Below are 62,369 nucleotides of genomic sequence, written 5' to 3' on the forward strand. Positions count from 1 at the left end.
GGTGGAGTAAATGTAGCTTTAAATGAATCAAAGCAGATGTTATATTCGCAATTTCTAACAATTTATTAAAATTCTATCTGATCTATTCAAGAAGTAACAGCTATTATTATGTTAAAGACACACGATCATATTAAATATGGAGTAAGTTACAGCCTCGGCCTGCAGCATTAAGATGAAGCAAATATTTTAAAGCATTTGTAAAACAATCTTCTACTCTTACTATAAAACACCAAATCTCTACATGTTTGCCCACCAACTCCTTCCTATACGATCTCGAGTTCAGTGACCAAACTTGGCACACAGGTACAATCTTAGGTCCTTGAAGGTTCTTATCTATCGCATATATTATGACATCACCACATTGCATAGCAACAACATACCAATAGGCTAAAATGACCCTTTTATTTTTACTATGCAAGTGCCTCTAACACCTTAAAAAGCATTGTATTATATTAATTTGATGATAAAATCTAACTTATATCTACAAAACTTTAATATTATGATATATGTGCAATCATGTTGCCAGGCAACCACTTAAAAGTGGACAAAAATCACTGACTGAACAATACTGTAGCATGTACTTGTACTTTGACTTGAGCAGCCATTTTTCTTTTGCACTTTATTTTTACCCATGTTTGGTGTCAGATACAAGGCTTGTTTTCACACAGCTGCATTCCTGCATCTATTGGGATTGACTTTTGACATATTGGGAAATGTTTATTCACTTTCTTGCTGATAGTGAGATCAAAAAGACAACACGCTCGTGTCTGTACATGCTGTAAAGAGAAGCTTCAGGCAGATTTATCCCAAATTAAAACGTCTGGCTTGCTTGTAAAATAATTAATCATATTTCAATTTTATTTGTTTAATAGGATAAAAAACACCTATATGTGGCTTTTGCTTTGAATGTGAAGATATCCCTTTATAAACAACCTAAAAAAAATATTGTCCATAATGTACGACATAAGATTTTAAAGGAGTGCTTGTTTCAAAACTGACTTTGGAAGGGGAAGACAATCAAACTTATTTTTAAGGCTTCAAAACACAAAGTGAACAATGGGCAGCTGAGGAAAAGGGAAGAGGATGACAAGTGTTTGTGTGTCTGTCCGTGTGTGCACGTGGGTGTGGTATTTCCATTTAGACCAACAGATGCCAGCTGCTCTTTCTGAAGACAGAGCCTAGCTCTGTTTCCCCGTCTTACACAGTTGCTGGTGTCAGCAATGACCCACTGGTTGAACAAATCATCTTCTTGTAGTTCTAATGAATCGACAATATATGACCTATCCATGTCTGTTATAGTATTCCTGATTACTAACTCCTTTGCCATGTGTTTTTCTGTAGTATTCAGTTTTAGCTGCATCTCCTTAATCCTCAGCTCTTCTGTTTGTAATTTGTTTATCCTTACAGGCGCCAGATTTGATCTGACCGATATGTGTTATACAGAACACAGCTGTGTGTTTGCACCCTCTGCGTTGTTGTAATTCATTTTGGCCCGATGCCTTGTAACCTTTCATTTATTTCACTTCCTGTTGTAGTGCTCTGTTGTAGAGCTAAACTGTCTGTTTTGTCACGCTAAACTTTGAGAAGTAGTGTTTTATGCCAAGTCAAATTAAGCCAAAAGGTGAAGTGCCAAAAATTCCAGTTTCTCAAAATTCTGCCAGGCTCCAAGAGCGAGTCAGTCCCCACAGACCCCCATATTTCCTGAGATTCTGGGAACTGTACAAGGGATTGAAGCTTTTTAAGTCACTGAATCTGGAACTGGTGCTGTTGATCGAAGGGTCTGTCCTGTCCAAAAAGACTGCTCATTGTCTGGGCACTAATAGCTAGGTACATCTATAGATGTACCTAGCTAATGCTAGCTAGCATTAGCTGCTAAATTAACATCCAGACTCTCATTCATGTATGGTTTATAAAAAGAAAAACAAAGAAAAGAAAAAAAGAATGATGCATTAGCCCCTATGCTAAGGCCACTGCTTCAAGAGTAGTCAAAAAAGAATAATGACATCACTTTGGTTACAACCCTCTTTTATATACAGTCCATAGTTTATATATGGCAATGGAAAATGTGATATAATAGTGTAAAGTTTCCTTGCTTAGAGGGCCTGAATGTAACAAATAAAGACATCAAATGCGAGACTTGACACATTATGTCTCTCTGGCATTTCCTGATGAGGGGAAACAATGACTACAAAACTAAGCCTCCGCACGTCAACCTAGACAGGATACACATACTCTGCTTGGGAGGTGAGACAAAGGCAGCCTGTAATGTGATGCTGCTTTTCTTTTTTCTTCTAGCTACCTGGACAAGCCATCTGGAACACGCACAGAGATACACACCTACGCACAGGTGTGCGTGTTTGAATCCCAGCTGGGGCTGTTTACTTTTACCAGCCCACAGTTGGTGACGGCAGGTGTTTGCTGATGTAAATGAGCAGACTTCATATCCAGCTCAGCCTGTATGAATCAGCAAGATCCGTTATAAATAAAAGAGTAGCTATACAGTTGTTTCCGTAACACCTTAGTTCTCATTCATCGCTGCCCCAGCGACAGCACCTCTTGAATTACTGAGTCTCTTCCTCATTGTACAAGCGGACATGAAGGTCGTCAAACCATTAAATAAAACAATAAGCCAGAAAGTTAAGCTATGAAATCCAGACAAGGCATGACTACATTCTGCTACATGAAGAGAACATCAAAACACCCAATCAGATGTTGTTTTTCAGGTGGAGACTGATCACATCGAGTACTAGATTTGAAAAATCTGTGTAGGAAACATTGACTACTGCCCTGGAGGTTTGTGGCAGCCCAACATGTAATTTATCAATCATACATTTTACTAACCACATGACATCACAGACAATTATCATTCTGGCCTTATATTTCCACTGTTGCATGGCTCCATAGTGTTTTTTTGCCTAACAAGAGAGAGGTTACTTTTGGGATTGCCTCAGGAAGGGCATCCGGCATATATAAAAAAAGAAAAATCTGCCAAGTCAAACATGTATGGTTGCTCCCATGTGAATAAGAAAGCAGTTAAAAGTAGTTTCTGTATACTTTGTTACAGTTAAATTATGTCTTCAGACACTTCCGAATTATCCTGGTTTTAAACTAAAAACCAAAAGCTTTAAAGTGCAGCAACACAGGCCAAGTATAGAATAACTCTACACCCAGCTCTATATTTTAAGTGTCAGGGATTTTCTGTTTTGAATCACAGAAAACTGACTATCCCATATAGATTATTTGTTTTAAGACATCCTTACAGCTGTTATTTTCATAATAGAACAATCTGTGTAATATAACATGATTTTTTTCTGTTTAAGCTGATGGAAACTAGTGAACAGGATTTACCACAGCCCAAAAGTGTGTCACCAACCACACTGACCAGGGGAATGGGATATATGAACTACGAGCTAATTTAATACTTCTGCATTTGAGTCTGTTCACTGCTTATAAAACTAGCACTTCGTAGGGGAAGACTTTTCGTAAAGCTACAGTGCTAAGGAAGAACTGTGGATTAGGTGTGAAATCTTGGCCAGCGGAACAAAACCAAGGTGAAACTTGTTATCTGCTGATTAGGAAAAAGCATAACCAAAGGCCAAGGGCGGAGTTAGGCCAGAGGGAACAATAAGAAATGTGGACTGCCTGCAAGCGCAGTACACCGGGCCACTGCTGAGTTCAAGTTAACGCAGTTAACACTCCTTCCACAGCTGAAGTTCAAAAAAGAAAATGAGGAAAAAATAGCATTATCAACGTGACCTTTGCCCTCTTTCACACACACTTCTTTTAATGGTCTGTAAGGACGGCATTACAGCTGCACACACTCCCACCTGTGTACGGTGTGCTCGGCGTCCGGTACTGGCGGACAGCTGGACTCACACGGTCCAGTTTGCGGCAACAGTTCCGCGTTGCTGTGGTAACCCGTTAAAACCACTCCCTGTGACTCCATCTGCTGCCGGCTCATGTTTCTCCCGCTTTTCGTCTTTCTTCTATTTTACACACGGCTATGACATCCGATCGCTAATCGATAGATAATCACTTTATCCGTGTATTCCTTCCATCTGTGTGCGGATTTGCTGCCGACTCATTCTCACATTTTACTCTCCTCCTCCTGGTTCTCCTCCTCCTCGTCCTCTCGGCTCCGTGTTATCGTCTTTCTCTACAACTTGTCGGTGTGTTTTCTGAGAGGCAGCGCAGGACAGGGGCTGGATTACACTCACAGACCAGCTCCGGGATTGGTCCAAACCCCGCAGGGCAAAGTTTCCGATGTGACAGCGCACCCAGCTGCTCTAACAGGGTACTGAAAGCTTCCTGTACAAATAAGCTCAAGGGGGTTTTCGAGACTCCTCCATATATCTTCCCAGTAAACACACTTTTCTCCTTAGATTTGAATTATCATTTATATATAGACACACACGTATGTGTATTAACAGCTTGTGGCACCATTTTTAAAAAGTTGTAAAGCAGGACAATTAAAACCATGTTTCCTACATTTTATAAAGATGGTAACTTTACATGCATTTCATGTAATGTCAACATGGCTCAGTCTAATCTGGCTCCACATTGTGTCTTTTGTCCCGACTTCCTTTCCTCACCCTCAACCCCTGGCGCCAGATAGCTGACCCTATCTGAGCATGGTTCTGCTGAAGGTTTCTTCCTGTTAAAAGGGAGTTTTTCCTTCCCACTGTTTCCAAGCACTTACACATAGGGGGTCATCTGATTGCTGGTGTTTTTTTGTTTAGATTATTGTAGCTGTATTACTTCACTTTACAATATAAAGCCCCTTGAGGCGACTGCTGTTGTGGTTTGGCTGTATATGAATAAAACTGAATTGAACTGAATGATCTGCAACCCGTACAGCTAGTGGGACTTAAATGTATGTTATTTGCTCTACTATTTACAACTTACGGTAGATTAGGTGGAAGTCAATGCTCAGTGTTTTTCCACTCTGGATTGATAATGAGCAAAATAAAACTTCCTGCTAGTTTCAGCCATACAGCTTAAGGGTTCTTTATTGTCATCTTACAGTTTTGCAGCTGTTGTTTTAAAATACAGCCTAGGGTTCATGTTCGTGGGCAGCTGCTTTGGCTTTGAAATGAAGTAGTGTTTCTAATATGCAGCTTTGCAAATACTTGAGGGTGTTCACACACTGACCTGAGCCTGCATTATATTAATATCCTGCAAGTTTATACTGGCACCCCCAGGAAAACTGCTTGGATCATTTTTGGATAACATAACATTTCTAGTAACCACAAATTCTAAACGATAGCTTTTAATATGTGAATAACTAAAAAAGCTACTTGTCACATTACTGTTCAATATGCACAACTACAATATAAAAGGTAAACTGACTACTTTTTTTCTGTGTATGCTGTTATATATGCAGTGTATACTACATGCTTATAACTGTATCATATTTCAAAGGCCCAGAGTCAGTCAGAGCTGATCACAGCACATGCACAGCAGGTAAACTACACATTTGATCCTAAATTTTGAGCACTTACAGGTAACACACATCACATAGCATGTGACCTATGTTTAAAAATAAAAAGGGTTACATACCCATATGCACACACCGGTGTACAAACACAAAAACCTTACTAATTCCTTACCTGAGCTGGAGGTAGTATGTGAATCTGGAGGCCATTGTTTTGTTGCCTGATTGAATTCAGTAAAGCTTTGTTTCACAAAGCACAACCTACTGTACTCACCATGTGGTGGGAGTTGATAGTAAAACTGACCCACCCACACAGTGAAAATTGGATTAGCCAGAGAAGTAAATTAGATTTTCGTGCACCTCCCCACCTCTGAGGTCATGCCACCACTCAACTCAGTCTCTCCATGACTTCAGTTTTATTCATCATTCACTTACTTCCTGCTTTGTTTCTTCCCAGTATCCCTCACGCTACCTCCACTTTGAGATCACTTTCATTTGGGCCTAGAGTACTGGCGGCCAAAGGGCATCTATAACAGTAAATCTTTCAAATAAGTTTTGAAAAATGAGCTAAAATTGGTAATTTTGTAATTTTTTACACTCCTAATAGCTCAAATAGTCCAATATCATCACATCTTAAGTTTGCACAAGTTTGGCTGCTTGTGGCAGTTTGGTTTGTTACAAACATTGCTCAGTTATGACCCTGGTACCTGCTACACTCCAGCAGTAGTATCAGAAAGGGCACCCCCTGCTGTCAATGGAGATCCTTTCTCAGGTAATTAGGTCAAGTGAAGCTCACAATTAAGCGCAAACTCTTAATGTAGCTCATCTCCCCACTCCTGTAAGCCCCCTACCCCATCTGCTTCAGTAAGAGGAAATGAATCCTGTCTGGACTGCCAGGATGGAAAAAAAACCAAACAAGCCAAACAGCCGTTTTAATATTAGAATTACATCCATAATATCTGCCTACAACAGATTAGGTTGTGAGCTAATAAACTGAAGATGAAATTCAAGATGAGAAAACCTTAGTTTCCAGTTAGTCAACAAAGACAAACTCTTCTAGAAGTGAACATTGTATTTTTTATTATCATCATCATCTCAAGATCCCAAGCAAATGCTTAATACTCCAGCAAACATGCAAGGAATATGTACAGCAGGAGTCCAAAGGAGAGAAAGGGTACTAATGAGAAACATTATTTAACAAAATATCAAAACAACACTTAATTTGAGATAATTTTGAAAGAATTGAAACAATGATTACAACCCAACTCCCTTCATAAGTAGAAAACAAATTATAAAAGGAAAACATGGTGAATCTTGAAACCTGCAACAACAAACCAATACCTGAGTCAAAGACGAAGTCAAAGACGATTTGTCCGTGCAAATGGCAAAAACTCATGAGAGCTGTAGTTTGTATCAGATCATACAGTTAATGTTTGGTTAAATGATGAGATCCAGATCAGTAGAAGGAAACTAACCAACAAGATTTTACTTTGAAACACAGTCTAGTATTTTTTTTTTTCATGGCTTCATTAAAAGTTATTATACAGAGTGTATTTATTATAATTTATTTGTGACGACGGGTGTAGCAGGTTTAAGGGAAAAGGACAGTTACTGGCACATCACACGGAAGTCATTTTAAAATGTTAACCCTCCCATGGAGATGAGATTAAAATATATGAAAACCAGACAGAATGAATGAACAGGATTTCTCACCTCCTCCTCCTGCTGGTCCTCACATTTTCACTGAGCCCTTCAGCTCTCTAAACATCTTTGAGTACAAGTCTTTCTCTTTGTCCAGGCTGTCTTTATAGCACCTGGGACAAGAAAATGACACGTGAATATCTTCCGAGTGGTTTCACAAATGTTACAAAAGACAGTTATGATCCACTATGAGGAACACCTTGCTTGTACTGGGCTGTACCTCTTTTTGCCTTGTGTGTGCTTTGTGACATGGTATGATATCCTGCGGGAAGTTGTGGATTCAGATATGCTCTTCTGCACACATTGGCTGAGTAACAACTGGTTATTCGAGTTACTGTCGTCTTTTTAGCAGCTTGTAGCAGTCTGGCCAATGAGGCAGAAAACCACTGCTTACTGTTCATTTTCCCTTTTTTGGATCATTTCCTTTTAAACCCCAGAGATGGCCGTGTGGGAAAATTCCAGTAACTCAGCAGTTCCCAAAATACTCAGATCAGCCTGTCTGGCACCAACAATCATGGCACGTTCACAGTCACCTAAATCACCTTTCTTCCCCATTCTGATGCACAGTTTAAAGTTTAGCAGGTAGTCTTGACTATGTATAATCCAGTTTCTGCCATGTGATTGACTGATTAGACGTTTGATAGACCTTAACGAGCTGTTGAAGCAGTTACACAGTGCACCTAAAAAGTGGTGGGTGAGTGGAGGCATTAATATAAAATTAATGTAATAGTCACGGTTGTGTGGACAGACAGAGGGCTCTAGGTCAGGTAGCTGTTACAGTTTCAGCGAACTGCTGTGCATACTGCTGCACACAGGCCAGGAGAAACAGCTGAAGCAGCATTTATTCTAAAGTCATTAAAATCATCTTACATTGTCACTTTCCTCAGAAGGTTGTTGATGTCACTGTCAAAGGGCTTCTGTGCTTGAGCAGATGTGAGGCAACACTGAGCACTCGCATACTCATGCAGCTCCAGGTAAGCCTAAAAGAAATGCGATTAGTGTATCAAACTGCATCTTTAACTAAGTTAATATGTTTTGGGAGACTTGAAACACGAAAGCGTGAATAAAAATGATTTTGTTTCCTGTTTTTCCTGTGTCATCAACCCCCTTTTTTGTTTGTTTTTTTAAACCCCCCAGAGATAGTGAGGATTATTTATCTGACAGTCTGGAAGACAAACAAAAGCCCCGTCCTACCTGTCCGCAGCGGAAGAGAGCCTTTGTGTTGGCAGAGTCTATCTCCAAGGCTTTGTTTCCATATTTCAGGGCTTTGTGCGGTCTTTCCAGGCGGAGCTCAGCGAGAGAAATATTCAGGTAGAGAGGAAGCAGAGCCGTCTTGATCCTCTCCTTCTCTAAATCACTCTGTGTTTCCCTGTTTCCCAGCAGCGTCATAGCCTGCAGGCAAAGCAGAGAAATATAATAAAAAAACACTTTCACCAAGAACAACTTGGCATGATATTAGCCATCGCAGTAAAACGTAATTAAAAATAAAAACAATTAACATACTTCAAAATGTACCTGTTTATAGCGATCTTTGGCATTGTAATATCGGTTCTGGTTGAAGAAACGGTTGCCAAAGCTCCGCAGTGTGTTGACAACTTCAAGAAGTGTGGACATAGGAACGGTGTTCTGCTGCTCCTGAGGAGGAGAACAGAAATCAAAGACCGTTTCTGATCTGTGCTATAAAAGCAAAAAAGTAGAGGCTTTTAAGTATGTGTGGTAAAGATGCAGATCTGTCTGAGGTTGGTAGTACTAAACAGAGCACCTGCAGCCTCCCTACCAGACTCATTGTAATAAAGTCATCCACTTGTCCTGAGTCAAGGTAGTCGAGGATCTGAACCTCATACAGAACCACAGCTGCTGCGGGGATAAATGGAGGGCATCCCATTTCCCCGTAAGCATACTGAGGCTGGAGGAGGAACCGAGAGAACTCTCCTTTCTTCATGGTCAACAGACCCAGCTCCAGCCCGGCCAGTGTCACATCTGTTTGAAGAATGACTTTTAAAACTGGTATATTTCAGGCAGGAAAACAAAAAACTCACGGTTCAGCCATTGTAGAGCATTTCTCACCTCTCCCCAACTTCATCATCTGAGGGTATTTGAGGTGAGTGGTGGTTTCAAAAGGCTGATCAGAATATTCCAGGAATCCTGAGTAATGGACTGTGTGGAAGTAAAACCAGACCATCAGTGATGTAGCAGCTCAACCAGCTCACACAATTCACAGGTTATTGCCCATAAAATGGCAAACGTGACCTTCAGGAGACAACTGGGTGCAGGGTTCATAACAATCTGAACAACACTCTACAAGAAGTAGAGATTTTTGTGAATTGTGGCTAGACAAACTAAAAATCCTGACCTCACGTATATGATAACTTACAACTGTAAGAGGCTTTAACAAGAAATGTGTACTCATACATACTGAGTACTGAAGCGTTTTCGGGGACAGGCGGGCCCTCTCCTGGCTGGACCACCTCCTTCAGGATTCCTCCATCTCCTATGATATCGTTCATCCGCGGACGTAGCTGCTCAAAAGGACTCTACGATGGAAAGAAGATTAAATGACACTTGGCAAACACACATTTTATACTCAAACACCAACCGCTGCATTCTTATGTGTGACACAAAGTTGGTATAGATTTGCTACTGAAATTTATGTGTACTTCAAGGACCAAAAATGTTCATACTGTGAGTGTACCCTTCATTTCGTTATATTTTGTTTACAAGGAGCAAGAATTTCTCATCATTTTTTAAGTGGTTCCCCAGACTTTATGGAGGTCTTCAAAGGTTTTCTTTGCTGCTCTGCTATTTTACACATTTTAGTCCAGTCCTTGTACCTAACTATTTTCAAAGTTATTATTTGTTTGTTTGTTTAGCCACTTAAAACTGACCAATTAATCATTCAAGCATAAAAAAAGCCCCTAACTCAAGGCATGAAAGTGTTGGGTATACACATAACAAACAACTTAACAAAGAACTGATTTTAAAATTGTATCTTTATCTTTGTTACGAGCAGCTAATCACAAGAACACGGCACGGCATAGTTGTTTTCTTTAGTTGAAAAAAATAAAATAAAAAAATAATACAACAAAAATATCCCTGTGTCCTCAAAAAAAGAAAAGTGAACAAATAGAGGAAAATAGTGGTAGACCAGGTAAGGGTCACAAAGGGCTGTGTACACACACACACACACACACACACACACACACACACACACACAGTAAAATAAATACCAATATTAAATGGCATAATAGGCAGCAAATAATGACACAATAAAATAGGCTGGTAGTTAAAAAATAATAATAAATAAAATTCTTACAAAAAAAATAAATCTTACTGCTTTTTAGCACACAGCGACAGCGAAAAAACAAAGCGTAGCTGTAGTAGGAGACAAGGCTCCGTCCCATCTAGCTTTTTCTAGCACAATATTGTGCCTGTAAACGAAGACAGTGAGGAGCAGTGTATTTTAAGCCGTTACACACCTGAAATGAAAATCAGTGACATGGTCTTATGGTCTTAGAGATTAATCCCAGTCTGACATTGTCGGTTCAAATTGGTAGGTATGTACAAAGAAATGTCAGGAAGGAAGGAGGTAGAACAGTGAGGCTCTGGGATGTTTTATAGATGACGATCTGATTGTGATACCTCATACAATAGTAGTTAGAAAAACCTTCATTTTTCAGCATGGCAATGATCCCAAACACCCCAAAACACCCACAGCCATGGACTGGCCTCCCCAGAGCTCACAGCTCAACTTTACTGAAACAGTGTGTATCTTGATAGAGAATAGAACAAACAGCAGCCAACATCCAAAGAAGAGCTTTGACCATCCTCCAAGAAGCCTGGAGAACAATTTCTGAAGACTACTTAAAGAAATGAATAGAAAGCTTGGTTGTGTTGTTGAAAAAACGTGGTCTTACCAAATACTCACTCGTTACAATCGTGCAAACTGTTTTTGCACGTTTCAATAAATTGCTGAAACTTTTACTAGCAAAATATGAAGAAAATTTAATAAAAACCTTTGCACAGCTATGTATGTGAGGTATTTAGAGTAAATACTGTTGACACTAATCAGAATTCTCTTGCATGTAAAATCATTGTGTTGAACTGGCAGTGAAGTACATAACCAGCTGACACTTGAGGCTAACGGTGAACTGTACCTAATTTTACCAAGCTAGTTGTGTCATTTCAAACCTGGGCACTATTTAAAAATAATAGCCTACATAAAGAATATATGTTTTTTCTAGACTAGCTGTAATATTACATTATAGTGGTTATATTTTTTAGCAAAAATTCAAACTTTGCTAGCATTTGGTCAGTTAGCTGAGCTAGCAACTTTCAGGCTTGCTGACACGTTTACTTACCGGAGACCTCGTTTCGAGCGGCTCCTCGTCGTTTATTAGCCTCCGCAAACTCGATATTAACCCGTTCCTTGACATTTACTCGGTAGTATGAGTTAAAACTGTTGTAAACAGCGCTGTTACACAGATAACTCTGTAAAGCCAGTTCCCTAGTTTGTTCTGGCGCTCAGGCTTGGGTTAATTACACCACGTGACCTTGACGAGCGTCCCAAACTGTGCGCAGAAGATGGGTCCAGGAAACGCGTCTGTGCAATTTGTCTGCACATTTAGGTGAGCCAATGCCAACTATACACGGGGCTGGTATTACCAATCTCAATACTGAAACTTTTAGCCTATAAATTCAGTTTATTTGGGAAGAGCACTGTATCATCATCAGTCGGCAAATTCCGCCCTTAACGAGCCTTTTGAACTATTGACTATTTTGAAACTGGGGTCTGTGTTGTTTTAACAGACAGAAATCGTTATCCTACTTTAACTGCCCGTTGATATAAAAAAAAAAAAGACAGACTGGAAAATAGAGACACACAGATAAAAAAAAAAAAAAGAAACAATAAAAATGTCCTTGTTCATAAAACTTTTAATTCAAATTCCAAACAGATTTTAAATATTGTAAATATAACAAACATTAAAGTTATTTTTGTGTAGATGTGCACTGAGTTTATTTAGACAAAACTGTGTGGCCACCGTTGAGCAACAAATTATATGTGAATATATGTAACAAATTCTGAAGCTTACACTAACATAAGAAATAATGATAATTTTAAAAAAAAGACAAAAACTATCTATGCACACATATCAGTCAATAGATTACAGGTAGTATATAATTCACAGTTTTTCCAACTTTAACATCTGTTGCTTTAAGCTTATGTTTAAAGTTTTAAGTGTGTAAACAAATAATACAAAACTGAAATATAATAAACTGTACAGAAAAGGTAAAAAAAAAAAGATGTTAAATTGACAAAAGTAGGCCATTTGTACAAAGTGGGATCAGACTATTACTTGAACTGAACTAAGCTGGTAAGGAAACAAAGTCAGTCTTGTGGTTCTCTTTAGAATATGTACAGTATAAATAACTTTATTGACATACTTTAGTTGCTAATACCAGTAATAACACTGTCTGCAGTGAAATGCTTCATTTTCATCAAAAATTCTGCAGTTCAGCCGGATAGACAAAGTTGCTTCTGAAAAATTTGTAGGCCATTAGCTGTCCTCCAAATATCATCATCACCAGGCCTGTACCTGTGGAGAGAAGAGTTAAAGGACTGCAAGAGCAGCTGAATCTGCAGGCATGATGTAAGTGAGCTATAGTATGTCTAGATAGAAGAAATGTAATATCTTGAAATAGATTGGAAGCTTGAAAAACAAAGTGGATATTTTTTTGTCTTCTGCAAATGAGATTGGAGTCAGACAGAGGCACGGACAGAACAATGAAGGAGTACAAATCTTACCCAGAGCCATCCACCAGTGCTCAGCTGAAGGGAAGTCTGACATGACTGCAAAACACACCAGAATACAATTTAAATTTTGTGACAACAATTACTATCAAACTAATGAATACTGACTGTGACCTCGGGGAAAAAGATAAATATGCAAGCTTTATGCTTGGATAAACTGATTCCAGTTTAGCGGTGAACATTCAAATGAAATAGTGTCCGTGGGTTTATACGCTGAGCTGCAGCCTCTATATCCAGTTACATAACCAGGCCTCCAATCCTATCAGCTGTTCCGCTCAATTGATCCACTTTGTGTTTCTGCGTGCGTGTGTGTGTGTGTATATACCTGCTACAGTCATTGCAATGTGGAGAAGTGTGACAGTTATGGCATAGTCCCAAACCCACTCCTCCACAATCCAGGCAAACACCAGTCCTCCCAAAATATAGGTCACTTCTGTGGAAATTACTCCGACTGCAGGAAGAAAGCAAAAAAGTGGCACATCACCTTACAGAGCTGCTTTTGCTTTAACAATAAACTGCTATGTCCAGTCACATGCGACTGTGATAATGCTGAGCCACTATAAAATGACATTTTCAGACAGCACTCCTGATACTGAGTAGGAGCCCTTCAATCTTTTGTTCAGGTCAGGAGATTCCAGAAACAACAACCAATGAAAATCAGAGGCCTGACAGGATGAAGCTGGAGCCAGGGCTGCAGCGCAGTGACACCAGGGATGTCCGGAGAGGCATGAGGATGATCGCTGGCTGCAGGCCCAGCAGTCAAATGCTAGATGGGGACATCAAGAGGGCCAACAGGCTTAAATGTTTATTTGGAAGATTTGGCACATCGCCTTGCATTAACTAGCAATGCTGCCACCACCTCCGGAGACATGTCTGGAGAAGGTCCCTGTTCCGATACCACGAGGGCCCATCCCAATGCCAGCAACTCAGCGATTGCAGTCTGGTAGCCTCTTAGTTCACACATCATGAAGGCTAACTGCTTGCAAAACACACACACACATACATACCAGGGTACACTATCAGATTCATATTCTCTGATTTCTCCAACACCTTTAAAAAAGATGACTCCTATGTAGGTTACTGCAGTGGTGTCCTGGATCATAGATTACTTTACCAGATTTTATGAGTAATTCCCATTTTTGAGCAGGACTGGAACAACACAGTACACCGCGACCTGTTTACTTTCCTCTTTGAGCTGCAAGCTTGAGACTTAAAGTTCACAGCAGTCTTTTCTTGGATTAATGAGAAATAAATCATCTTATTTGAAGCTGACCTTTCTCTCCTAAGTAAGCCCATTTAGGAAAAATAACCTTGATTATTTGGAGAATAATAAGAGAAACACGAGGAGTTCTTTCACTGTGTTCATGGGTCAAGTTTCATCCTTAACAACCTAAATATGCAAAAAGGACATGAGAGAAAAAAGGGTTGCATTATTCTGATTTCAGAATTTTCCTGCTTTACTATCTTGAGCTTCAATCCACCATCTGCCCGGAGTCTTTCTGTGTGGAGTTTGCATGTTCACCCAGTGTCTGCGTGGGTTCTCTCTGGGTACTCTCACTTTGTCCAACAGTCCAAAGTTTGTTGACAACATGACAGAGTCTATAGAACAATGTAGGTGAGAACTGTGGACTAGAAAGTCCAAATTCAATACTTCTGAAAGTTGCAGAGATTATACAAGAAAGAGAGATTATAGAAATGTAAAAAAATAATTTTCAACAGATAGTGATGACATTGATATGACTATACTGAAGAAAGTAATTCATGAAATTATGTGTCCAATTACATATATATGTGATTTATCACTCAGAACAACTAGATCAACATCTATGGTAATGATGGAGTTAGTGTAAAATATTACCGAACATATACATAATAAAAAAATATGCAGTGGGGATATTTATTGACCTGTAAGAGGCTTTTGATACAATTGACAATAAAATATTGTTACAAAAAATGGAAAGATATGATGTGAGAGGGGCCAAAAACAGCTGGTTAAAAAGTTATCTTGATGACAGACAGCAATTTGTACAAATTGGTCAGTCAAGTCTGTGTGCTTGAATATTTTACCTGTGGTGTCCCACAAGGTTCAGTATTGGGTCCCAAACTATTTAATATGGCATCTGTAGAGTGACAGACTTGTGTGCATCTATGCATGTGCATATGGATATGTATAGGTGTGTAAGTATGTATTTATGTATGTGTTTATGTATGTATGCATTTGTATGTAGATATGTATATTGTTACCATTTTGATTAAGAGATTATATGCAAACTTAGGGGCAGGACTGGATGATCCACTGCTTCTTTCTGCTCACCTTTTTGTTCGGGTTTATAGATCATTATGTTGGGAATTTTTTATTTCAGTTTCCTGTGTTTGTTTGTTTTTGTTTGTTTTTTTTTTAATTTTAATAATTCTAAAAGAAAGAAAGAACGAAAGAAAGAGCCCGTAGGCCTGAATGTGAGTGAGAATAGTTATCTGTCTCTCTGTGTTAGCTGTGTGATAGACTTGCAGTCTATCCAGGGTGCGCTCGCCCTATGACAGCTGTGATAGGCTCAAGCCCTTTATATATATATTTAAACACAAGAATCCACGTATCCCTCAAATTTAACAGTTTCCTTGTCCCAAGTTCTCAGTTATGTGCGCATTATATGCAGTAATTAAATCAGAGGTGCCCGCTTCTTCACAAGCGGTTGCCACAGTGGGTCTTTGAAGTCAGACAATTGTGAGAACAGATGGAACACACAACTTTTTCTTCTAGATCATATAATCAAAATATGGTCAATGTGTTTTATTTTGAATTAAAACATATTTATTTATTTCATTTTTAGCTTCTGAAAAACTGGAAAGGAGCTAAATTATACTGTATACAGCACAAGTCATTTTAAATAGTGTGTAATTCCAAGATAATTCTGTGTAAAAACGAATGACTGTAGCTTCTGTCTTTCGATGAATGCTGCAATGTCTCAGAGGAGAATTATATACTAAACATGACTCACTGCAGCACTGAACGTCACAGGACGTCCTTGCTTCCTTCTTGTGGCTGTCAAGTTACACAGTTCCTCCTCTTTCTGATGAAGTAGTATAATTTTACAATTTCTACAGTCTTGAGCAACTGTTATGAAGCAGTTCCCCCGCAGGGGTTATTAAAGTTTTTCTGATTTCCATTCAGGCTTTAATGCACTAAAAACACTTAAAGGCTACCTATCATAGTCATTTACATCTCTTTCTGTAAAAAAACAAAACAAAGAAAACCCTATATTTTAGCTTTATAGTTAAATGGAAATAGAAGTAATCTATTACCACGAAATGTGTAACTATTGGACTAAAGGTACTCACTGTGGAGGAGGACAGCATATGTCTCATATGTTTTGGATTTAACCTTAAAAGTAACTGATAACCTCAGAGCTGAATAAATTCAGCATTTTGTAAAATACTGGCCTCTGAAATACAGCAGAATGTAAGTAACAGAGGTCATGAAAATGATGTGCTCCTCTAGTTTTACTTCACAACTGTAACTCACCCAGGTATTTGGGGTTCTGCCATGACGGTTGCGCGGTGTAGTCGAATGGAGCCAACAAGCTGTTGATTTCATGAACCCTGAAGACATGAAGCAAGAAAAGATAATGACGTGAGCACGAACAATAACAAGTCTATTGCAACCTGCTTATCTGTCTCTCTTATCCCACTGGGTCTCATTATCGTGTGAGTCTGAGTTTACCTGAGCAGTCCAATGCAGAGACTGACCGCGATGTAGTAGAGAGAGTAGAAGCACACCATGCACATCAACAGATTCTGCAGAACAACCTGAAGAGAGGAGAAGGAAGACTAAACCATTAAAGCTAATGAAGAAGCTATAAAACCTGCTGTAGTCCAAGTTTCCTGTCCTGAAAAAAATCTCTTTCTGAAGGAGCATAAAGAACAAACAGTAACTAAGATTCTGTGATGAAATACTACTTATTTATAATGCTGCACCTTACTGGCAGCATTTTTGCCTCATTTCTAACTGTTTATGACAGAGAGGGCAGGACAGAAATATCAAGCGTTATGGCTTTATTTTCACATTTTTCTGAGAAAACTCATCTGGAGATGTTTACCGGAAAAGACACGGGTTATCTGATATATTGCTTGGCTCCTGAAGCTGACAGAAAATCACTGCTCCTCTCCTCCATCTTCTTCTTACGTGACCCAGAAAACTCCTGACAGCAGACAGTCAATGAGTGCTCCCTAAGGCATCCTTTTATAGATGACTGACTGCAACCTTTTCAGAAAATCAGTTATATAACACCCTAGGAGGGCTGATAACACCCCTCAGGGCTGACAGTTTGGCTTGTCAGACACAGGTAAAACTAATTACATTAAAAGCTGGTTCCATTCCAGTCAGGTGTGCAGGTGCCAGCACAACGGCTCACTGGCTTGCTGGCATACTTTAATGGAATGGGGTCATCGTTAATCTTATTAGTTATTGTTGTGACAAGTCAGACGTCTGCAAATAAGATGAATAACAACTTTCACTGCACTTTCGGGTAAAATAAACAGGCACTTCTGGTTTCGAAGGTAACAGGATACATGATGACGAGTCAAGCTGCTCATGTGTTTTTTTTGACTCATTTCTTCATCACCAATGATAAATGTTAGATATCCAGTATTTCCGACAGAGAAAAGTGCAGCTTTTTGCAGTTTATGCCCCCAAACTCTGGAACATCCTACCTAAGAATGTTAGAAACTCAAACTCTAGCGATAATGCCAAGAATCTGGGATTTGAGTAGGGTTTTTCATTCACTAGTAATAAATCAATCAAAATCGAGTGAGCAGTGGTGCATTTCATAATACCAGCATACAGCTGTACCTACTGCTGAGTTCATCCACATTTAGTAATCTGGCAGATACAAAGAAAATTCCTATTTTCTTCATCAATGTCATACTGCTCTTACTTTCAGTTTGATCTTTCTCTATATTTCATTCTGCCCCTGATTGTAAATATGCACTCTCTTTCTATATCCAGAATGAAACTCTTATGTTGTTCATTACCTCAGATCTCTTTTCTCATTTAAATCTAGTAATTACACCACACAGTTTAATAAGCCTCATATATTCTCCATGTGTACACTAATGTTAGAAGAACTGCTTTCAGGTACTGCGCACCGCTCAAATAGAATGAGCTGCAAACAAGCTCCGACAGCTTCAGTATCTGATGATTTTTTATAACTCTTCCAACATTTTCTCAATTCAGTTATTATTTCTTTGTTTATTGTTGTACGACTGTTTCTCTGTTCTGATCGTGTTCTTGTGTGATGTGTTTTCATTTTCTCAGGTCTCCCTTGGACAAGACATTGGAAACATTTTGTTTCTGTGACTGGCAGACTGATGTTTTAATATATAAAATGTAAGACATTTGCTGTAATTTCTCTTACGATTACTAAACTAACTCTCTAAAAAACATGTAAATAGGCACCTCAGGCATATACTGTTCTGTACAAAAGTCTCGTGCCACCCCTCATTTACTTATATTTTGCCAAGAAATTGGGATATTGGTTCAGCAATTTATTGAAAAGTGCAAAAAGAAATTGAAATATAGTATATAAGGCAAAAATAGCAATTGTACAATTCTAATGAACCTGTAAGTCAATATGACTGTTACAGTGATGCCACAATGCTTCAATAAAGTTGAGGTCTGGGCTCTAGGGAGGGCAATCCATGACTGATAGTGTGTGTTTTTCCATTCATATGCTTTAACAGCACTGGCAGTGTGTGAGAGATTATTATGCCCCCACTTCCACTGAGATCATCTCTGATGAGGCTTTAGTAAACAGATGGATCAACTGAAGGGCCAGATGCATCTCTCAAGTCCTGTTTTTTTTTTTTTGCTTGAATGATTCATAGCTCATAAGGTCTTAACTGGCTCAACAAAAACAAACAAACAAAAAGAAAAATATCCAGCTGACAGGTGCAAGGACTTGACTGAAAATGAAAGGCAGCCAATGTCCAAAGACAGACTTTGAAAGACCTGGAGAACTATTGCTCAACAACACTTTAAAAACAAAAATTAAAAGTAACTAACTTCTTGGAAGCAGACTATAAAGAAAAGAGGTGTGGCTCAAGACTTTTGCACAGGACTGTAAGATAGTGTTAGCAGTTTTTACATCAGCACAAAAATGGAAAAATGCTTAACAGTTTAATATATGAATACTTTACAGACTCTGCACCTGATATGTGGCGTTAAGGTACATTAATGTACAATGTTTTCTCATCTTCCAGTATTTCTCGATTGCATTTCACAATATATTCTGAGCTCACTGGGATGTTTAGACCTTAGATACCGTCTATGATTACTTCTCACTGTATATTTCAACAGTTTGGATCACAGTGTGAGTCTGTCCAAAACCATTAAAGTAGCTGAGCTCATGCTAATACCATCAGACACAACTAAACACTTTGGCTAGCTGTCTGTTTGCCATCTTATTGCCATCTCCTGATTACAGATTATGTTTTAAAAGCATGACCTGGAAATTAGCTTTGATTTCTAGGAATGCAAGCCTACAACCAGATGTGCAGTGCCACATACACTTATGGATTAGAAAATATGACATTATACAAAACCACTGCTAGCTAAATGTTAATTATGTGTGTAATGAGGTGCTATAATTCAAATGATTGTCAGTAATTGTAATTTTCAGTAAGAAAATTATTACCAAGTTGGCTAAACATTTTGACCCTCCACATACAGTAGTCTAACTGTATTCTAACCATTTTCTACATACAGTACCAGAGTGTGTCCTTACCCAGGTATCACTGGGTGTAGTTTTGAGGGAGATGGGTCCATGGCGTTTTATGAGCGTGACTCCACAGCAGCGACAGCAGTAGTCCAACAACATGAATGGTTGCTGGTCTACATGAGAGAGGCAGCATGTGTATATCCGAGTGTGTGTGAGAGCATGTTGAGGGAAGAAAGGAAGGAGGGCTGGATTAGAAGAAATGAGATTACTACTAAGAAGACTGAATCAATCCCAAAGCGGATGAAGACAAACATATACATGTAGTCAGTATAGCTTTGAACACTTACGCGTAAGTTAGATGAAGGATGTTGATTTTCAGACTTCAGGAAGTGCTACGGACAAAAATTTATGTGACAGTGTAGTAAACTTAATTTAGTTTATCACTCACAGGCTTTCGTTATTTTTTTATGTCTGTTAAAATTATAATGCCCTTACATTATAAAGGCAAAACGGTTCACTGAATAATAAAATCACTGATGAAAATGACTGGTTGCCTCTCCCTGAGACTGGTCTGGTCAGAGGTTTCTTCCTGTTAAAAGGGAGTTTTTCTTTCCCACGGTCGCCGAGTGCTTGCTCATAGAGGGTCGTGTGATTTTTTTCTTTCTAATATTGTTGGGTCTTTATAATATAATATAAATATAACCGTTAAACAACACCTGTTTTGAATGAGTTACTCTTGCTCAGTCTAAATGTGTAAATCATCCTTGAATTCATTTTTCGGGGGTGGAGGTTGGGGAGAATATTAAAACTTTTATTCTGCAGTTTGTAATGTGAACACTGGGTGGCAGCATAGCCTCAAATGAACTTAACCAACACACACGCACACACACGCACACACTGGAAGAGATGATAAGAGGCGCATGCAAGGGTCTGGCAGCAACAGATAAGATGCTGACCATTCATATGTATATATTTGTGCTGTGTGTGTCACAAATTGTTTTTCTACGTGTCTATTTTTGGCGTAGAGAAGAAAAAGAAAAAAAGAACAGATTGGGAAAATCTGGAGGGGGGACTGGGGGCTGCCAGCTGCTGACCATCCATCATCTGTCATGAACAGAAGCGAGAGTGTCAGACAGGAGACAGAGAAATGACAGCAGCTCCATGTCCTCGTATCCTCCAGAAATTACGCAGGAAACTATATTCAACTCCTCATCGTCACAACATGCGTATCCCCCTTTGAGTGAGCGGTAAAGCACATGCACGTGCGCCTTTGTGTGGAGTGTGGAGTTGACTTGGCTGCCACGGTAACCTGCATCATTGTAACCATGGTGATGGTGAGCAGGGGAGTAGGAGGGGGGGTTGCATGAAGAGTAAGGTGGGCGTCATAACTAGCTGTCCCTCTGCAAGCGGTTTGTGTGCTGGTACATTTTATTACTCTGAAGCTCTCAGGAAACTTCTCACACTCGTCTGTGCTTCTCTGCTAAACATTCAGAAATCAGCAGGATGGGAACTGAATGTGTGACTGTATTTTACCTTGAAGTTAAGGTGTTTGGATGATTGTATGTTTGTAACTGCTGTAATGAGGGCTAAAAGTAAAAGCAGCTGGGATTAAAAGAACAATCTGTCATTTTGCAAAAACACACCATTTTGCTTCCTGGCAGAACATTTCAGTGAATGACAAATGGCACGCATGCTAAATATGAAGCCAGCTTTGTTTAGAATGTTTAGAATGAGGAGGGAGATAACAATCTACCTGCCAACAAAGCTAAAGCTTACCAGTTAACACATTATTTACATATTGCTTTCACCAGTTAGCAACAGCATTAAAACCACTGACGCAGTGATTAAATTGCATCAGTGGCACCTGTCAAGTGGTGGGGATATATAACACAGCAAGAGAACAGTCAGTTCTCGAAACTGATGTGTTGAAAGCAGGAAAAAATGCTCAAGCATAACAATACGATCGATTCAACAGGGGCCACATTGTGATGGCTTAACCACTGGGTTGGAGCATCTTCAAAACTTGTCTTGCGGAGTGTGAAGTGATATTTAGTACCTATAAAAGGTGATCTAAGGAAAGACTGGTGAACAGTCATCAAGGTCATTAGTGTCCAAGGCTAATGGATGCCTTTGGGAAGAGAAGGCTGGCCTGCGTGCTGATATTTCACAGAAGATGCAGTGTAGCACAAGCTGCTGACAGTCTGAATGCTGGCTGTAGCAGAAAGCTGTCACAACACACAATACATCACAGACTGGAGAGTATGTTTTGGTTTGCCACAGACCAATCACAGTGCCTATCCTGAACCTGGTTAACTGCTCAAAATCCTTATAATGTTTATGTGAACATCAGAACAGCACTGTAAAGCATCTGAAGAAGGTGGCTGATCTGGTGAGTGACTTCTCCCTCTAAATCATATGTCTCTGTGAAGTCTTTACATAGAGAAGAAATGGTTACAGGTTATGTTGAAGATAAATAGTAAGCAAACATGAACCTGGTATTCATGTGGATGTTGTTTTACTGTCACAGAAAGTTGATTCTATTCACCTGGATGTAACACTTTCAGTAGAACAAGTTTTGTCACTCATCAGTCTCTTTTCTCCAACTTCATAAACAGTGCATCTGCTTGATCACTGAAACCAGCACCATTCACTAATAATGAGGTCAGTTTCATGATCCTTAATAACCAAAATGTAATGACCAATGGCCACGGGTACTGCTCACAGAGAGTTGGGGAATGATTTAGACGTCTCCTCATGTGCCCTCCTCTTGGTTCAGACATGGTTGTTCCATTTTCACACAGATATGCCTCCTTGACTCTCTGCTTAAACCAGCATTCCTCCCTGTGCAGGATCTGTACATCCTCGTGATTGAAAGAGTAGCCACTGGCCTGTAGGTATAAATAGACTGCCAAGTCTTGACCTGACAAGTTAGTTCTTCTCCGTTGTGCCATTTGCTTCGCCGGAGGTTGCTTGGTTTCCTTGATGTATAAATCACGGGAGTCCTCCTGGCACTTAGCAGCGTACACCTTATTACTCTGTTTGCGTCGGAGAACCGGATCCTCAGGGTAGACCAATTTTGGGGGGTTTAAAAGCCACAGAGGCTCTGTTCTACAAAGAATATGCATCTCAGCTGTTCCAATACTCCTGACATATAAGGGATCACTAAAGGTTTTCGCTCAGGCAGCAGTTGTCCTTCTTCTCTCCTGAATTGCCTGGAGCTTTCTTTAGGTGCCTTCCCAACGTTAACAAATGCCCAGCTGGGATAATCACATTTACTCAGGGCCTTCTTGATATGTTTTTCTGCTTCCCTGGTCGCTGTATCTGTGTGGATGGTGTTCGCTCTCAGTTTGTGCTCCAAGTGGATAATGAGAGTCAAACCTTAAATACTGATCCGTATGTGCTGTTTTACGCTACACATCAACTTTTAAATGTTCCAGATTACTGATGGAAATCTCACAGTCTAAGAAGGCTAGCCTGTCATTTTTAATATCCTCCCCGATGAACGTGATGTGTTTGTCCACCGAGTTATCTACAAACCTCAACCAAAGGCTCAGTGGTCTTCCAAGATATGATAACAGAGCCCTGTTTTCCACATCTTCCATATACAAACTGGCCACATTGGGTGAAATTGCACGTTTCTCTCTGCAATGGAGCTGGTTTCTGTCATTATGCAAATGTACTGTTTAAAGGTTGGGCAAACCTGCAGTCAGCTGAGACTGAAGAAGTCAGTTGGATGAGTGACGAAGCATTTCTTATTCTTTACGTTTACCCTTTGCTTTTCTTTTATATGACCTTTTTCACACAAAAATTGTTCACATATAACTTGGCGAGCACAATAAAGAGGGGACTTAATGCAATCAAGCAGGCATCACCTTTTGACTTACACAAATGAAAGGATCTACTGCTGAAGTCTTAATTATAGAGACATTATTACTTTTATCAGTTATTTCTATGCCTTGGAGAAGAATTGAGGTAGCTGTCAGTCATCTTAATCTAACCCTCAGCTGAGAAGTCAATGAGAATATCTATCAAGTTGATCTATTCATTTTGACAGTGTATCACTTGTTGCACTGTGTGAGAGACAAAAGCATCATTGGCATGAGTTAAAACTTGTCTTTGACTTTCAGAAAGCCTCAATAGCAATTCATTCATCCATTTTCTTAACTGCTTATCCAGCTCAGGGCTGTTAGGAAGGGATAGAAGCTATCCCAGCTGCCATAGGGTGAAAGGCCAGGTCCACCCTGGACAAGTCGCCAGCCTACCAAGCTCACAGGTCAGGGAAATATATAACAAATTAAAACATGTGACAATGAATCTGTGTTTCAACCCAACTCAGCTCAGGCTATCAGTGGTGACATAAGCACAGTAAAACCTTTGAAGCCCAACGGCATTTTAGATGCATTTCAAGGCATTATGAATTATTAAGCCGGCACTAAAACTAAAACCTCAAAAGGCAAACAACAGGATGTTCTCTTACAAAATGTAACAAACCGTAAAGCTGGTCGCCTTTGCTTGCGATCCAGTCATAACAAATGAAACAGCAGCTCCAGACCTGATATGATACGAGTGTGAAAAATGGGAGCGATGACTCAGTTCAGCAGCGTGCTCCTGCAACCAAAGGGACTGTTTACACCACACGAGTGAGCTTAAACAATCTGTGCTGCATCCACCGAGGAGCAGAGATGAACATGCTGCGTCTCAGCTTTTTGTCCCGCTCTGTTTTTAAGGTCTCTGAAAATCATTTCAAAACAGACCAATAGGGAGGGATACTCATGAGCTCACTTGGGCTCATTGACCTACATGTCAATATGCTCTATGTGGGAGCCGAGAGGCTGTACTATCCATGCTGTGTGTCTGAATAGCACATAACGACACACAGACGTGGTTTGCATCTTAATTTGTTTAAGATAAACACGCAACAGGAGGAAAGAGAGGAAAGCATGAACAAATGATCAGTCAATAATGGGGAAAAAATCATTAGTGGCTGCTTTAAATCATTCGTCAGCTTGTTTCTTTCTCCTTTAGCCAATCCTCCAATCATGGCATGTGAAATGATCTGTGAATACTGTCCTCTGGCTTCCAGCTCCCTCGCTGTCTGTCAGTCTTTATTTCATCCTTGCAAATATCCTCATTTGAAATGATAAACAGTGAAAGGAATTTGAAAAATTCTCTGCTGTCTTTCTTTCTCTTCTTCCCTCTACCTCTCCTTCATCAACATTTTCTCTCCACCCCCTTTTTCCAAATCTCCTCTCAATTACATTTTCCCATTAATTATTTAGCTGCAGACTCTCGTCCACAGCTGCTTACAATAAGTGTAACACCAAAAAGTCAACACATTTTGTAAATCACATAATCTCAAGAGGGCTTGTAAACAAGAAGTGTACCGGTAAACAATGTAAGGCTTTGTTTTTCCCCTCTAACTCCCACGCTCTCCCCACATCTTATTCTGGTTCTCGCCCGCCCCTCTACAGTATGTTTTCCTTTCAGTCCGTTATGAAATGTAAACAGAGCAACTGACTGACCACCTTCATGGATAACTGTGGATATCGCCTGGAGCATGTATCGGTTTGTATTTCCAGATGAGAGTTTTTGGTATGTTATAGGATCCAGATGTTTCCACAAAAAATCAGAAAAAGCTGCAAAGCTGCGTGTTTGAGGATTTAAATAGGCCACGTCTGTCACTGGGAGGGTGTATGTGCATGTGGCTCAAGAAAACGCTATGAGCTGTCGTTCATAATTAGTGAATTTATGGTTAACTGGGCCCTGTTTAAACTTTTTACGGCTAATAAGCAACTAAACAATAATGTTTACTGACTGGTTAACAAACAGTTTACAAAGACTGTCGGGATGTTACTGTGAAATGTGAAATAGATGGAGCAAATTACTGAAATAGGTAAAAACACACTAAAATATAATATATAAAGAAAAAAAGATTTATATTCTAATAAGCTTCAAAGTCAGTATTTGGTATGATAACCTTTATTCTTCAACACAGCCTGAACTCTCTTACGCAGATTACTTGTCATTTCTTTAAGTAGCCTCCAGAAATAGTTCTCCAGGCTTCCTGAAGGAACTTCAGAGCCCTTATTTGGATGTTGACTCCCTTTTGTTTCATTGTCTGTCCCACACTGCTTCAATAATAATGAGGTCCAGGCTCCGGGGAAGCCAATCCATGACCGATTATCTTCTATCAGGTATGCTTTTCACTACATTAGCAGTGTGACCATGATCCCTGTAGTCGTGAAAAATGAAGATGTTTTCCAGATGGTATTGCATGGTGGATCAAAACCTGATGGTACTTTTCTGCAGTCATAATTCCACCAATTTAAAAAAGATCCCCAAACCATGACAGAGCCTCCAGTGTTGAACACTTAGTGTTGAACTTCTACCCTGACCTCCTCCATACATACCAACTATCATTTGTACCACAAATTTTAAATTTGGATCCATAACACTTGTAGCTACTGATGCAATGCCCAGTTCCTTTGTAATTTCTCCTTCAGTTGTGCAATTTCTTCAAATGTTCTGAAGATTAATTGCACACATTTCTGGCTAATAGTGCATTGAAAATTCCTTTGTAGGTTCAAAAAATACTCTTTGTCTGTCAAACTGAGTTATCATTGGCATTCTTTTTTTTAATGCCTAAAGATAAATATAAAAATGTTTTTTAAAAAAACAACAATGGTCGGTACATTTTCAGAAAGCCTGGAGAGCTATTGCTCAAGACTACAAGCAATTCTGCTCCTTAGAAGCAAAATATAGAAGTATAAAAAGACTTTAAAAATGTAAAACTTTTAAGCACAGTAGACATGTCAGGTACTGATGTAGCACTTTTCTTGTGTAAACTGTTGGTGGCTTAAATACTGTGAACTCTTAGACAGCAGTTTGTGTCCTGTTTTGCTCCACTTTTTATTGTTTACTTTTGCTTTGATGAATCAGAATCAGAATCAGAATACTTTATTGATCCCTGGGGGAAATTATTTTTTGTTACAGTGCTCCATTTTAAACCAACATTAAGACAAGACAGACAATACGCTAACTAAGAATAGTACAATATATACATATATATACATACATACATACATAAGTCACTTATAAATAAATATTTGGAAAAGAAACATGTGTAGTTGTAGCAGCAAACAGTGTGTTAAGTGGATGCGTTGTACAGGGAGATGGCCACAGGCAGGAATGATTTCCTGTGTCGTTCAGTGGTGCTTTTCGGTAATCTCAGTCTCTCGCTGAATGAGCTCCTGTGACTGACCAACATGTCATGGAGTGGGTGGGAGGTGTTATCCAACATTGTCTTTATCTTGGACAGCATCCGCCTCTCCGACACCACCTTGAGGGAGTCCAGCTCCATCCCCACAACATTGCTGGCCTTACGGATCAGTTTATTAAGTCTGTTGGCATCTGCGACCCTCAGCCTGCTCCCCCAGCATGCAACAGCATAGAGGATCGCACTGGCCACCACAGACTCATAGAAAATCCTCAGCATTTTCTGGCAGATGTTGTAGGACCTCAGTCCCCTCAAAAAATAGAGACGACTCTGGCCCTTCCTGTAAAGTGCTGTGGTGTTTTTAGCCCAGTCCAGTTTATTGTCAATGTGTACTCCAAGGTATTTATAGTCCTCCACAATGTCAACACTGACCCCCTGGATTGAAACAGGGGTCAAGTGTTTCCTGGTCTTCCTGAAGTCCACGATCAGTTCCTTGGTCTTTGCCACGTTGAGCTGCAGATGATTCTGCTCACACCATGTGACAAAGGAGTCGACCACAGCCCGGTACTCTGTCTCATCATCCCTGCTGATGCATCCAACCACCGCAGAGTCATCAGAAAACTTCTGAAGATGGCAGGTCTCTGTGCAGTGGCTGAAGTCTGTGGTGTAGAGGGTGAAGAGGAAGGGGGAGAGGACAGTCCCCTGTGGTGCCCCTGTGATGGCTCTTAGTTTAACCGCCAAACTATTTTGTGAAAGTTGGGATTAGGAAAGGATTGTGTTTTGGGTTAAGAAGAGATGAGCTTGGAGCAATGCTGTTCTTACAACTGGCACTAAAGACACGGTGTGAGTACTTGGGATACTACCAGCTTTGACTATTCAGCAGTATTCAAGGCTCTGGGTATAAGAACAAACCCACCAATCAGTAGCTCATAAAATAATACAAAAATTTTGCGATCAAGAGGGAGTAAATAATATTGATCAATCATTAATTACATAATAATTACATAATAATTAGTCATTTACACTTGTTATTGGCATGAGATGGATTGGGGTAAAGATGGTATGTAAGGGTCACATTCAGGGTAAAAAATGATGCCTACATACAAAGACTATCGCCTCCTCTGCATGTGTATGTTCAGCTGCTCTTGAGGTTTCATTTCTCACCAACTTAATCTGAGCCATCTGAACAAATAATGGTCTCTCTTTATTTCTTACATTTTCTCTCACACACAGACACACACCTACTGCTTATTGTTAGATATCTGCCCAAATGCCTTAAATTCTCTTCTTCAGCTCCACCCAGCTGCTATACTTCCCTGAAACTCTTCCAGCTTGTAAACACAGGAAATGACACACATGCCAACATCTGTAACGTTTTTGCTGCTCGCTCTCTCTCTCTCTCTCGCTCCGTGTGTGTGTGTGTGTAGAAAGAAAAGCTGAGAAGTTTACAAAGACACAGCGCCGAGAGCTGCATCTGAACATCTGATGTCTATTTACATGAAAACCCGGAGAATTAAACGTGCCAGTGCCGCAGTTAGACATAAAAGCATGCTTACTCTTCCTCGGCCTTTTATGGTTACCCAGTTTTTAGACTCCTGCTGCTTACTGCGCCCACAAAGATCTGTAAAACTACTGCAAGCGGATCCATGTTTGTCTTTGCTTAGAAAGCAATGACATGTCCATATGTTTCCTCTCAGAAATCAGTCTCGCTTCTTGTCTTCTGCGCCCTACACATGCAAGAAAGTGCCCCGCGTGGAAGCCTGCCTGCTTTCCTTTCGTAAACACGCACACGCCCGAAGCGCACACATGCATATAAAAGTGCTACAGCGCGCGTACAACACATTCACCCCCATCTACCTCTCTCTCTCCCTCTCCCTCCTCTTCCTCTCTCACTCGCTCACACATTCTCACAAGCCTATAGCGCTTTTAGAAGAAATGGTTGGAGCTGCCCCTTCTCTCTGCAAGTCAGCGGAATAAAACGCGCTCTACACTTTTCACCAATTTTCTTTACACGAAACTCCTTGCTTCTAAGACGTTTTTTTGGTTGTTTTTTAAAAAAATATATTTTCCTTCTCCCTCTTTACGCAAATTGAAGTTCTTTTTTTTTTTCGAAAACAAGGATACCGGGAGTTTTACGCATTACATCGAGCCAGTCGAAGGACGGGTATCATATCAGCTTCCTTTGCTGTCTTTTCTCACAAATAAAACAGAGTTCTCCGCTGGGGAATTACAACCACTTCGTTTAGGACTTTAAATAGGCAGAAAGGATTTTCCTTCAGTCGTAATTAGCGTGCCTCGCCACCCTCCTTGTCTCGTACTCTCGCGTACTCTCCATATGGCGTAAAACGTGCCTCGCGCAGGATAAAGTCATCAGAACTGGCACTTTGTAATATTTCAGTCTCACTTGGCGAACCACAGAAGCCTAACGACCATCGTCGTCTCCGTTAATAAGGAGCTTGGATGTCAGCAAATAGTACTGCCGCTTGGGAGTGGAACCGTCTCCTGTCATCTTCATTTTCTCCAGCATGGCATCTCACTGGAAGTAGCCTTCAAAGTGGAAGATGGCTTTTTACTGTCCCTAGGTTATAGCCTAATCCCTCCGCATGCCTAATGGCACACTGACGGTGAAAACTCGGCTTTTGTAAAAAGGTAAGAGCTTAGTTGTGGTTTAAACTCTTCAAGGGGAGACGTATTCAAGCAGATTTAAGCTGACAGTTTTACAGTCTCCCTTTTATTTACATGCATATTTTACAACGCTCAGTGTTAATATTTGAAGAATAAAAAGGTTTAACATCAGCCACAAGCCACCTGAAAGACTGATGAGTGGGGATACGTGTCATCTTACTATTATCATTTTTATGAGCTGTGCTAATCTTTGTGTGGTTTGTTTATTTGCTGTTTTATCTTGGAGGGAATCCTCTGATCATTTTACTGTGCCAAGGCTGAGATGATCCTTTGTTTAGGCCAGCCTGCTGTCTCTTGATTATCATTGGCCAACTGGTAGCCAAGAAAACGTGATGGCATGCATGTAAGCCTCCAAAGATGGATTAAAGATCATTAAAGGTCAAACAATTTTAGTGAGCCTATTGTCAGAAACCTTCAAGCAATATTAGGAGCACACAAAGATGTAACAGTAATATATGACTTTTAATGTCTTTACAAACATTTATGCAATAAACTAGCTCAGTGCTGCACAGTGCATGTGCACCAGAGGCTTCTTGTTTCCACATCACACTTGAGTAGGTGGAATACAGACCACGACTGGCTTCTAGTTATGATTTTACAGAGTCGTCTCATCTATACGCACGTTAAACTCGACTTTGAGGTGAACATAGAGAAATGTGATGATTGCCTTTTCATGGGCACATTTCTAAAGATTCAAAAGAAGAAGAATGTGGAGCACTTTAACAGGAGGTGCACCGTCACTGGTTTTATCGTGCAGCGTGAATGAAATGATTTTGAATTAAGAGTCAGCCTCACCTTGAGGGCCGTTTGAAGAACTAGGGTAACTCACTCAGCCAAATGGCTCATAATAAGACAAATTTAGCTGCCAAACACTTTGCAGAGAACTGGATCTGGGTTTAATTTGGGAATAATTAGGAAGTCGAGTGATGTGTTGGTTAATCCTCCGTCACAGATATCGTGCTAACCGGATAATCCTGTTTAAATACCCCCTTTGGTAGGTCAGCAGTTCCTTCAGTTTTTTCACTCCAAAGACCTCCTTGATGAAATAATAAGATCTTTTTGTGTGTGTGGAGAAGAACAAATTCTGGTTTGGGGTTGGAAAAAAATGTTAGTAATCAAATTAAGGAAAGCAACATCACAAATGAATTATTTCATGTTTCAGTCCAGTTTGTCCACCACTGCTGCAGGGCTGCTGGGGCCAGCTCGCGTCCCAGGATGAGTGTGGGTGACTGACTGACACTCAGAGCTGTGAGGAAGACAGAATGAGTCATTTTAATGGAATCAACAGGGGGCTCACTCCAGTTCATAAACACACAAACATGCACGCTCTTACGCCTGGCATAAGCATCTGATGATTCAATGCAAAACTTAATTCAATTAAGTAGAGAATTTATCACAGGAGGCAATGACACTGAGTCAGCGTGAAGGATATGTGCAAAAAAAGAGTTTAAAAAATAAAAGGAGTATGTATCATCAAAATAACGAGGGGAAAAAACAAGATGGTGAAGGGGGTGGATGATTTGACACTCCAGCACTCGCTTCAGAAAATGCACTGCCAAAAGGTCAGCGGGAAAACATAAAGGGACATATTCTCCAGACAGATGACTCACCCCCTGACCATGAGTCTGTAGGAGTGTGGCACTACACAAACACTCGTTTCTATCTGTTTTCCTCTTTTTTTCTCTTCTTCTTTTACTTCTGATAGTCTTATCTGTTCCCTTAAGAGCGCCAAGGAAACAGACATAAATCACAGCGGTCCTTTACATTGGAAAGCAGCAGCGCCAGATGCGATAAGGTTAATACGATTCAACAGGGTCTACACAAAGTCACCTCTGGCTGATTAGACCTCTGCGTGCACAGACTGACTTAACCCACACAGATCTCACTCCAGTGTGCTCTGTTGTACTTGTTAGGCTAGGAAACTTACATCATTTAATTTTTACTACCTTTAGGAGCTTGGTGACTCCCAACCAGGCTTGTTCACTTTAAATTTTCAGCAGTACAATGTTATATTCATATTGATGAGAAGTGTAAGAGTTGCCAATTACTGCATAACGTATTCTCATCTACAACTCGTGCTGTATTTTTCTGCACTATATCCAATCGTTGTAGAAATGTTACAACAAGCAGAGTATGTGACGCTGAAGTGGTTAAAAAAATGATCATGTCGCCAGTTTTTTTCCTTTTCTCACATAATGCTGATCTTGTCAGGGTTCATGTCGTTGTCACTGCTCTTGTTACTTACACCTACTAATTGGCCAAAGTGCCATGTAGCGGGTTCTGAGTTGGACAGCATGAGCTTTTCAAGGTAGGTGAAAAGCAGCAGACAAAAACAAATATTTTGTAGGACGTGCACCAGCACAATTTTTTTTAGATCTGCAGCTGATCGAGCAGATGTGGGGTGTGTTTCTGGAGCTGAGTGTGACCTCTGAACTTTCTGGAAAGGCAACTAGAGAACATGTCAGGAGTGAACAAAGTGGATTACTGAAACATCTGGCTGCATGAAAGAGATTTGTTCCCGTTGTGTATGCAGGGCACAGCATGCATAATCCATGTGTCTTCACTTTCACAGTCACTAAATGCCTGGAGAAGCAGAGAAGTCATCTGTAAGAGATCACACTAGCTAGTCCATATTACACTTGTACAGTGTTCTATAAAATACTACTATGTGCTCCTACCATAGCTAGCATAAAAGGTGGATGTAGTGACTGTGACATCACCCTCAACATGAGTTTCTGAAGCCACATTTTGAAACCTCGACATGAGTGTTTTGGTTTTGTTGCTATCGTGGTTGCAAACAATAGGATGTGATGAAGGGGGCAGGTCTGACTGTGAAGCCACACGCTTATTTAGCCAATATGACTTGTGATTGCCAATTCCGTAGCCATTGTAGGTATAGCACAGATAATTCAGTTTTTTTGAAACATGGTATCATCAAGATTTACAAACTGGATGCATTTTTTATTCAAAATAAACATAAGACATTCTCCCACTTAAATAGAACCAGAAATCTTTTTTGCAACCACATCTATCGCCATTTGGCGGCCTTCAGACACAATGCAAGCTCTTACAATTACAGTCAGTCAGTGTTTTGACTGCCAATGTGTTTTTGGAGCCAAATATTATCTTATATGAATGTGAAGGTGACATTTATACTAGGCAGCTTGATAAGTAAACACCATTCAGAAAATATAAGAGTGCAACACACAGACACACACATATCAACTATTTAGTGCAAAATTCCACTCACCTAGTGATGCGTGCAAATTTCTGGGATGGTCTGTACTGCACAGCAAGCCATAATGTTTTGACAGACAATCCATTAAAAATGCTCCAACAGGCTTAAAGAGCATGCGCGCGCACACACACATACACTGAAGAGGTGCAGTTTAATGACTGGCAGTAGTGGACGAAGCCTAGCAGAAACTAACTGGCTCCAGAGCCCGTGCCGGGACACCTATCAGTCAAGGCAGCCATGAACCTATGTCAATTATCCAGGTGACAAAAACAAAACTTCCCCTCAGTCAGAGTTGTTATGAGTTATGAGGAGGGAATTCATATTTTGCACCCGGCTGTAAATGTGCTTTGTAGATCTATAATTTTGGACATTGAGAGTCTGTGGAGCCAACCTCAAGTGGAAAATTTGTTATAGTTGTGCATCGTTCTTCCACCTCCCGAGGCACCTGTTTGTTAAATTAATAAATTGTGTAAACTGCTAATATGTCGTGTTTCTTCAGACTTAAATCATCCAATCAAATAAATGGCACCAAACAAGAGTTAATAGCAGAACAATCTGTTTGGCTTTGGCACAGAAAATTTGGCACATATTTAATGGGTGCAACCCCTATACTCAACTCTGCTCATGCATTTTATACTGTTTGTATAAGATTTATCGCCAAGAAACATTGTTACAGCATTGTTACATCAACCAAACGCAACATTTCCTTACTTTTTTGCTAAGTTTATACCCATCTTCATCCAGTCCAAGACGTTTTGGCTTCTATTTAGTGAGTGATCCTTATTGTGTTTTATTAAACTGTTGCTTAGCGCTAATCGGCTGATATCTGTGTTATATACAGTTTATGATAACAGCCTATTGACTCTGCTCGAGAGCAGAGGAGGATCTAACTTGAATGGGCAGAGCTACGAGAGAAGCAAATAAATTGGCAAGCAGTAAATTCATTCTTATCAAATTAAGTCAGTCTTTTTCACTCTTTCATGAATTACATTATTGTCACCATTAGCGTAGGTGTACAATGAATCTGAAGTGCTTTATTTTGACATGGGAATAAATAAAAAAAAACACAAAAAAAGCTTGATGGTATAATTGTTTAAGCTTTTTAAGCTAAAAGGACAGAACACAAAGATCTGATTTTGTTCACTTTTTTTGTTCTTAACTCCTGCAAGTTAATTTCCATCACGACTGGCTCGAGAGCATTAAGTGAACTACATTTTAATATTCTGAATACTAGCAAAACTATTAAAAAGTCATAATTATATTCACTGAATTAAAATAAAACCACGCTATTAAGTCGTGCTGGTGTGTTGTTTCCATGTTAGACTCTCAGCTCCATGCGATTATGGCAGATGACCTTAACTTCAGCAGCGGGGGGGGGGGGGGGGGGGGGGGCTTTGTCTGTCTCTGCATTTTCATGGCCTCAGTTAACCTCAGCAGAGAACTTTACGGCATAAACAAAAACAAATGACCAACTATAATTGTAACAGGAGACATGCAACATTGGATGCCAGATTTTCCCTCCCTAGCAAGCTCCATTTTTATCCTCCTGCTCATTCCTCTCTCGTTACATCTCTCCTTGCCTCTTTCCTTCGTACTCCATCTGTGTCCATATTCAAGTTCTTTCTCCATGACATGTCAGCGCACACTTCACTGCAGTGAGTCATTTGAAACAAACTTTCCTCAGCATGCTCAGAGTACAAAAAATAAAAAGTCTCTGGAGTTTGTTAAATGTAGATCAAAGTGTCTCCTGTAGTCGCTTACTCCCTGTCTCCTTCCTCTGGCTGTGTCTCCTTCCAGTCTCACATCTTTACTCTCCCTTCAGCTTCTCAGTTTCTCCTTCTATCCCACCTGTCATGTTCTCGTTCCTCTTCCACGCTGCATCATTTCCTCTCTAATGTGAGGATTTAGAGAAAGCTGGGTTGTAGAGCCTTAGTACAAATCGCATAAACAAGATGTAACTGAAACCCTGAAGGTAGCTGTGAAAAAAAAAAAGAAATATAGGTCTCCGGTGTGTCCCTTTCAGATTTAAAAGTCTCCAGCATCCTTTCCTTCCCTCCCCCTCTTAATCAAACCTCTTTCACGCAGAGGTAGAGGTGGAAACAACTTAAAGGTCAACAAGTCAAAACTGGCTTAAAATAATGCATGGGGAATGCCCCTGTGTTGATAGTACGCATGCTAATGATGCACCTGTCATCCCAGTGCACACAGCTGGCAGTTGCTATGGAAACGTGTCACCTAGCAGCAGCATATAGTTGCTATAGGGACAATATATCACGTGGCGTCACCTATAGATTAGCTGTTATCGACATTATCACGCTACAAAAAAAGGAGGTGTTACAATGTGCCGAGGGAACTCTCTGCCCTGAGAGATGTGATGCATCTATTTAAAACATCTCCAAATGCTTAAATAACTTCACAGAGAATGAGTTCGCTTCCTGAAAGGGTGGGGCAAATTGCTTTAATATGTTTTCATGCCTTACCGAAAGCACGCAAAGATAAACCTGCTGCAGCAATTTAGCAATTACTAAGGTGATCACACGAGGCCTGATTTATTATTAATTTTAGACCGATTTAGAGAACTGCCCAGCAAGGCAGCGGACTGGAAAAGAAGCAGCAGGTTTTTGCACAAGTTTTGTGTGTTTCATCACTGTTTAAGCAACAAGATCACAGTAAGTCTTTAAAATAGAAGAAGAAGGAGGACATGAACTGAATGCATGTGGCGAGCTCGATTACTGAATGCTAACTTTCATCTCTTTTGGTCACTGCACATGGAAAGCCTTTATGTGTCAGAGCCTGAGTGCATTCTCATTAGGCTGCTGGTGTTATCTGTGTGACAGCACTTCTTCTTTTCTGCTCCACTTGTTTTTTTTTGTTGATGTTGTTTTTTTTTTTTTTTTACTCCAGTCTTGTTAAAACTATGGATGCACTCAGCTTGTTTTCTTTTGCGGTCTTTTCACGGCTGTCAGGAAAAGCATTTTTACCCTCCTCTTGTTTTCGTCAGGCTTTTTTTTTTAATGCTCTTTCGATCACTCATCACCCCCACTTTGTCCCAGAACAGTTGTTCCCTTTTTTTGTCCCTCTGTGGTGAAAGCATGACTCAGTGTTGCACCTTACATGAACTGATGTAAATAAATATACTCCATCCTCATTCTTTTTCTGTTCTTGCATTCCTTTTGTCATCTATCCTCTACTTTCTACTCCTAACTCCAACTCTCGCTACCCTTCTTCTTTGCCACCGCCGTCCATTCTTTTTCCTCCTGGTTCGGTAAACCGAGGAAATCTCTCCCGTTGCTCTTGAAACATTTGTGTGGGTTCCTGTTTGACGCACACCGAGGAGCGAAGGGGAGAGAATCAGGGTGGGAGAGAGGCAGAGTGAGGGGGAGCACAGAAAACCTGAGAAAAGTGGCTGGTTGTGTTTGTCCTTGTGTGATTCACCATCTGTGGTGGAGAGCGCTCTCTTACAGCAGTTTTTTTTCAACCAATAAGATGATTGACATGAAAAATACATTAAAATGTGAGAAGGAGAAAAGAGGGTAGGAGGAGAGAACGTCTGGTCTTGTGTGTGATTCACAGTTACTTTGAATACTAAAAGCTTTGTCTGATTTTGAATATTAAATCTGACTTCATTGCTTTCAGATATGCAGAAGAAAAGAAAGGAAGGAAGGAAAGGAGGGAGGGATAGAGCGAAACAGGAAAGTGACCGAATAAAATTCAATTAAAATTAGATACAGATTAAAAATAGATCGACGAGGACAGAGGGTGGGAGGGAAGAGAGAGACAAACAAAGAGAGCGATAAGATGAGAAAGTAAGCTGGGGTGGAGAAAGAATGAAAGTAGGAGAAAGCAAACATTATTCAGGGTCACAACCAGAATGCATTAGCACACAGACAGCGGGTGAGAATGGAAGCGAGAGGGGGAGATTTACAGATTGTGCCTTCTTGGAAGAAAAAGGAAGACAGGATGGACACGTGGAAGCAAAAAAAAGAAAAGGGAAGGTCATTGGTGTATTATCATTCCCATGCTAAATCTGTGTGATCCTTTATATATACAGACATGTGCACATGCCCAAACCTGGGAACCAAATAACTTTGTAACACATGACTACACAGAACATGTGCCTATGGTACATAAAAGTAAGTAATACAGAAAGAATGACATCACATTTGTTCTAAGTCAGGCAACGGGTCATTAAAGTATTCTTTATATTCTTGTGAATATGCCTGTGATCATGAATTAATAAATACATAAGCGAGCATGTCTGATAGCACTCAGAAAGCAGAGAGAGAGGGCCATGCTAAAACTGACATTTCATGACATTTGTCTTATTATAATACGGTGACGTCAGCTGGAGCTGTTATTGGTCTATCATCACACAAAATTGGAAAATTATATCTTGAAAACTGTGGACACTAGACTGCTGACAAACAGGCAAATGGAACTGATTGCATACTCCCTGCCTTTGGGGGTAGAAGTGTTTCAAGTGCACCGTTATTAGTACAATCTACTCAGTGCTTTATACGTTTACACTAGACATTTGGCCTCAAGTTATTTGCTGGTAAGCTTGTTTGTGAAATGAAAGTTTATATTACTAAAGCTACTTTTGACTGCTCCCTTGCTGCAAAGGGTCACCACAGCAGCTAGCTTCCTGAACCATCCCTTAAGGGGATTTGTGTGTGTCTAGCTGGAATTGAACAAAGAGCCATATGCCTGCCAATCAAATGTGTTAACCTCTACACCATAAGATAATCTACCGTAGCTTTAAATGATTGTGTTGCACAACGTTAAGATCATCATTCATCAGTATCACAGCTGTTGTTTCTCCTGTTTAAAGGTTCCAGAAAAAGAGAAAACCAAAATGCAGCTAACTGGGGGAAGGTCCAAAACCCAAAGTGAGGACTCAGCGATGTAAACGGAGTACATAAGAGTCAGGAAAAATAAGTATGTGATGCAGCATGTGAGAACCCAGCTAAGGTTCAAAGACAACAAAACAAAACAAGAAAAATAGATTTAACCATTTTTGTTTATTTTTTCCATGAATTGTTAACTGAAAAACTGTGTAGAAACTGTTCAAAAAAAACCTACAGTCTTATTCAATATTGGAGACAATGAACTTGTGAAATATTGGAATGTCCAGTTGCTGCCAAAATTCATCATTGTATGGCTGTTTTTGTGCTCAGGTGGGTTAACAGCACATACAAGTCAAATGTATTATTTTTAAAAAGCCCTGTTTGGGATTATCTTCTCATGGACCGTCGCATACTTCCAGCACAGCTGCTAGTTTTAGATCACTCAATTGGAGTACAACTTTGTTACGTTGTCGTGGAGAAGCGAGGAGTCAAACCTGTGTGGCCAAAGAAGCAAAAAGCAGGTTCTTTTTTTCTTTCTGTTTTAAGTGCCGACACATTATGGCATGAACAGTAACACAGGTTCTGGATGTTGTTCTTCAAACATCAGGATGTTACAGCGGAGCTCTGCATTAATAGCTTCACAAATTCACATCGCACAACCTTGTGGGAAAGGCGAGTATGCTCCTGATCCTGCTCTTGACCTTATGTGCTTCCTTCAGGCGTGGACTATCTGTCCTCTTCAAGTAAAAAGTGGTGAAAACTAGGGGTGCAACGATACACAAAATTCACGGCTCGGTTCGATACTTTGGTGTCACGGTTCAATATTTTTTCAATACAAAAAAATGTTCATGCCTTTTTAATTTGTCATTTATTAAAATTATAAATATATATTTTAACTCAAAAGTACAGTTTTTAAATTTAATGTAAACAACAAAGTAATAAATCTATCTGATCGAGAAATCACTCATCTTTGGAAAAGAGAGTTTATTACAGAGAAAGGGCTCTTTCCAAAATAAAAGCTACACTATACGCTTCTTCTGGGGTATATTCTCAGCAGCATATTAAACATATCAGGTCCCCATAAGGAGAATCATGTGCTAATGGCTGTCTAAATGACTCGGGTAAAGTTTGTAGCATGTGTGCTTGTTGTTTTTGTCTTTGCACTAGGATGATGTCGGCGTAAATGTGCAGTCATATTCATTGTGTTCCCACTAGTGCTGTCAGCGTTAATCTCGTTAAAATGACATTAACCCCATAACGCGGCAAATTTCCGTTAACAAGTTACCGCGGATCGCCCCGTGCGTAGGGCTGGACGGCGTCAACACGTTAACAAGCTAACTGCGCTAACGCACTAGTTCCCACCAATTGAGCATTGCCTGGCAAATCCGACATACTGTTTTACTTTTGTCCATGACGCGCTTACCATCAGGGTCATGCTTCACATGAAAACCAAGATAGTTCCAAAGGCCACATCTGAATGAGGGTGGGGGAGGTTCAATTTGCCATGTTGCAACGAGCTTAGCTTCTGTCTTGCTAGCTTGGATCTGCGCTCGACAGAGCAGCCTAGGCGGAGTAGTCGAATGCAGATCCACTGAACACTCAACACAAAATTTTGTATTGTTTGATACACATGCGTACCGAACCGAAAGCACTGTATCGAACGGTTCGATATCGATACGAGTATTGTTGCACCCCTAGTGAAAACGTTGGGTCTTGCAGGGAGACTTAATTATGAGCAGCAGCAGTGGGCCTCCATACTAAGCATGGGTCAGTTTGAAAGACAAGTTGATGCTTTTTTTTTCTCTGTGCAAGTTTGAGGATGTGAGTTCCTGAAAGCAGTCTGGAGGCGCTTGAGAGGGCAGGATGATACTCAGAACTTTGATCACACTTCACATAAACTGGGTGATTGACCTACTGATTACCTTTGGGGGCTGTAGTCTGATAGAAAACCCTATAAACATCACAAATAAAATTAGCAGGAGAAAACCAGCGGTTGTTCGCTGCCAATTTTTACAGGGCTCGCTCTGAACTGCTGAGCTGTTTTCACATTTTCATCTGAAATTTGCATTTAAATTCAGTACCAAGGTCACTCAGCAACAAATTCAGTCAATGTAATCCTCTTCATGCGCAACAGGACAATGCTAATGTTCATGTGAGGTCAGATTAACAGTCATTTAGACCCAAATGAGTGCTTTCAAAATAAACCTGTGTTTGTTTAAGCCCCCTTCCTTTAATAACAATAATAGATGTATGAGCAGCTGGTGAGCCCAGAGACCATGATTCATTCGAATGTTATGACAGAATTGAGGCGATGTATTTTATTAAAATCTATAACAGCTTTTTAAAAAAATGCAAATAACGACAGGAGAAAAAAACAATAAACATGCAAAAGCAATAAATACAGGATGTGAATCAGAATGAAACACACTACCCAAGACTCAAATCACAAGCCAAGTATGCTTTTGGGGTTTGTTTCCTTTACATCCTGCAAGCATCCTGCAGGCCTGAATGTACAGCTTCATGTGCATGCACACTTGCACACTTGTCCCCATGATCGTCCTGAAGACTGACAACAGGCAGCCGAACAAAACATGAGCAGAGCAGGCTGTTGTGCTGCTTGGTGTGCTTACATCTGTATCACTGCTAGGCTCTAAAGAGTATTTCTGGGACTTGGAAAGATGCTAAAACACGCTTTCGTCATGACACACTTTCCCCGTTAGCAAAAAAATAAATAAAACAGCTTTGAAAAAGTGCATGAGGTGACACATCAGCTTTAAATCACACAAACAGAGCTGTGATCTGCACAACTGTGGGAGACGGTGTGCTACTGACTATTACGTGTCTTACACATCATATATTAGGACTACCTGGGAGACTGTGACTATGCTGAAACACATGTGCATCTGTGTTTTGATACAGTTGTGTTTTTTCCTCACTGTGACTATACTGTGCATACCTATGCCAAATACATCTTTTTTTAGCAGCAGCATCTTGTAATTGTATGCACCAAGGCCCTAACAATCTCTTAGCAACAAACTGTAAACCAGTAATGTGGATGCTGATTAGGCAGTAGAATTTAAAAGTCATTAACTCCTAATTTGTGTCTGCAGGTGAAGAATGACTGCAGCGGCAGGTGTGCTAACAGGCTTGGCCAAGCTAAAGCGCCAGGACTCTGCTCGCTCTCAGCATCGGCCCGTACCACCGACATCGCCGGGCCTGGGACACGCCGCCCCCGAGGCCGCTCCTAGGTGATTGTCATGTGCATTCATTTTAACACAGTAGACAGAACTATAAATTAGCCTTTTAAATTGCTGCCTCTGCAGCAGGAAAGAGGATATTGTCACAAAAGCTAATGTGTGTTGGTGAAATTGCTTCTGCAGTCTCTGAAAATTTGCTGTATTTGTTACCCATTGCTGTTAAACTGTTACCTCCAAAAATCCGTTTGTGTTTTCTTGCCATCCTTTTTTTTTTAGGAAGAGGAAGAGGCGCACCGATGTCGTAGTGGTGCGAGGTAGACTCCGTCTCTACTCTGCATCTGGGTTTTTCCTCCTTCTGGGACTAATCATCTTGGCCATAGGGATTGGCATGGCGACGCTAGGTTACTGGCCTCACAGTAAAGCCATCCTCGCTGGAGGAGGAACTGGAGTCAAGACAGAAAAGGATGCAGCCAATGCGAGCCACAATGGGCAAGGTGAAGAAGGGTGACTAGAAACCTGCTGGCAAAAGTTTGTTCCTCTCATGGCTCATCTCGCTGTTTTGTGGTTTTAGGTACACCTTCCAAGGAGACTGAGAGCGCTCTGATGCGATTCCTAGAACAGCATCTTCACTCTGAGAGGATGAAGATGCTTGGGCCCTTCACCATGGGCATTGGGATTTTTATTTTCATCTGTGCTAATGCAATACTTCACGAAAACAGAGACAGGGAAACCAAGGTAAGGCTGAAATCATCGCTTCAGGATGCGCACAGTCGAAATACTCAAACACTGTATGGGAAACAAAGAAGTTGGAAGGTTTTTGTGGGTAATGCAACTTTAGTTTTTGCATAATCTGCTTCAAAAGTAGGTTCTTTAGCAATATTTCCATCAAATGTTTCTAAATTTAAAAGCCAGAACTTGTAGTTAATATTTCTTCCCTGTCACTGATTCTTGTTTCTGTCCCTCCTCCACTCTCTACAAAATAAAGGGCATGTACACTCTAGTCATCCATATTCATCATCTCCATAACATGCAGATCAGACTTCTCCCAGTCTCCTTCCACCTTTAGCTCTGCAATTTTCCCTCTGATTAAATTCACTCTGTTTCCATGCTCTCTTCTTCTCTCCTTTGATTCAATTATCCCTCTCCTTCTCCCTTCCCTTTACTGGTAATCCTTGTGAGAAACATGTCCCCCAAGGCCACACGGTGGCAATGTGCACAAATTTAAAACTACAGGGAGATAATGTGTTTTAATGAAACGCTTCAAATATTTTCAGGTAATCTAAAATAAATGCTGCTGCTTCTACTTCTGCTAATACGATTTTCATTTGCTGTAGATCATCCATATGAGAGACATGTACTCCACAGTCATCGATATCCACCGCCTCAGGCAGAAAGAGCAAAAGCAACACCAACACCGGAACAGCACCTGTGTGAGAGAAGTCGGAGAGCTTCGAGTCTTCGGCTGCGATACTGCCGCACGGTTAGCCAGCAACTCTCTCCTAGCTTTCTCTCGTGCTGGAAGCATTGCCGGAGGAGGGAGAGGTTCTACAGAAGAGGAGGAGGTGTTGTTAGGGGATGAGGAGTATCACAGACGTAGAGAACAGGCTAAGATGGATTGTAACTTTGCAGGGCTATTGGCACCCCTCTATAAGGATCGCCCATTTTGTGGCCCCGGGGTCGGGCTGGTTCATTCGGATTCCATGCGTCACCAGTGGTCAGCGGATGGAGATGGAGAGAGGGGAGGACACCATGCACGCTCTATTGTCTCCTCCTCTATCTCTGCATTTACACTCCCTGTTATAAAACTCAACAACTGTGTTATTGATGAGCCGGAGATGGAGGCAATAACTGAAGAGGACAGAGGAGGAGAGAGAAGAGAAGGAGAGAGGTCGCAGCCTCTGACCTCTGTGGAGTCTCTGGTGGTTCCCGTGGCATCCGTTGCCAAGGCCTCCAAACCACCGGGCCTACACAGGAGTAACTCCGCCTCCTCCTCATCCCGCTGCTCCTCCTTATCCTCGTCCTCCCTCTCCCCTGCTCCCTCCTCTACCTCAGGCTGCTGGCTTTCCCCGGGAGCAGCAAAGAGTGACTTTGGCTCCAACTCCTCTCTGCACATGCTCAACAGCCATTCCAAATCTCTGGACTTGGAGCGCAGACCGAGTATGCTTAGCGTAAACCCAGAGCAGCGGAAGCACCCCAGCTGGCCCCGACTTGACCGCAGCAACAGCAGCCGTAGTAACAGCGGCAGTCGGGGCAGCACCAAAGGGTACAAGCGGCTGGAGGACAGAGAAGAACAAGGAGATCGGCTCTTGGAGGTGTCACAGTCTGTGGCAGAGAGGCGCGACTATAGTAAGCGCGAGAAGCTGCTAATGATATCCAGGTCGCATAATAACCTGAGCTTTGAGCATGATGAGTTTAATAGCAGCACACTGAAGAGAGGCAGCTCTGAGACTCGGTTCTGATCGCACTGAACTAGAGGTTGATGACAGTTCTGTCCTGTTCTGTAAATTGCCCTCCACACAGTATGAATGTACAGCTTGTGCTGGAGGAAACTGACAAGTTTAATGGCTACACTGTGCAGAGAGGAAACTCAAGCAGTTTCAAGAAAGCCTGTTTTTATGAGCAGCAGGTTGTAGAGTAATGGAACAACTTGCACTGTGAAAGAGTTCAGGTCTATTGTCAGTCAGACACAATGGGTCTACTGCATTAGGGTGACATTAGTTGATCTACGACAGTGATTCCTAATCCAGGGCACATCTGCGGTAGGTTAGCCAAGGAGTATATGAAAAGACTAGCTCAGCTGTTACCATTAAATAAAAGAATTAGTGGACCTGAGGAACTTTAGGCAGTGAAGGGAAAACTTCGAATAAGTAGAAATGTTTACAAAAGATAAAATGGTTAAAAGTGATTGAAAGTGGATAACTCGCTAAGTGAGTAGTAGCGAGTAGTAATAGTTGGAACTATTAGCCAACAGCATGCACAAAGAAATGATGTTATGAGCTAAACAGGATGGATAACAAGCTGAAATACTGTACAGTAGCTAGCTAAATTCATAAATGTTGTCAATTATTTTGCTGATGCTACTAAATTCTCATCTTTCAGTATTGATTAATCCAATGAAATATCAATACAAAAGTAGGCTGAAAGAATTTGAATTGTTACCTTAACATAAAAGTAAGATTGCTAGCCATATAAATAAATAGGGGAAATTGGTCAATTGTCTGTGAAAATACTGGATAAATGATTAAAATAGTCATCTAATAGTCCTGGACTAATCATTGAGAAATTTGAACATGAAGGGTTTAACCAAGGAAGAGTTTTTTCAGTCCAGAGGGGTGAACTACAATGTGAGATTAATGGGTTAGCAAGCGATGTTAAGATAAAAGTCAGAGTATTCTGTGTCATGACTTTTACCTGGATAAATCACCATGGTTACTTGTGCTAAATCACCATGGTTACTTATGCTGAACACAAAACTTATTTTGTTTTGTTAGGACAGCTAAGGCAAAGAAAGCCTGACTGGGTTGAACATCCTGTGTAGTATACTCCTCAGGACTGTTGGGATATGTAAGATGAAAAAGGTTGGATAAATGAAAAAAGCTCATTTGCATTAATGAGCTTGAAAGTCTATATTTGGTATGAGCACCATTATTCATCACACAGCCTGAACTCTTTTAGGCATGTTTTGTTATTATATCTTTAAATTGTGTTCAGGAATAGTTCTCCAGGCTCCTTTAGGGATATTCAAAGATCTTCTTTGGATGTTGGCTGCCTTTCATTGTGCTCTTTGTCAAGATGATCCCGCTCTGTTTCAATAATGTTGATGTCCGGGCTCTGGGGAGGCCAATCCATGACTGATAGTGTTTCACTGTGTATTTTTCCATCCATATATGCTTTAAGAGCACTGCATTGGCAGTGTGTTTGGGGTCATTGTCATGCTGAAAACTTAAGCTGTTGCCAATCAGATGCTTTCCCGAAGGCATTGCATGGTGGATCTAAATCGGATCATACTTTTCTGAATTCTTAAATCAATCAGTGTTGACGAGATCCCAACTCCACTGGCAGAAATGCAGCCCCAAACCAAAACAGACCCTCAATTGTGTACAGATGGCTGTAGACGTTCACTGTTCTGCATGCTGATGACAATTTGAAGCAGCACATTTTACATATGTCTTAACTACTCCATAAGACCTGTTACCATTGATTTGTCTTCCTCTTGTCCAGTTTCCAAGAATCCTTTAAGGATATACTGCACACCATGCTGAGATATGCCGAGTTTCTAGCTAATACTATTAATATTTCTGCACAAATACTATTTTATGCCTGTCAAACTGTGATATCTTTGACATTCCTCATAGACTAAAGGAATGGGAACAAATGATGCGTTTTTGTGACAGGGTGCTAGCGATACAATGTGAAATTGGTTCTTTGCTAAGTTGTTTGTTATGTATGGAAACAACACTGACTACTCCCTTGAGTTAGGTGCCTTTTTTATGCTTAAATTATTCATATGTCAGTGTTAAGCAGCTTAACTTACAACCAAGAAGTAATGGTCAGGTACAAGGACTGGACTAAAAAATAAAAAGCAGCCAATGTCCAAAGAAATGAGAATTGCTCATGACCACTTATTAATTACAAAAAAGTCCTCCTCAAGGGATTAATAATTTTTTTATATATTTTATATTCCCCTTGCTATAAGAGCTGTTTAACACCCAAATTTCTCATCCATGGGATAATAAAGGTTTATTCTAATAAAATACATCACATCAGTCTGCTTAATATCATATTCAGAAATCATTTCTGAAGTTTTACCATCACTGAGACAATATAACCAGCACTGCTACATAAGGTTTTTTACATATAAATTACCTGTTGCACAAAGGGTCCCATAAGACGAAGGAAGTTACTACAATGCCAGTGGGCTCTGCAACAGAGATATAAATCAAATAAAGATAGTAGCCAGGGAAATACAACAAAGAAGTCATGATGTCCTGCAGTATTACAGTCCATCTCTAAACTAGAAATAAAAACCTCAGTCTATGGCTCTGCTACAGGCATTTCAAGGTTATTTTTACAAAATTAATGTAATGGATATCATTCAGGATATTCAGTCATACAGTTATCTTTCTGTGTACTATCATAAAACTGAGTGTATGAGAAAACCATGGTTCATCTGGTGCATCAGCCACAGTATTTTTTTCAGTCAAAACAGAAGGTATACTTATAACAACCATTAGTTATTTCTGATCAACAATCAAAAATAAGTTAATGTTTGTCTATATCTAAAAATCTCTAATTAGGATAACAGAGACAATTTGACTCTTTCTGTATCTGATTTATTATTGAATAAATGTTTGAACCTGTATAAAAAATAGTTCTCGGTATTAGAACAATTGAACCCACATTTATTTATCTTGTGCTGTCTTTATAAAACCAGAGATCTGTATCATTCAAGTGTTGTTTCCTTTTATTTGATCACATTTTTATGATGGTTTGTTTTGAGGAATTCCTGTTCTTGGATATCTAATTGAGTTTACATGAATTTGCATTCATATTGTTCAATGGTTTTGGTTTGTTAGTGACCTCTGATCCTTCTGAACACTTGTGTAAATCTCTTTAGGAAACTTGCCTCAGCTGTTTATTCACAACTAGTAGCTTGCAATTTCAGTCAATAATACCCTTCTTTCTCCTTTCATTTTAGCGAACGTTTCATTATAGCTTATGTTTTTGGTAGCAGATGCCTGTGTCAGCCTGTTTGTAAACACAATACCTCGAAAGGTTTAGAATTAATTCTAATAAAACTTGTAGGGGTGTAGAGTGGGGTCATGTTAACAATCCATTAAAATTTGACTCATATCCACCGAGGTCTTCAAGGTCAACGTAATAATTTATCGGTCAAAAATAGACAAAAAGCCTTATAACTTAGAAACTGATATATTGTCAACATGTAAAAAATATTGTGAGATTTAAAATATCATGACACACGTGACCTCTGACCTCTCCTTCAAGGTCAATAGACTGATTTGTCAAGAAAAAGTTGTCTTGGGATACTATTTGAGAATAGTTGATTAATTTTATTATGAATTTTGAAGTTTAAATACATAGCAATTTGAATACATTTACAATGTTCTTGAATAATTTACTAAACTAAGAAAATATTATAAATAAGCTAAAATATTTAATATATCATTTGATATTCATTACTAAGCATTTAAAGACTTTTTTTCATTTTTAAAAAATGAAATAAATGCTGCACATTTCATACAAAATAATTATACTCAAAACTGTGTCAGGTATGTTAAAATGGATTCAACAGGGCAAATAACAAAATCCTGCCCTTTGTGCTTGTTTTTACTGCACTATAAAGTATGTTTAATGAGAACATGTTGGCATGGGGTACAAAATCAGTGTATACAAAAAACAGTGATACTATTCCTTAAAAAGGTAATTCACACAGAGAGTCAGCTGCATTGGCAGAGGTCTGCATTCTTGAAGTGCTTCTTGTTTATCATGTTATCTAACTATTTTAAAAGTTTAACCACTAACAACGTAATATAATGTATACTTTTATTAATCCCCTTAGGGAAATGAGTCCTCTGCATTTAACCCATTTACTCAGTGAAGCAGTGGGCTGCCACCAATCCAGCACCCGGGGAGCAGTATGTTGGGACAGTACCTTGCTCGGGGGTACCTCAGGGTAGCCGTTCAGTGGATTCGAACCCCTGGCCTTCTGATCATGGGGCGACCACTATATTAACTTTTTGCTGTACTATCAGTATTGACATTTATAACTAAAACTTAAACATAGTTTGTCACCCTGAGGGCACTTTGCAATTTCCCTTTTGGCAACACAGGTTTGGAAGCCACAAACACAATCAGCTGCTCCTAGAAGAGTTGGGAAGAGCATAAACAAACAAATAAGTAAATAAACACCTACATATAACAAATGTTAAGGAAATATGTTTCAATTTCGTGTATCTGAAAGACAAAAAAGTATCACCAAATATTGGTAAATATCTAAATGTCATCCTATTTCGATCAGGCACTATTAGATTATTTTGCAATTTCTGTTTTTGTCCACTGAGTTGAGTTGATACACCTCGGGGCACTTGGCTGTTTCAGCGTAAATGGTAAATGGTAAATGGTAAATGGCCTGTATTTATATAGCGCTTTTACTAGTCCCTAAGGACCCCAAAGCGCTTTACATATCCAGTCATCCACACATTCACACATACATTCACACACTGGTGATGGCAAGCTACATTGTAGCCACAGCCACCCTGGGGCGCACTGACAGAGGCGAGGCTGCCGGACACTGGCGCCACCGGGCCCTCTGACCACCACCAGTAGGCAATGGGTGAAGTGTCTTGCCCAAGGACACAACGTAGCGTAGATATAGCCAGTTAGGTCACATACTGGCTTTGTAAGACTGTGGTCCAGTAACTATCCCTAATATTTAGACCTGCATGTCCCTCCTTACCTTACGGTTTAAATAACAAAAAAAAAACAAGGAAAAATCAAGTCATGTTTCTCCGAAAGTGGTGTCAACGTAGTGGCACACAGGTAAATCAAACTTCCACTAAATGTGTTTTAGTTGCTAACAGCAACACTTACCTTGCCCCTTAAGCCAGATGGTTGACTGGTGAAAGTTGCTCAAGAAGTGCTCCAACTGTTTCACATAGATAGAGAAATAAATCCTTAGTGCATCAACAGCTCGTGTGGCCAAATACCTTTTTTTTCCTGTGTGTGTAACTGTGATCAACCACAGCAGGGCACACGTGCGATCCCTCATCAGCTGTGCAGCTGATGTGTTACGGAGCGAGACAGCTCGCGCCTTCTCACCTCCTCGGCTGTGCCACACACTTCAGCTTGCTGAGGAGCTCGGGCTTTTAATCTCCCAGCCTTTCAACGTTTCAGTCGATTTATGTACTGCTATAGCTTTGCTTACTTTGCAGCAGTTTACTTCAATTGCTGGACTGAACTTAAGTGATTTCTTGAGTAGCTGCATGGTTACTGATGCATAATGAAATAAACCCAGATCAAAAACATTGGTGTAGCCCTGCCTCTCGCCTAATGGCAGCTGGGATAAGCTCCAGCCCTCCTAAATTAGATAAGTGGAAGAGAATGAATGGGTGGATTGATGGGTGGCTATTATAGTGCAGGCTGAATAATAACTGTACTAGACTTCACGAGTATCAATATATACTGTTCAAAACAATGAAAGGAACACTATGAAAACACATCAGAACTCAAACAATGAAACAGATCTATATTTATACCATACTGATATCGACTGGGGTGATCTGTTAAGAATGGAATGAAAGGATAGAAATGGAAATTTGCAACCTACAGAACTCAAAGATAGCTTGAAAAGTGTCAAAATGAAGCGATGGGCTAGTCCATTTTCATTGTAGAAACTCAAAATGGTACTCACGAGTTTGTTTGGCCCCCCAGTGTGACCTCTGCCGGGCTTGTAGAGGTGTGTGTGCCCTCTATGGATATGCCTCCCCACATCATTACTGACCCACCACCAAACCGGTCATGCTGAATGTTGTTACAGGTAGCACGTTCTCCATGGTTTCTTAAGACCCTTTAACGTTTGTCCCATGTATTCAGGGTAAATGCACTCTCATTTTGTCAATCTCATCAGATTCAGGTCCACATTCTTGCATCTTATTCCTCAATATCTGCACAAAACAACTTGAAGCTACTAAAAATGAACTGAGGGCATGGCTATACCTATATTTTTAAGGATTAATATGTATAAAAGACTGAGTTTATATGCGCTATGGTCTGAAAGCACTGAAAGATTAACACATTGTTAGTCATATTCTGTCACTCTGTACTTTCAGACCCGTCTGTAAACTTTCCAAGGTCCCCAGAGCAGCAATGGCATTTTGCAATACACGGAATAAAAAACTGAAAAAAAAGCCACCAAAGCTGCACAAATGACAGAGTGGAGGCAAATAGAACTGAAGTTCATACTTCAAAAAAAGTACAGACAAGGAAGTAAAACATATTAATCTCTTTTTCTTTGTCATGTTCGCTTGAACAGTGATTGACAGAAGGTATAACTCTGTAATAAAGGTATCAATGTGGAACTAACGTGCAGATAGGGCTGCACAAACACATACAGATCATCAATTACTTAATCTGCTTTATTCACATGTATCCACGTCAACAGATTAACCCCATTTCAACAGGGCTTAATTTGGGTGCGTTTCTGTGTATTTTATTGCATTAAAAATCAGACATTAGCAGCATGTGCGCTCAGTGCTACTCCCTTGTGTTTTTACCAGCAACAACAGCAGTGATGTGGGCAGTTTACTGACATAATCATCTAATAAACAGACTAATTACCATGACACATCTGGAGGGTAAATTGAATGGTTTGCAGATTAGCAGAGTAGGAACGGCTGCCAGGAGGGTGAACAGCGTTAACACAGCTGTCACGGATAATAGCAACGCATCGTGTATTGGGATGAGCCATGCTGAATTAGTAATGGAAGTGACTCATCCGTTCAGAAGCATGTTGGTTTCTGGAGCGGTGAATGCCGGACTGGATTTTTTTTTATAAGGTTAAAAAGAAGCAAAGGACTTTTTTTTTAATTGTTTTTTTTATCCAGACAAAATCCTAAACTGGATGTTGCAGATTTTCACTTTCAGATGCAGCTTTATAACGGTGCCTTTATGTGTTTGAAGAATATCAAAGGCCAGTTCCTTCCCTAAATACAGCCACATGTTTTGGTGGCTGTCACGGTGTTTAAAGAAACCTCACTGCGTGTTGTCATTATATCACGCTGAAGCCTCTTCCAGTTGTTCCCGATCCCTTTGCGCTGAATCCCGAGTAATTAGGCAGAAAACGGAGTTTCCCTGCCGCGTGTCATTGAAAGAGCCTTGTGGCTATAGTTCCAGTGTGCTAGTGTGTGTTTGTGCGTCTATCTGTGGGTTTGTGCGCTTGCCACGAAGCAGCAGTAGGGGTGCCAGCCTTGTTGCCATAGCAGCCCAAGATGTGCTCTGGACCCCTGCCTGAGGAGTAAACTCACTCACAGAAATGAACGCAAACTGAGCTTTTTATAAAAACATAATAACCCCCCAACAACCAGTCATTTAATGAAGCCAAAATATAAATTATAAGAGTTAAATAGAGTTTTAGTCCTGTGGCTCGATCCAATAGGCTCCTGTACTGTCCCACAGTGATGACAGGCAGATCAGGTAAGGCCTGAAAGGTTTACGTGTGCTTGACCTGAATGTGTCGAAGCACAGCTGACAGAGTAAAGCGATGAAGTACACTTTATAAATAAATGAAAGAAATGCATTCTAAATATAGGCAGAGACAAGCCCCCTTATTCCCATATCTGTTCCAGTGCTGCTTTGGTAAGCCAAAAGTCTCAAGAGGAGCTGTTCTGAAAAGCTGCAGGGGTGCGCACCCCTCTTTACTGCAGCAGAGATCAAAATTTACTAATAGCAGCATTATGGCTTTCAACTTCTAAAACTGGCTTTGACCTTTCCAGCTTCATCCTCACATGTTGTTTTAGCGTCTAAAGTTAGAAAGGGTTTATGACATTTTGCTTTTTTATGTGTCACAATGAAGGGAGCTAAATGCAGTTCGTTTTGGTGGAGGGTTGTTCATCATTCAGGAGGATTTCGGGTACAAAGAAAACCCACAACATGTATATTTTATGTATCTTGGACCAAGAAAGCTTTATAAAAAAGCTCCCAGTGACACGTACATGATGTCTAACTTATGCAAGATTAAAACTAAGAGGAACTACGTTACAGCGGTGTTACTTTGGAGCTTGTTAATGTCATTTCTCAGCTTGTGTGAGTCTGTAAGGCATATGATTGGCTGACATTTACCTATATCGTTACAGAAAATATTTGGCATTTTGCCATGAAGACGCTGTGGTGTTCCAGCTGTAGAAAATGGAGAAAGTCAACTCTTAACACTTCTCTTCTCTAATGTGTTAATTGTCACATTTAATGAATTAGTCTTTTTTTGTTTACCACTGGTCCAGCAAGCGGCCCACTGGGAATCCTCCCAAAGCTTCCACTCTGGCACCGCATCACAATAAATGAAAAATAATATTGTGACTATTTGAAAATGTGGCCCAAGATACTTCATGTACATAAAGAAATGATCAAAGAAGAATATTAGTTAAGACGTTTAAGAAAAATCTATATACCTAAAAATACTGAACCATATACTTTTTTGATGTTAATGCACCTCAGCACTCAGCACTCGACCTCAGTGTAGGGCTAAGTGCATGTTTGGTTTGGTTTGTTTGTTTTTTACACCTGTGGCAATGGGACTGGCAACACTTGAATTTAAAGATTTGGAGGTGTGGCCCAATACTTTTGTCCATATAGCATATTTATAGCTGCTGTCATTCTGTGTCAGCGTGAATAACTACCAAGGTTACGCTCACCTTTGGTGACGATTGGTGCATTTTTCTGAAAGCAGATGAGCTAAAGAGTAAAATAACCTACTCTATTAGCATGCTCATGATTATTAATCAAAATCCAGCATAATATCTTCAAAATCTGATTTTCTTGGATTGAAAATGATGTTTTTTACTGCTTAGTATTAGTTTTCTATTCACCTTTTCAACCCAAATAAACACGTGTTGGTTGGTACCGGGAGGGAAGGAAGTCGTTTCCTGTGCAAATGCTAAGAACCAAAAATTCAGTCACATGTTGTTGCTTTCAGTAAAACATTTAAACTAAACTGTGCATCAGGACTCAACAATACCTCTGGAGTGAGACAAAGACAAACAGCTGTGTATGGTCCACATCTACACATCAGCTATGCCCGAGAATCAAATTAATTTGACAGTGATATAAGGATATCTAAAAATACTTTGATGCCTCTGCAGCAAAGCTCATTAGAGAGAACACGCACACACGCACGCACGCACGCACGCACGCACGCGCACACACACACACACACACACACACACACACACACACACACACACACACACACACACTGTGCCAATACCAGGTGAGTCACTAGTGGGCTTTGCATCTGTTTCATATTACTTTCTAAATACAGTCTCTGCCTTTCTAGTTCTCCTCCCATCTGTTTCTTCTCTCTCTTGTGGTTTCCTGTTTCTTACCTCCTCATTTCCCCCACACTCACCCACCACCTTCACCATCGCTTCTCCTCTCTTCCTACCTGCCTTTCAATTACTCCTTCTCCCTCCCCTGTTCTTGTATTCTCCCATACTCCCTCCACTTCCCGCCTTCTGCCTCTACTGTATGTCTCTGATCCCCTGCTTTCCACCGCTGTCCTCCGTTCTCGCTGTACTCTCTCTCCTTTCCATGGACATGACAGCAGAAACTAGCAGAGAGCTCCAACATAAGCTGTTGACTAAGGGCCTGAGTGTGGTAATATTTCACACACTCTTCAGTGAGTGCTACTCAGACAGGCAGGTGGAGAGAGCCACTAATGAGAAAACCTTTGAGACTATAATGGTACAAATGAGAGAAATAGATAAATCTGCCCGAGTGCCACTATCTCAGTTATTTGTTGCTCTGGATAGTCCCGTCTGCTGTCTCTTATTCCAAACAACAGGATGTGATATCATTACATAACATTTTGAGATAATCACGTCAGGTTTTCCTGCTAAACATAAATGTTTAGGTACAGTGTATTTCTTTTAATGAGGTTTCCCTGAAGTAGCTTGTACTCACATTTCAGTTTTAATCAATCAAACATCAGTACGAATATTAAATGGGTAATGAGGGATACAGCGCAATATATTTGATTGGACTCGCTTTTTAAGTGTCTGAAGTCGATGAACAGTAGTGGACACAAGGAGCAGAGAGAAAGAGACTCATGGGAAATTAATGCTTTGTGAAGGTTTGTAATGGACACATCCATGGGTATAGAGTGAGCCAGTGTGGGTGGACTAACAGAGAGGTCACATAACTAACCGTTCTTGTGAGTGTGTGTGTTTTGTTCTTTGTGTGAATGTTTGTGGTCTCCATGAGGGACTGGAATGACTCTTACAAGTCAGCAAACTAAAAGCTTTGCCACGCAATGCTCACCTCTACGTCTACATAAGACATGCAGTGTACTGTTAGTGTACACTGCATGCAAAGCACACACACACACACACACACACACACACACACACACACACACACACACACACACACACACACACACACACACACACACACACACACACACACACACACAGGGACGCCCAGCTGTTGCAGGAGGATTTGCAGTGGATGCATGAATGAGCTAATCTGTGTGTAAGCATACATGTCTGTGAATGAGGCTGTTAAAAGTACTTTTACACATGCATTCATGAGCATGTATGAGACCATCCTATACTGACTTACGCTTTTACAAAAATGCACACACATTCATACGTTTATGTGGAAGTGAATATGTGTGCAGAGGTCAGTGTGTGCGTGCTTACACTGTGAAACCCCTGTATTTCCTTTCTTTCCAGGCTTGATCTGCCTAATCAACCAATCAAGAGGAAGCAACCCACATCTGTCTTAACGAGGCGATTAAATTAGTGCTACTGAAAGGAACAGCCTCGGGGCTCTCACATCCCCTCCTCCTGATGCTCCTCTTGTTTTCTCCTCTTCCAGCTTTCTCTCTCTCTTTCTCTATCTTAATTGCTATTCCCTCTCTCCAGCATCTTCCCCACTGCAGCCCCCTCGCTGTTTCTCTTATTTCCTTCATTCATCATTTTTGCTTCTTTCTATATTCTTCTATGCACTTCTCTCTTTCTGGCCCCACGTTCCCCTCCGTTCTAATGCCAGCTATTGTCCTCGTTTGTCTGTTCTTACTACTCGCCTAATTGTAGTTATCAGCGCTAAGTATAGGCCATCTACCTATTAGCTGTGCTAAGCGTCAAACATGTAATCAGTGGATCGAAATAGGGTTTTTGTCTATATTTGTGGCTATAAATATGTTGCAAAGTGAAGTTATTTTAACTTTCCAGAGATTTACTTGCTTTTGGAGTCAGCATCATGTGACCATTCAAGTCACTGCACTTTCTGATACTTAGACATTGCATTCACTCTGCATTCAACCTACTTACTATATTACAGTGTTGGCGAGTTCACACTGTTGTCCAAGAAGTTTCAGCTAAAGTTTAAAAAAAAACTGAAAGTTTAAAAAAGGGAGAATGAAGTAATCAATCGTGTATGAGTTATAGCCTACAGATGAGAAATAGATCAAAGTAGAAAAATGATGTTGGAAGAGCTTGAAGAATTCCTGGTAGAGTTTGCAGAGTTCAATAAAACCCTGGTGAACCAATATAAAAAAATAAAACCTTAAAAAAACACAATCCCTATGATGATGATGGTGTCCTTCCTATGTTTATACTCATCAAACATTTGGTGAGCTTTCATGCTTTGTGTATTGATAATTATATTCATAAACAGCTGTAACCTGCTTTGTACTTTAACGACTTAGCATGATATACAGGACATTTACAGTTTGTGTTTCATGTATTGCTTCATGCTTGCAACTCAGAGCAAACAGCTCTTCCAACACTGAAGCAGATGGAACGCAACAGAAGACCAAGCACGGAATAAAATGCAGTAATGAGACAACAACAAAAAAATGACCATCACAGTCAGATGACTGAAGGTCCATGCTGACTAATGAATCCTGGTTTCTGTTCTCACATGCTGATGGTGGGTTGAGAAATTGGCATAAATAACCACAACCAAAAATCTGCTGTGAGTTGGGTGAACATCGCACACTGTTAACAATCATGGAGTTGTGGAGTTCTCCTGATAGATGCTTTTGAAACAACCTATTATTGACCTTTAGTCCATATTGGTTTTATAGATATTTAAATGGTTTTGTTTAAATAACTACGATTGAAGAATTTCCAAGAAATCTGCTGCTAAATTAATTCCCCTTCAACATGCAAAAAAGCATCTGTAGTGTTTCTGAAGCTCCTGATCTTCCTTCTTCTATACTGGATGTCTGATCAGGTGTTTATAATTTCCTCGACTGCCAAGACATGGATAGGAACACGAGCATGCACATAAAAACAGCGTCATGTGACCATTCAAGTTACTGCATTCAACCTACTTACTATATTACAGTATTGGCGAGTTCACACTGTTGTCCAAGAAGTTTCAGCTAAAGTTAAAAAAAAACTGAAAGTTTAAAAAAGGGAGAATGAAGTAATCAATCGTGTATGAGTTATAGCCTACAGATGAGAAATAGATCAAAGTAGAAAAATGATGTTGGAAGAGCTTGAAGAATTCCTGGTAGAGTTTGCAGCTTAAAAAAACACAATCCCTATGATGATGATGGTGTCCTTCCTATGTTTATACTCATCAAACAGATTGAAGAATTTCCAAGAAATCTGCTGCTAAATTAATTCACCTTCAACATGCAAAAAAGCATCTGTAGTGTTTCTGAAGCTCCTGATCTTCCTTCTTCTATACTGGATGTCTGATCAGGTGTTTATAATTTCCTCGACTGGCAAGTCATGGATAGGAACATGAGCATGCACATACAACAATACAAAATACAAAACAACCAAAGTCAGCACAGCCTCATTTATTTGTTTTCTCTTTTTTTCCAAATGGGCCATGCTTATAAAACAAAAATGGTGTTTTATTCAACTAACAACTGAGAAACTACACTCACCAGGAATGTGTCTATTAAGGTCACAAATCAGATGAGTAATCTGTAGTAAGTTTGACTTTTCTCTCAGGGAAGAATGCAGACCTAAGAAAATCTCACCTTTAAACATAAATATGCATGAATATGCAGTTAATGGGTTGAACTGTGTTCAAAGGGTCACCATAGCAGCTCTGCATGTTCGATTTGCTCTGCAGATTTTTACACCAGGAGGACCTTTTCTGACACAGTCGCCATGGGATTTGTGTCTCCTCCTGGAAACGAAGCAGGGATCTTCCACTTGTTAGAAATGTGCACACTGCTACAATAAAACACTGTTACCCTCTTTTGACCAAAGTTAGAAAGTAAGAGGTGGGTGAGCTCATATGGTGTCGTTTCTTTCCTCAAAAGATCACAGAGAAATGTAATATTTTGTGATTAGAGCGTGACAATCTTGTTTCTATTATGTGTGGAAATATGAATAATGCATGTGATATGATTTAGGATAGCTGGAGGACCAAAACTACGTTTGTCTTTGTACAAACAGAAATTGGATACAAATTGTCTCAATTTGTCAGAGATAGAGACAGAGGAGAGATCAGTATTGTTTCCAGTTGTCTGGGATAATTGCTTCACTTGGGACAATGATGCTGCAGATACTGTGCGTGCACACACACACACATATTACCATTACGACAATTGGCTCTAACAGTTAACAGAAATGTCCACTGTTGTTGAAAGCAACAATTGGCTTTGTAAGATATGCCTCATATACACAGGCACGGTGCACGCTGCATGTACGCTGGTGTGTTCTCTGTAGTCGTTTAGTTGCCACAGTTACCACTTATCTACAGGACAAAATTACTAAAAATCACACACAATGGCATGTTAAGTGTTTACAGTGAGAGGTGGAATCCGTGATAACCGACAAAACAACAACAGAACCATGAGAGGGCAATAATACTAGAGGCAGATGTGACATTAAAACCAAAATACAAAACACATGTTTAACATGGAGACAAATGCAATGGGGAAAATGTTACATAACGGTTTGTGCACGATATAGCAGTAAATGCAATCTTTCAAATGCATCCTTGCCTCACGGTTATGAGTATGTTTTTTTTGTCAAATGCCGCTGTCGTGACAGAGATATGTACAAAAGGTCCTGGAGCTTCAGGGTCTTGACACACTGTTTGCAGCAGTATTGGACCCCAAGAGATAACAGTGTGTTTATAAGAGGCCAAAAAGTCTCTATAACCAAGTCTACATGGAAGGAACATGGCTTGGGTTACAAGATGTACTTTTCACTTCACCAACCCTTCTCTTATTGTCACAAATCCTCTACTGTCTTCAATCTCAGTCTGCGACTGGGGAGAGTGCCCGCCCTATGGAAGACATCCTACATCGTCCCGGTCCCCAAAAGGAACCGGCCCAATGAGCTGAATGACTTCCGACTGGTGGCACTGACGTCACATCTTATGAAGACTCTAGAGCGGCTCTTCCTCAACCTCCTCCGACCACAGGTACAACATGCCCAGGACCCACTACAGTTTGCATACAAGGCGGATGTCGGAGTGGAGGATGCCATCCTGTACCTCCTGCATAGAGCCCACTCACACCTGGGTGGGGGAAAAGGCACGGTCAGGATCCTGTTTCTTGACTTTTCCAGTGCCTTTAATACCATCCGGCCCTGTATGCTTCAGGAAAAACTGAACAGGATGGAGGTGGACCCCTGCCTGGTGGCTTGGATCTCCGACTACCTCACCGACAGACCACAGTACGTCAGGCTGAAGGACATCACGTCTGACACTGTGGTCAGCAGCACAGGAGCACCACAGGGAACTGTGCTGTCCCCTCTTCTCTTCACCCTGTACACCTCTGACTTCTGCTACAACTCTGAATTATGCCACATTCAGAAGTTTGCAGACGACACAGCCATCATGGGGTGTATCTGGGATGATCAGGAAGAGGAGTACAGAAGTCTGGTGAGGAACTTTGTCGCATGGAGTCACACAAACCACCTGCAACTCAACACCTCAAAGACTAAGGAACTGGTTGTGGACTTCGGGAGGTCTAGAGCAGGTCCACTGCCGGTTCAGATAGAGGGGGAGGAGGTGGAGGTGGTCAACAAGTACAAGTACCTCGGGCTGTGGGTGGACAATAAACTGGACTGGTCATGCAACACAGAGCACCTGTATAAAAAAGCCCAAAGCCGACTGTACTTCCTCAGGAGGCTGAGGTCTTTTAACATCTGCAGGAAGCTCCTGAGGATGTTTTACCAGTCAGTGGTTGCTGGAGTACTTTTCTATGCTGTGGTGTGCTGGGGGAGCAGCACAGCAAAGAAGGACTCATCCAGGCTGGAGAAACTGATCAGGAAGGCTGGCTCTGTGGTCGGCATGAAGCTGGACACTCTGGTGACAGTGGCAGAGAAAAGGACACTAAAAAAGCTGCTGGACATTATGAACAATGCTGGGCATCCTCTGCACACGGCCATTAACAACCAGAAGAGTCTGTTCAGTGACAGGTTGCTTCTCTCCAAGACAAGAACTAACAGACTTAAAAACTCCTTTGTCCCACACGCCATCAAACTGTTTAACTCCTCTCTGGAGGGGAGAGGGAGGGGAGACAGGAGGACAAAGGAGGGGGGAACAACTAAGCTGTAGTGCCTCTTCACCTCACTGTGCAATACCTTTTGTGCAATACTTTTGTTAATAGTCAATGGTGCAATTGACTCCATACTTGAAATGTGCAATTCACTTGTATTTTTATTTTTATTCCTATTTATTCTATTTATCCCCTTTGTATATTTTATTTATATATGTCTCTGTATTTATATATGTGTGTGTGTGTGTGTGTGTGTGTGTGTGTGTGTGTGTGTGTGTGTGTGTGTGTGTGTGTGTGTGTGTGTGTGTGTGTGTGTGTGTGTGTGTGTGTGTGTATATAATATTCTTTAACTGTAACTTCTGTTGGTGCTGTGCTTTTGGAAACCGAATTTCCCAGAGGAACCCACCCGAGGGATTAATAAAGTTTGATCTTATCTTACTGACACCAAAGGACACCTTGTGCATACTTTGGGACACCAGCGCTGTTGATTGCATGAAAACAGGATGATCTATTAGACTGGAAAAACTCTTAAAGAAAAAGCCTTTGCACAAAGTCACAAAGAGGATCAATCAAAGCGCATATAGTCCTGTGAAAAACTATTTACCCCCTTCCTGTTTACGTTTAGTCTTTTTGTATTTTTGTCCCAGTTAAATCTTTCATATCATTAACAAACTCTAATATTAGACAAAGATAACATAAATATATACAAAATGCAGTTTTTAAATGATGGTTTCATTTATTCGGGAAAAAAAGGCTATGCAAACCATCCTGACACTGCGTGAAAAAGTATTTGCCCGCACTGTTAAATCATGAATTGACTGTGATTAACCACATTATTGGAAAGTTGAGTTCAACTTCAGTAGCCACATGGTGACCTGATTACTGCCAGATCTGTTGAATCAAGAAATCACGTAAATAGAACATGTCTCAAAGTGAAGCAGCTAAAAGATCTGAAAAAGCAAGACATTATGCCACAATCTCAAGAAACACCCGAGAAACAAAATCACTGACATCTGTCGCTCTAGAAAGGGTTAAAGGGCCAATTTTAAGGTTTGCCGACTTCAGCGAACCTCAGTTAAAGCCATTATCCACAAATTGGAGCAGCGGTAAAGCTTCTCTGGAGTGGCCACTCTACCCAAATTACTCCAAGAGCACATCAACGACTAATCCAGGAGGTCACAGAAGAACCCAGAACAACAACTAAATAACTGCAGGCCTCACTTGCCTCAGTTAAGGTCATAATTTAACAATAAGAAGGAAAAAATGTCTTCTATGTTAGAGAACAAGGAGAAAACCACTGCTGACCAAAAACAACACATAAGGCTCGTCTCACATTTACCAAAAAAACATCTTGATGATCCCCAAGACTTTTGGGAAAATATTCTGTGGTCTGATGAGACAAAAGCTGAACTTTTTGGAAGGTTTGAGTCCCGTTATGTCTGGTATAAAACTAATACACACCCTTTGATAAAGATAATCTCATACCAACAGTCATGGTGGTGATAGTGTGATGGCTTGGGGCTGATTTACTACTTCAGGATTTGGACAACTTGGCATAATTGATGGAGGAGAATTAGGAGCAGAGATCAGAAGTAACGCGTTACTGTAAACCGATTACTTTTTCAAGTAACGAGTAAAGTAAAGGATTACTACTGAAAAAAAATAGTGCTTACGGGAAAGTACCAGTAATGTAATTACTGGTACTTTCCTGTAAGCACCAGAACTGAAGAAGCTTCTCGGATGAGAAGTGAAACGTCTTCAAGAAACTCAAAGAAGTCCAGACGCTTTTCTTTCCAAGCTCCTGACCTGGATGACTGAGAACCTTCACAGACATATCTGTAGTGCATTTTCCTTGATAAATTATTAATATAGAATTCAGATAGATTTAGCGATCTCTCCACACAACACTGTTGAGAAATGTTGATAATTATGTCACAGCTTATGTGGGTATGACTGTCTTAATCGACAATAAAGTAGATAAAGTGCATTTACCTGCAAAGTAAAAAACAAAAACAAGCAAAAAAAAGAACAGTTGGAAAGACGTAAAAGGTCAATATAAAAAAGAAAAAGTACTTCACTCCTCGTGTGTGATGCATACAAAGATAAGATAAGATAAGATAAGATAACCTTTATTAGTCCCACACGTGGGAAATTTGTTTTGTCACAGCAGGAAGTGGACATGCTAACAAACATGCTAACATCAACCTTTTTCCCCTTTCTTGTCTGCATGCCTCTCTCTGATAAACACACACGATTCCACTTTGAGTTATGAATTATACACACGTCAACCTACAAAGAACTTAAAAGCTGCGCTCTGTGTGTGTGTGTGTGTGTGTGTGTGTGTGTGTGTGTGTGTGTGTGTGTGTGTGTGTGTGTGTGTGTGTGTGTGTGTGTGTGTGTGTGTGTGTGTGGGAGAGAGGAATAAAAAGAGAAACTGACATATACACACGCAGCAGGATCAAGTCTTTGATTCTGGGTGTAAGCCTCCTGTCAGCTCAGCCAATCCAGGTTAAGTTCATCCAAGGACAACATCCAAGTTCAAATCACATCATGTCTTAAAATACAACAGCAGGAATAAAAGCACGTGCAGGGTTTTGGCGAGGAAAATTGCTCTAACTGGCAGGATCAACAGCCCAGGTGTACCATTTTCAATCAGCATATACTGCCACACCACCCTTTGTCTCAAATTATAACAAAAATTTGCCAAGGTTCCATACAGATGTGAAGACATTCAGATAGATACACAGATGCTAATAGTACTCTGAGGTAGAAAGGGGCTGTTAAATCTACAGACTGTGGATCAGTTTAAAAAAACTGTTCACACATGTGTACATAAGACATTCTTAAAACTGCTGCTTGTCAGTGAGACAAAATAGGACCAAAAATGAATGATTTTTGTTACGTTAGTATTACATATTTGTTCCAGCCAGCACAACTTTGAAACACATGTATATTCACTGGTTGGTATAGTAATCAGACGTATGTTCTGTCTCTGCAATATGCTCCTCTGACTGGACTTGAAATGTAGAAAATGTATTCACCTCCTGAATATTTAAATATACTGGAGGGAGGGGGGGGTTCGTAACCAAACTGAGAGTGAAAACAAAATATTCTGTGTTTGCGCAGAGAAAAGTGCACATTAATCGTTAGATTAAATGTCATTTGTGTTAAAAATGTTATTTCTATTCATTTACTTGCTTATTAATTTAAAAAAAATAGTTATGACACTTATATTAAAATATTTCACAAAGACATAAATCCAAATTTTCTTTTTTTTAATGAACTCGACTCTATAATCCTCCCTTAAGCTGA

At 40.3% G+C, this 62,369-nt stretch overlaps 4 protein-coding genes across 8 annotated transcripts in view; 1 reads left to right on the forward strand and 3 right to left on the reverse strand.

Moving 5' to 3' along the window:
- Window positions 1-4,186, reverse strand: part of arhgap18 (Rho GTPase activating protein 18) — a 19,841-nt gene extending 15,655 nt beyond the window's left edge. Inside the window, exon 1 of one of the 2 annotated variants that reach the window (XM_080883204.1) lies at window positions 3,828-4,186. In XM_080883204.1, coding sequence (XP_080739330.1) covers window positions 3,828-3,961 — 134 coding nt within the window. In that variant the 5' untranslated portion in view covers window positions 3,962-4,186. The remainder of the gene's footprint in view (window positions 1-3,827) is intronic. The other variant, XM_080883205.1, reaches the window with a different exon arrangement.
- A 2,345-nt stretch (window positions 4,187-6,531) lies between these two features.
- On the reverse strand, window positions 6,532-11,670 carry fkbp6 (FKBP prolyl isomerase 6). Of its 3 annotated transcripts, XM_080882548.1 has the most exons (9): window positions 11,494-11,670; window positions 9,552-9,669; window positions 9,203-9,292; window positions 8,898-9,115; window positions 8,651-8,770; window positions 8,330-8,527; window positions 8,006-8,115; window positions 7,148-7,248; window positions 6,532-6,755 (listed from the first exon to the last, which is right to left on the reverse strand). In XM_080882548.1, the coding sequence occupies exons 1-8, from the start codon at window positions 11,566-11,568 to the stop codon at window positions 7,167-7,169; spliced, it is 1,011 nt and encodes a 336-aa protein (XP_080738674.1). In that variant the 5' UTR covers window positions 11,569-11,670; the 3' UTR covers window positions 6,532-6,755; window positions 7,148-7,166. The 3 variants fall into 3 exon arrangements, with proteins under 3 accessions (XP_080738674.1, XP_080738675.1, XP_080738673.1); XM_080882549.1 differs by lacking the exon at window positions 6,532-6,755 and having other exon boundaries at window positions 6,764-7,248; window positions 8,913-9,115; XM_080882547.1 differs by lacking the exon at window positions 6,532-6,755 and having other exon boundaries at window positions 6,764-7,248.
- Window positions 11,671-12,066: 396 nt separating this feature from the next.
- tmem244 (transmembrane protein 244) lies at window positions 12,067-28,735 on the reverse strand. 2 transcript variants are annotated; one of them, XM_080882496.1, is made up of 8 exons: window positions 28,430-28,735; window positions 20,005-20,049; window positions 19,724-19,830; window positions 16,663-16,748; window positions 16,465-16,541; window positions 13,270-13,395; window positions 12,939-12,983; window positions 12,067-12,729 (listed from the first exon to the last, which is right to left on the reverse strand). In XM_080882496.1, exons 3-8 carry the CDS (start codon window positions 19,814-19,816, stop codon window positions 12,632-12,634), a joined length of 525 nt encoding a protein of 174 aa, XP_080738622.1. In that variant the 5' UTR covers window positions 19,817-19,830; window positions 20,005-20,049; window positions 28,430-28,735; the 3' UTR covers window positions 12,067-12,631. The 2 variants fall into 2 exon arrangements, with proteins under 2 accessions (XP_080738622.1, XP_080738621.1); XM_080882495.1 differs by lacking the exon at window positions 20,005-20,049 and having other exon boundaries at window positions 12,695-12,983.
- A 24-nt stretch (window positions 28,736-28,759) lies between these two features.
- On the forward strand, window positions 28,760-46,596 carry tmem200a (transmembrane protein 200A). Its single transcript, XM_080882494.1, has 5 exons — window positions 28,760-29,522; window positions 40,754-40,891; window positions 41,117-41,334; window positions 41,412-41,575; window positions 42,175-46,596. Exons 2-5 carry the CDS (start codon window positions 40,761-40,763, stop codon window positions 43,297-43,299), a joined length of 1,638 nt encoding a protein of 545 aa, XP_080738620.1. The 5' UTR covers window positions 28,760-29,522; window positions 40,754-40,760; the 3' UTR covers window positions 43,300-46,596.
- The last annotated feature ends 15,773 nt before the right edge of the window (window positions 46,597-62,369 follow it).

The sequence above is a fragment of the Rhamphochromis sp. 'chilingali' genome (genome assembly GCF_963969265.1).
Source record: "Rhamphochromis sp. 'chilingali' genome assembly, chromosome: 5".
NCBI classification, from domain to species: domain Eukaryota; kingdom Metazoa; phylum Chordata; class Actinopteri; order Cichliformes; family Cichlidae; genus Rhamphochromis; species Rhamphochromis sp. 'chilingali'.

What these genes read in the sequence shown, in the direction of transcription:
- fkbp6 (XM_080882548.1), bottom strand. Translation starts at nt 11,568, where the DNA reads ATGTCAAGGAACGGGTTAATATCGAGTTTGCGGAGGCTAATAAACGAC. An exon ending in CGCTCGAAACGAGGTCTCCG is followed by an intron (nt 9,670 to 11,493) that starts GTAAGTAAACGT and finishes TTTCCATCGTAG; the next exon opens with AGTCCTTTTGAGCAGCTACG. An exon ending in GTCTGGTAGGGAGGCTGCAG is followed by an intron (nt 8,771 to 8,897) that starts GTGCTCTGTTTA and finishes TCTCCTCCTCAG; the next exon opens with GAGCAGCAGAACACCGTTCC.
- tmem244 (XM_080882495.1), bottom strand. Translation starts at nt 19,816, where the DNA reads ATGTTGTTGGACTACTGCTGTCGCTGCTGTGGAGTCACGCTCATAAAA. An exon ending in CTACACCCAGTGATACCTGG is followed by an intron (nt 16,749 to 19,723) that starts GTAAGGACACAC and finishes TCCTCTCTTCAG; the next exon opens with GTTGTTCTGCAGAATCTGTT. An exon ending in CTCTGCATTGGACTGCTCAG is followed by an intron (nt 16,542 to 16,662) that starts GTAAACTCAGAC and finishes TCATGTCTTCAG; the next exon opens with GGTTCATGAAATCAACAGCT.
- tmem200a (XM_080882494.1), top strand. Translation starts at nt 40,761, where the DNA reads ATGACTGCAGCGGCAGGTGTGCTAACAGGCTTGGCCAAGCTAAAGCGC. An exon ending in GCCCCCGAGGCCGCTCCTAG is followed by an intron (nt 40,892 to 41,116) that starts GTGATTGTCATG and finishes TTTTTTTTTTAG; the next exon opens with GAAGAGGAAGAGGCGCACCG. An exon ending in ACAGAGACAGGGAAACCAAG is followed by an intron (nt 41,576 to 42,174) that starts GTAAGGCTGAAA and finishes CATTTGCTGTAG; the next exon opens with ATCATCCATATGAGAGACAT.